Source organism: Schistocerca gregaria, chromosome X, assembly GCF_023897955.1.
Source record: "Schistocerca gregaria isolate iqSchGreg1 chromosome X, iqSchGreg1.2, whole genome shotgun sequence".
Classification (NCBI taxonomy): Eukaryota; Metazoa; Arthropoda; class Insecta; order Orthoptera; family Acrididae; genus Schistocerca; species Schistocerca gregaria.
In genome coordinates, this window is record NC_064931.1 from 269,276,398 (window position 1) to 269,348,486 (window position 72,089).

A 72,089-nucleotide genomic window follows, 5' to 3' on the forward strand; every position below is an offset into this window, starting at 1 on the left:
AAGCTCTGTTTGACTCAATGGCCAGACGTATCAAGGCCGTTATTACGACCAGAGGTGGTTGTTCTGTGTACTGATTTCTCAGGATCTATGCACTCAAATTGCGTGATAATGTAATCACATATCAGTTCTAGTTTAATATATTTATTCAATGAATACCCGTTTATCATCTGCATTTCATCTTGGTGTAGCAATTTTAATGGCCAGTAGTGTATAAGCGTTCATGTGCGCTTTATGCACTGAGGAACAGCGGCACGCGTATCGAACAGCCTATATTAATACAATCAGAGCGCCGGTCAAATTGCAACTATTAAGAGATATGTTGCATGCGTCAGATGTCGACATCGTTCTTCTGCAGGAAGTATGTGTTCAGAGCTTCCCCGACCTCTATGAGTATGATACATGCATTACACCTACTACCGACAGCGGCAGCGGAACAGCGATTCTTCTACCTCGTGACATAGTAGCCGAGGACGTGGTGTACGTCCCGTCAACGCTAGGACCAGCACTGACAGTGCTGGGTGTACGGATCATTAACATCGACGCACTGTCGGCGTCCGACAGAAGGCGCGATCGATCCCGAATTTACGCGGAGGATATTACAACACTGTTCTTAGGCGGGTATGAACATGTCGCATTTGGAGGCGATTTCAACTGCGTGTTCGCACTAATAAATCAACACCCCCGTTATAATTCATGCTCGGAGCTGCGGCAACTAATACAGGACATGAATCTCATTGATACATGGGAGACGATACATGTCGACAGACGCAGATACACCTACGTCACAAGTCACTCTGCAAGTCGTCTTGATCGCATTTACGTAACACGTCGTCTCGAATCTGCGATCCTCGATGCGGAATTGAGGCCCGTCGCCTTTTCAGATCACATAGTATATATATGCATGGTCTCCCTTAGTCGTCAACGAGTGTGGAGGAGTCGCGGTGTTTGGAAACTGATTACAGCACACCTCAGGGAACCTGAGTGCAGACGCTTAATCGAAGACATTTGGCACATGTGAGAACGACGCCTCCAGACACATCCGACGACGTTGCGCATACGGGAGAGAGCAGATGATGTGGAGGTGTTACACGACGGAATTTCATTTCGTGATGCTCCGCGAACTTTAGTACAAGCGCCTTCGCGGAATAGTAGTGCTGCTATAAAACGAGCGCAGGCCCAGATAATTTCCACAACGTGCCGCCGTCTGGAGGGTATCGCAATCCGTGCAAGGGCCTTTGAACGAGTCCGTGGAGAATCACCGTTGATGTATCACATGATCAGAGAAAAACAACGTAGCCGCAGAACCTTAACACAGACGGTCGTACTGCCGGATGGTCGCTGTATGACAACGCTAGAAGACTTGCCTACGCTTCTGTGGAACACTACGATCATCTCTATGAAGAAGCGGAACACGATCAGGCAGCCTTTCATGAGGTCCGACGAACACTCTCCATATGTCTCAACAGGGCTTCACAGTTGACGACGTAATGGAAGCGTTTGATACGTGAGCGTCGCACAAATCGCCGGGACCCGACGGGTTTTCCGTTAGAGTTTTATCGTGCATTTAAAGATCTCATGAATCCACGATGGACTGCAATGTACTGCGAATTGATGTCTCCCAATGTACCTCTTCCACCCTCATTCGTGGAAGGAATCCACAAACCATCCGGCGGCACAGGGATACTGGCCTACCGGCCACTGATCCTTCTTAATTGCGGCTACAAGATCTACACCAGGATACTTGTAGCACGCTTTAAACGCGTAATACGCCAAGTGATATAACTCAACCAAACCCAGCTAGGAGGGGATAGCAATTTACAAACGGCACTCAGCGACTACCGCGATGTTATCGCACTGACATCAACATGTCGTCTCCGGGGTGCACTGGTATCGATAGCCTTCGATCGCGCCTTTGACAGGCTGAGCCATACATCACGGAAGTGATGACGCAAATGAAGTTTCCAGAAAGTTTTGCACCGTAGTTATGAGACTAATCCACGGGGCCGCATCCAGAGTGCATATCAATGGGCGCTTGATGGGGCCCATCTCCATCTCACGATCGGTCAGACAAGGGTGCCCGCTGTCGACGATATTGTATGCCATCGCTGTCGAGCGGCTGCTCTGCGGGCTCCGGTATCGGCTCCAAGAATGACTATAAGGCACAACAAGTTTATATTATTGTATGGCTACGGGAAGTCGTATGAACATAGCAACGTCGGGAGCGATGAACATCGGGAGAGGAGTCCCGACAGGAAGTGTAGCACCATTACAGCTGATCAACAAGATGAAATGCCTAGGAATCATCTTCACTACAGACGTTCGACACACGGTGGCACTGAGCTACAGACATCTTCTGCGAACAATTCGTGCGAGTGTCCGAAGTCACAGGTTAAGGGCACTGGATATGATACAACGGGTCACCTTTGCCAAAACTTATCTAGCTTCTCGCATACTCCACCTGGCACAAGTTGTTTCTATGCCGGTGGAGTTGGCGCGCCGAATCCTAACGGCATTAGGATACTATGTGAGCACAGGTCTGCTTTTTAACGTCGGATACGAAACCCTCACCCTTCCTCGTAGTCGTGGAGGTCCTGGACTAGTCCACGTACGCGACCGAGCAGTGGCTATTTATGTAACCACGATGATAAAGATGTGGACACGACACCGGACAAGTCCGACGGGCACCTCGATCGACGAACTGGCTCCACCTTCTCGTTCGGCACCGGTAGCGGTGTCTCACATCTCACCATCGCTTGCTCATATGAGAACCTTTTTTGTGGAACACAGTTATGTACATATGGAACTACCAGGACGGCAACGGCACGTGATATATATAGCATCTTGACTCGACGACGGCCGAATAATGCCATAGAGCGCCGCCAACCAACAGTTACGTGGTCAGTGGTATGGCGCACTGTGCACCGCCCACACCTTGATATAGGAACGTGCGCACTGTGTTATAAGGTGGTAAATAGGAAAACGTGACTCGTTCCATGTAGCATACAATTAAAATGCCGGCAGTGCAATGTTAAAGACACAGAGGAACATCGCCTGATATGCGGGCTTTCGGCGGACGTGTGGTGTTTGGTCCAAAAAATGATCGCCTCCTCCTTAGGGTGATGCCGCAAGCAATAGAACCACGGATACTACTTCTCCCAGATATGACCTATTATCCCCGAACAAAGACAAACGCAGTGACTTGGATTCGAGGTTTGGCTCTGAGCGCTTTGGGACTTAACTTCTAAGGTCATCTGTCCCCCAGAACTTAGAACTACTTAAACCTAACTAACCTAAGGACATCACACACATCCATGCCCGAGGCAGGATTCGATCCTGCGACCGTAGCGGTCACGCGGTTCCAAACTGGATTCGAGGTTTGACTGTGCGTTATCATGTCTGAGACGGCAGTAAGAATGTGCTCGACTTTTGGGCCTTGCTACAAGAACATCACTCGCAGTTTATGAGACATCCGAGATATCGAACATATTACGTTAATTTTTTAGGTAGTGCCTTGCTTGTTCCCCCACCCAGTTGGGGTGTCCCGGGTAGGAGACTGTAATTATTGCCGATAAGTATCAGAAAAAGAAAGGACCAGGACAGTGGAGAGGATCCACCACCACACGTGAAGACGTATCCGACACCAACGCGAGGTATAACGGGATTAGCGAGGTACGCGCCCAAAAAGAGGACCGTGGTCCGTTACTGTTTTGTACTGACAGAAGCAGGATTTTTTCAGTAGTATGTAAACAAAAAGTCCACTTATTTAAGTTCCCCGAAATATTTTATTTTATAAAGGTCATCTACTTGTGTAAAAAAGGTTGCCCTCCAGACACAAATTTTCGCTCGTCACCGCTGATACCATTAGTTCCTTCCTTTTACTTCCATTCCTCCCCCCTCCACTTTCCACTACATAATATGCATCACAGCTGCGGCTTCCGCGTGGTGTCTGTTCTTTTGGACATGTCGGCAGCGACTTCCAGCTAAATTGTACTCCCGTGAAAAAAAAAAAAAAAAAAAATGCAGAGCACCTACCTGCGAAAGGCAAAGGTCCCGAGTTCGAGTGTCGGTCCGGCACACAGTTTTAATTTGCCAGGAAGTTTCATATCGGCGCACACTCCGCTGCAGAGCGAAAATCTCATTCTAGTTCAGCGGCAACTCAGGTCAGTTCTTATTCACAGCCGTTGTGAACGGAGGACGTCATAATTTTTGACAACACACTTCTTCGCTGTTCAAACCAGAGTTTCTTACGACTCACACACCTTTTTTTGCGTGAAGGTAGCTTTGATCTGATGAAAAGTTGCTTTCTCCAAATCGATTTTTGAATTAGTGTCATACAGACACTTCATCTTAAAAATGAAAAACATTCATTTCATTTGAAACATCACGTGCTTGATTTTTGGTTCCTGGATAGCGGTATACCAAATGTGGATTCCGTGTTCTCGTTCTAGCTGAGTGGAAAGCGTTTGTGAAGCACTTGTGACCTTTGTTCCTAGAGACAACGTTCCTGGAAAGTGGTTCTTCACTTTCGTCAATGGACTCTTCAAAATCTTCCATCATCTTCTTCAATTGTAACATCATCTCCTTCTCCGCTAAAATAGTTTCTTCAAACCCACTGAAGTAACTGTAACTTATGTTGTCAGTTTCTGCATCATCGTTCATTATTTTCGTAATTTCTCTACCCGATAGGCCTCGGCTTGAATCTGCCATTTGGATGGCTGAAACTATTATAAAGTTAACAATAAACGGACAGCAATGGACCGTAACATCTTGATTAGTATTGTAACAACTATAATTGACAGGTATTTTAAAATTAAGCATTTGTCGTGTATACAATACTGTTGCATAGGTGACACTGCGGGGGTCGTATGCGACCCTAACACAAAGATACTACAAAACAAAACATAAACTACAAGTGGCTGGTCCGAGAAAGGACTCAAATTCGGAAGGACGACGGTTGATATCAGTGCCTTACCATCCTGATTTAGGTTTTCCGTGATTTCTCCAAGTCGCTTCGGGAAAATGCCGGGATGGTTCCTCTGAAAGGGCACGGCCGACTTCTGGTACAAACAATTTGTCCAAGAACTGCTAAAACCATTAAAATTTTAGGAAGCGTATACTATGTATAACCAGATTAGCGATCACCCTGCAGTTCTTTAGCTATTGGTGATTCGTACAGAAGTTGAATATATTTCTTTGCAGCTCACTATTCGTCACTAAGGCTCTTGGTACCAGAAGCGTGTAGTGCTTTGAAAGGAGGACTGAAAGGATTGAAATAAAAACACAATTTTTATTTATATTTTACTTTTGTTCTCAAGAACATACACTGTTTACACTATCAGTTCGTGCTTCAGGTACATCTCGGGATAGTATGAGACGTGTGCCATTTAACGAAAACAGTGTTGATGAAGAGTCGCCTGCGTTTGCAGCTCTTCCTATGCAACTTGTTTACATTGCATTCGACGTAGGTTCGAAGACTTTAGAATCTTCTGTATGCTTCTTCAAGCGTGATTCCGAGTGCGTCAGCAACACCTTGCCTACTTTTTTTTTTTTTTTCTGGCTGCGATATTTGTATACATTAATCCCCCGCTCCTCGTTGCTGTACACAACAAACTTACAACAAATAGCTACACAACATTTGGCTATATGAACGCCTATTATGTTTCGAAATGATACTCTGTTTTCGTTCAGACACGTGTCTTCCGCACTGTCGTTGAGAGAAGTGGGAAACAAAGTGAGCGCGAGTGGGGAGCATTTACAGAGAATGGCAGTGAGAGATATTGACGAGATATTTCCCTGCAATAAGAAATAGTCCCCACTCTTGGTGGACAACACAGACAGTCTCTCCACAACAAGTCAGCAACTACTGGAAACATCAGCAGTATTGGCTCTGAGCACTATGGGACTTAACATCTTAGGTCATCAGTCCCCTAGAACTTAGAACTACTTAAACCGAACTAACCTAAGGACATCACACAATACCCAGCCATCACGAGGCAGAGAAAATCCCTGACCCCGCCGGGAATCGAACCCGGGACAGCAGTATTGTTCAGCCATTGCGCAAAAGTGCCATCTGTTGAAGCCACATAAAGGTTGACGGCAACGCCATTGCCGCTAAACATTGCTGTAAAATATGGCCTGTCTAAATGCATGTTAAGCCTTTAGGCAAAAATATTGAGAGGGCGGTTTGATGAATATGTGCTCAGTGAAATGTAGATGGAGCTGGTGTTGTTACCTGAAGATACAAGGTACTTTTTAAAATCATGTTTCGTATGTGGCTATCCCACCAGTTCAGCTTGTATTTAAAGACAACTAGTTTCAAAGTGTAAGTTAGTAGTTCATTTGTAAAAAAAATTGTTTTATTGGCTCCTTATCTCAGTAGGCCTATGGTCACACATTAATGATATATGAAAATTTACTCACATATCCGGGACGGAACTCAAATCGGCCCTTACTGGAGAGGATGGACAATCAAACATGACTGGTTTTTTCCCCCCATCGGAGTAGCACGCTTACAGCTATCAACACACATATAAGGTTTGATACATTGTAGAACAACTTACACAGAGGATTTTATATGTTGCACATACACATGATACCATAGAATCATGGCTAGAGTAGACCTAATGTGCCTAATATACATTATTATTACGCTCTGTATTATGAATTAAATGTGTGTTATGACACGAATAAAACTGAATTTACAAATGGAAGTTATTCTGATGTATTAATTGCTTGAATGCTGTCTTCTTTTTTGCAGCCAGTAATGTCCCGAAAAGCACAGCTGACACCCCAGGAACGCAGAATCTCCTTCGAGAACAGGCGTCTGAAACTGAGGCGAAAGGCCATAGCCAACAGCACTGTTCTCTTCCTGAAGCAGGTCCTGAACAGTCCGGATGCCCTGCCACTACTCACCAAGTGGTGTGATGAGTATGAGGGCTTTGAAGAATGTGTTCTTTTGGCTGCCAAAGATGAAGCCAAAAAAACGAAGTTCGAAGATAGAAACATCCAGATCAAATACGAGCATCCTGTGAAACAACCCTTAAGAGTTATTCAGCGGCCAGTTAGACGTATTATTGGTCGTGGATGTGTGAGGAAAGGAAAAACGACGAAACCATCAAAGCAGCAGAGGGCGGCGTCAGAGATGCCAAATTGTGTTCCCCTGCTACGAAGTAGTAATTCCACAACTACTAGATCACGCACTAGGGCAGCATCTGAGCCGCCTCTTCCTGCTAAGAGACAATAAATTGTGTGTGTTTTGTGTTTTTTGTAAAGCTACTGTAATTCTATAGTGTGTAAAAAGATGTAGATATTTGATTCTTCTCTGGCGGTGCTTTAAATGGCAAATACAAATTGCCATGATCAAAGACACTGTCATCAAGTTCCTCGGATAAGTCTAAACAAGAACTGTATAGTAACTGTGTTCTTATTCAGTATGTTTGATATGAATGTTTTATTGCCCCAAGGACTTTTATGGTATTACCCTAAATGAACAAAGTGGACATGAACACTCTTGGTAAGTGACAAATATACATAATGTGTATTGAATATGTTGCATTGTGGTTTGCTTCCTGTAAGTTAACTGTAATAGTGTTTTAATACATACCAAAGACTACCTTATTAATGTTCATTTTGATGCTGTAAAAATGTAAAATATGTAGATAGTTTACTACTCCAGATTTAATTTTACTCATTATCTTGACAGCAACTGTTGAATTGTTGTTCTTCATCTTCATGCACTAGCAAGCAGTATTTAACTGATAGCTGTGGTGACTATTTTCTGTGTACACTATATTTCTTTTTTGTTACTGATGTGATACTATGCATAATATACAGAAATATTTAAAGCCTTGTTGTTCACTATTCCTGTCACTCATTTATGTTAAACCATAGACAAAAACTCTGCCATGCTTTGTGACACTTACAGATATGCAACTTTAGTTGTAAATTTAAAGGCTACAGTGCAAGTGACAGATGAAGGTAGTCGGTATGGAGCACCACATTTCTCCTTGAAGCTATGTTTCATGTGACACAGCAGTTCAACTATTTTTAAATATAACAGCAATGAAAAGGAACATGACAGCCTTAGTTGCAACTAATGTAAAACCATTATCTGGTGGAAAAACATTCTTGATTCAGTGCACTGATCGCCATCAGATTTTTCATATTGGCTTCTCATGTGGCAAAACTGATTATGGATTTACCAACAAGTTTAAACTGAACAGTTTCATTCAGTAGAAAACGATAACAAAAATACTCTCATTGGGTAAACTGGACTTTAAGTAACTGTACATTTAAATTTTATGAAAGAAGACCCTTTCTTTGTACTGTTGACTGATACAGTTTTACACACTATTGACCATGATTTTTTTTAGATTTATCATGATGAGCATATCAAGTTTTGTTCATCTGCAGACATATAACATACATGTATATAGCTAGCAAAGGTAGTATAAAACAGTTTTTAAATACAAATTAAACTTTACATAGCGAAGAGCAGATTTTAAGCTGTCAGAACCTGAGAACATTAGTGTCATTGGTGAACTATTTTGTTGCCACTTAAACACCTTGACACAAATGTTTGTATCCTGTTACTCCACATTACATTTCGGAATTAAAATTGTTAGGCTGGAACAAATCAGAGCCTTCTTAATAATTACAGATTTCTTTGTATTGCAGTATGTTAGTGAAAGTAAAACAATGAAATCATGCAATCACAAAGAATTTATTCACCTAAAGCATTATGTTGCATTGGGGTAGTTTACTGGGTAACTAAAGACTGTTCAGTCAATAGTTGAGTATAATATGTGGGTGTTGGCATTCTTGATACCTGTAAAAAAATATATATATTTCTAACATCCGTTTCCTTCTTAAAAATTTTAAACAAACAAACAGACCTTAAAAATAAAAATGTAATGAGAACTTTGACAGAATTCATATCTGTCATAGATAATTCAGGACATAAGACAATTAAACCAATTTTGATCAAATATATAAATTTAATAACAAACCATGTATTTGAAACACAAATTGGTGCTGTAATAGTCCTGCACAAATATGACAAAAGGAGATCATAACTGAAAATAACATTTACTTGACATAAGTAAAAATTGTGTATGTGCTGATCATAACTTGATTGGATTGCCGGTGCCCAGCTGGCAAATACTAAAGCCAGGTTCGCACACACATATAAAATGTTGCCACAGGTAGTGGCACAATGCAGTTTCAGTGCAGTGGAATTGGTAAACTACCAGTTTTTTGTGGTACAACTTTAAGACCCACAACTGTTCTCAAGCCACAAAATGTTCAACTTGGTTGTACTTTGTTGCGCCACTTTCCTTCCACCACTGCTCCTGGGTGACAGTATTTCGAAACTGAACATTCTGTCAGTTATCATGAAGTAATTGTTGCTATGTCTGTGTGGGGAGGCGGGGGGGGCAGCGAACCGGGGACCTAGAAACGAGGGAGAGACCTCGCCCCGCCGAAGCCCTCAGTGGTTCACAACCACACAATAGGCCACAGCAGTCCACCCGCCCCACCGCCACCACACACCGAACCCACGCTTATCGTGCAGTTCAGTCCCCAGTGGACCCTCCCGGGAACGCCTCATACCAGACGAGTGTAACCCCAAATGTTTGCGTGGTGGAGTAATTATGGTGTATGTGGAGACAATGTTCGCGCAATAATCGCCGACTTAGTGTAACTGAGGCGGATTAAGGGGAACCAGCCCGCATTTACCGAGGAAGATGGAAAATCCACAGGCTGGCCGGCACAATGGACCTTGACACTAATCCGCCAGGCGGATTTGTGCTGGGGACTGGTACGCCTTCCCGCTCGGGAAGCAGCGCATAAGACTGCATGCCTTGCCGAGCGCGCTTGATTGTTGCTGTACTCTGTTCGATTTCAGTGTGTTTTCATTTTGTTATTGAAAGCACAGTTTTGCAGCTCTTGGGACTACAAGAACAGCACCCTATGTTTGATTTGCGAAAATAAGCTGTGTATCGCGCAGGGATGGAGGAGCGCAATATTTGCAAACTGGTGACATCCCACAATCTTAAAAATTTTTTGAATGAATGAATGAATAAATAAATTTAATATGTTGTTGTTGTGGTCTTCAGTCCTGAGACTGGTATGATGCAGCTCTCCATGCTACTCTATCCTGTGCAATCTTCTTCATCTCCCAGTACCCACTGCAGCCTACATTCTTCTGAATCTGCTTAGTGTATTCATCTCTTGGTCTCCCTCTACGATTTTTACTCCCCACGCTGCCCTCTAATACTAATTTGGTGATCCCTTGATGCCTCAGAACATGTCCTACCAACCGATCTCTTCTTCTAGTCAAGTTGTGCCACAAACGTCTCTTCTCCCCAATCCTATTCAATACCTGCTCATTAGTTATGTGATCTACCCATCTAATCTTCAGGATTCTTCTGTAGCACCACATTTCTAAAGCTTCTATTCTCTTCTTGTCCAAACTATTTATCCTCCATGTTTTACTTCCATACATGGCTACACTCCATACAAGAACTTTCAGACACGACTTCCTGACACTTAAATCTCTACTCGATGTTAACAAATTTCTCTTCTTCAGAAACGCTTTCCTTGCCATTGCCAGTCTACATTTTATATCCTCTCTACTTTGACCATCATCAGTTATTTTGCTCCCCAAATAGCAAAATCCTTTACTACTTTAAATGTCTCTTTTTTTCCTAATCTAATCACCCGACTTATCCTTGTTTTGTTTTTGTTGCTGTTCATCTTATATCCTCCTTTCAAGACACTGTCCATTCCGTTCAACTGCTCTTCCAAGTTCTTTGCTGTCTCTGACAGAATTACAATGTCATAAGCGAACCTCAAAGTTTTTATTTCTTCTCCATGGATTTTAATACCTACTCCGAATTTTTCTTTTGTTTCCTTCACTGCTTGAAAGAGAGTATTCCAGTCAATATTGTCAAAAGCTTTCTCTAAGTCTACAATTGCTAGAAACGTAGGTTTGCCTTTCCTTAATCTAGCTTCTAAGATAAGTCATGGGGTCAGTATTGCCTTACGTGTTCCAATATTTCTAAGGAATCCAAACTGATCTTCCCCGAGTTCGGCTTCTTCTAGTTTTTCCATTCGCCTGTTAAGAATTCGCATTAGTATCTTGCAGCCATGACTTACTAACTGATAGTTCTGTAATTTTCGCATCTGTCAACACCTGCTTGGGATTGGAGTTATTATATTCTTCTTGAAGTCTGAGGGTATTTCGCCAGTCTCATATGTCTTGCTCACCAGATGGTAGAGTTTTGTCAGGACTGGCTCTCCCAAGGCTGTCCGTAGTTCTAATGGAATGTTGTCTACTCCCGGGGCCTTTAATATATTTAACAGAAAAACAAGTCGTATAAACTTAATGATTTGTGAGTCCAAGTATTGTATAAATTGCGCATTATAAGCAGGAAATACCTCCTGAGTGTGATGTGGCAGCTCTTAAACTAAATGTTAGTTATGCGATATGACTATATCAACGAATAGAATGATATTCTAAACTCGTGGAAGAGTTGCATGTCCGCAGATGATACGTGCCAGCTGTTGGTTAATTTGTCATCACAGACAGCATTTTCGTCTCCGAGTGTTATTTCTTTTATAAATTTGTTTGTGGCCCCTAATTTATCCCTGTGCTAAAACTATTTTCGTGTCGAAAATTTCAGTTTCGTCTTCCTTTTATTTAACTCTTGTTGCAGCTTTAATGTGCAGTGTTAACATTCAACCTGCCCAAATGATTTCAGTTGATGCCATACTGAAGGCTATGCAACAACGTAGAACTTGTGGCATGCTGTGTGAACGGTCGCGCACAATGCCACTACAGAAGCCACAAGCCGTAGCAGCACATTAGTTGCGTGTGTGAACCCGGCTTAAACACGTAGGGCCGCTATAATTTGTCGGTAAACTCAACTGCGAGTGAGAGAGTCTTTGCTCTGCCTACCCAGCTAGGTCACAAGGCGCTTCTCAACGCTTCTACAGGCTGTTTCCCAATGTAGTACTGGCTCTGCCTCAGTGCGCACTTTATATGTGTGGTGATGCCGTGTATACTTACGTCCCAGTGGCGTTTATTTTCAGATAAATGCGTCAAGACCATAAGGAATAACAAAGACAATAGCTTCTTCTGAAACATCATTATAGAGTAAATAATATTAACATAGGAACAGAAATCAGGATTCTACTACAAACATAGAACGGAATGCTTCTTCATGTGAAGGTCAGGACTCTGAGCAGGCCAGTCCATTAAAGGGATGTTATTGTCCGGTAACCTTTCCGCCACAGGGCGTGCATTATGAACAGGTGCTCAATCGTGTTGGATGATGCAATCGCCATCCTCTAATTGCTCTTCAACAGTGGGAAGCAAGAAGGTGCTTAAAACATCAGTGTAGGCTTGTGCTGTGATAGTACCACGCAAAACAACAAGGGGTCCAAGTCCCCTCCATGAAAAACATGACCACACTATGACACTACCGCCTCCGAATTTTACAGTTGGCACTACACACGCTGGCAGATGACGGTCACCGGGCATTCGCCAAACCCACACCCTGCCATCGGATCGCCACATAGTGTACCGTGATTCGTCACTCCACATAACGTTTTTTACACTGTTCAGTCTTCCAATGTTTACGCACCTTACACAAAGTAAGGCGTCGTTTGGGATGTACCATCCACTTCCCTAATGGACCTAGGGATCTTTAGGAGTGTGGAAATCTCGCGTAAAGACGTATCAATCACCTGACCACATTCAAATTCCGTGAGTTCCGCGGAAGCCCCATTCTGCTGTCTCACGGTGCCCATTGGTTACTGAGGTCACTGACATGAGTACCTGGCAGTAGGTGACAGAAAAATGCATCTAATACGAAAAACGTATTTTTTTGGAGGTGTCCGGATACTTTTGATCACATAGTGTACTTTGAACAACAGTGGGTTGCAGGATACCCACATGCCCTGCTCCAGTTTTCCTGTTAGCGTAGATACCTTCTCAATTAAGCTCGACTCAATTAAACATACAGACGGTAAATGATATTACACATGCCATCAAACAACAGAAATTAAAATTGCTCAAAGGGTGAGAGAATAGCTTGCACACCATTGGGGTGCAGGGGAATCCACTGCTGTAATACCTCTGGTTACCAGGTGGAATAGCATCCTAACACACACACACTCTTCAGTTTTTAAGTATGATACCTTATAATATTTACAGCCATTTTGTTTGAGCTTTGATTATCGTTTACAAGATAGTCTCATAGCAATGTTATATACCAATAACGCAAGGTTACACATTCTCATAGCAATAGTTTATTTGTTGAACTGTGGTGATTGCTCATCCCTGTACTTAGATTGGCTGTATTTGTGGAAAGTAGCTTAATTTACAGTAAATTACAATAGGAGGCATGTGCCCATAGAAAAATAATGAATACTTTTTGTATTGATAAACTTGAGCACATTTTTTTCGTATATGGAAGAGATGATTGACCTGTGGGAGTCGTGTCTGTTACGTGGAATCCCTGTTTGCACCATATAGGGGTGGGGCATCTGAAAGAAGAGGACGTGCTGTGTAGCAGAATGTCACCAGCCAGCTACATGGAGAATTTGCTTCGAAACTAGAGTAGGCAGGACACATAACGACAGTTGAATTTATTAATTTCACCAGACTCTGTTACAACTTCTCACAGCCGCAAGCTCTCTAAGAGTTTAATATGCCACCAATCACGTGTAGGGCAGGTTTTGTTGTAATTTTTTTTTTCAGATTAAGACATTCTATTATGTTGCAGGTAAGTGAATTTGAAAATGAAAGGCTTTCCGATTCAATCTGCGTTGTTCACGGCTGTATACATGAGTCTCGACTGTCTCACTACAGGTATGTGATTCTGAGCAAAATCAAGACAGCTGGGATTGTCTCTTTACGTAGCCGACTTCCAGTGGTATAGTAAAAATGTGTAATAAATTTATAAAACAAATTACAAGCCCAGGAGTGAATAGAGCTATTGGTAGGCATATGCTTAACTCTGCTGGAAAGTATATGTGTTAACTTCATTTTTAATTCCAAAAAGTGGGTATATAACACCCTTTCATGTGGTGTCAGCTAACGAATAACTTAAGAGAACAGCTGCTGTGTGGTGTTTAACAGTGCTCTGCAGTTTGTCTACTGGTGTACAGGTAAAACAGCCTTGACGATCTAGCCAATCTTTATTATTATTATTATTATTATTATTATTATGAACTACACTCCTGGAAAAGGAAAAAAAAAAAAACATTGACACCGGTGTGTCAGACCCACCATACTTGCTCCGGACACTGCGAGAGGGCTGTACAAGCAATGATCACACGCACGGCACAGTGGACACACAAGGAACCGCGGTGTTGGCCGTCGAATGGCGCTAGCTGCGCAGCATTTCTGCACCGCCGCTGTCAGTGTCAGCCAGTTTGCCGTGGCGTACGGAGCTCCATCGCAGTCTTTAACACTGGTAGCATGCCGCGACAGCGTGGACGTGAACCGTATGTGCAGTTGACGGACTTTGAGCGAGGGCGTATAGTGGGCATGCGGGAGGCCGGGTGGACGTACCGCCCAATTGCTCAACACGTGGGGCGTGAGGTCTCCACAGTACATCGATGTTGTCGCCAGTGGTCGGTGGAAGGTGCACGTGCCCGTCAACATGGGACCGGACCGCAGCGACACACGGATGCACGCCAAGACCGTAGGATCCTACGCAGTGCCGTAGGGGACCGCATCGCCACTTCCCAGCAAATTAGGGACACTGTTGCTCCTGGGGTATCTGCGAGGACCATTCGCAACCGTCTCCATGAAGCTGGGCTACGGTCCCGCACACCGTTAGGCCGTCTTCCGCTCACGCCCCAACATCGTGCAGCCCGCCTCCAGTGGTGTCGCGACAGGCGTGAATGGAGGGACGAATGGAGACGTGTCGTCTTCAGCGATGAGAGTCGCTTCTGCCTTGGTGCCAATGATGGTCGTATGCGTGTTTGGCGCCGTGCAGGTGAACGCCACAATCAGGACTGCATACGACCGAGGCACACAGGGCCAACACCCGGCATCATGGTGTGGGGAGCGATCTCCTACACTGGCCGTACACATCTGGTGATCGTCGAGGGGACACTGAATAGTGTACGGTACATCCAAACCGTCATCGAACCCATCGTTCTACCATTCCTAGACCGGCAAGGGAACTTGCTGTTCCAACAGGACAATGCACGTTCGCATGTATCCCGTGCCACCCAACGTGCTCTAGAAGGTGTAAGTCAACTACCCTGGCCAGCAAGATCTCCCGATCTGTCCCCCATTGAGCATGTTTGGGACTGGATGAAGCGTCGTCTCATGCGGTCTGCACGTCCAGCACGAACACTGGTCCAACTGAGGCGCCAGGTGGAAATGGCATGGCAAGCCGTTCCACAGGACTACATCCAGCATCTCTACGATCGTCTCCATGGGAGAATAGCAGCCTGCATTGCTGCGAAAGGTGGATATACACTGTACTAGTGCCGACATTGTGCATGCTGTTGCCTGTGTCTATGTGCCTGTGGTTCTGTTAGTGTGATCATGTGATGTATCTGACCCCAGGAATGTGTCAATAAAGTTTCCCCTTCCTGGGACAATGAATTCACGGTGTTCTTATTTCAATTTCCAGGAGTGTATTTTCTGTCTCCATACAGCTTTAATACACTTCTGTAACTCCAACAAATACGACACATAAGTGCTATATTACAGTGGGAGAAACATACTCTTTTTTTTTTTTTTTCTTCCTGCAATACCTAAAAGCGAGGTGCTACCTTTTCTATGTAGATAATTTTGTATATCGTCATCTTCACAAGCCTTACGGTAGTAAATGCTTTTAGCAGTCACTGACTCAGTATAAATTCACATGTGTAGGGACAGGCTGCAAACTGCAGCGAGTTCAGTTGAATATTTAATGTAGATGTGTACAGAGGGCAGTGCAAGACATGTTTGCTCATAGCAATGTTTTTGATCTCGATACCCACACACTAATCCTCTCACTATAGAGCAAATTGCCAAAGGGCAATGGAGCCCTACGGCTATTGGCTGAAAGCAACAGCAAATCATTCATAAATTATTCAGGTGTTTTTGACATCGTAATCAACTCTTCCTCAAGTGCTGCATTGGCGAAGACCAACACTTAGCATTAGGCAGCCAATTATTTACATTGCATGAATATTTTTTTCTGCAAGAAAGGATGCATTTACACTGTGGGAGGATACACACACATCCTCATTCCTCATGATGTGCTGAAGTTTTTTTTTATTGGGGTATCCTACCAATTTCCAGATTTTGCATCCTGTCAAATTTACCAATTTCCATATTTGGTGCCACTTGAATAACATTTTTAAGACTATGCTATGACGTCATTTTATAGTGTCAAAGTATACCGTGGCATATGTACAACGTTTGCGCAGTGTATGTATGGTTTAATTGTGGTGCATATGCCAATATGACAGCACAAGATGTTATGCTGGCATAACATTGGCGTCACGCCTGTATACATGCCACAATAACACCAAATGTGTGTGTGTGTGCGCACGCACTGTTATCTGTGGGGTGCTTTGCTAATATTAACCATATTGTTATAAAAAAACCTTTCCAAAGAATGGGTGTTGGTGCCCGAGCTTGCATGCCATTGTTGTCTCGAGTCCTGTCTGTGTAATGCCAGTGGCTACAGGATTGAGGAGGAGATGTCACTGCAGGAGTGTCGTCAGCTACCCTGGGAGTAGCTGTTGCATGTATCATCCATTCCAGGAATGATGATGTTAACATCACCGATCATTGGGCCAGAACATAACACTGTCCTCATCAGTTCCAGTAATGCTGATCCTTGCTTCAGGGATCTTTGGGCCAGAACATACAGTGCCCCTCTGCTGCCATGATAGCAGTCGCTAATAGCTATAACGAATTTCATGAAAGACAGACGAGAAAAACACCCTAGGATAAACACACAAGCGTCCATTATTTCATTGAGCTCAACTGCTTTTGACTCTGTTGCTCATTATCAAGTGCAGAGTAAAACATATTGAAACAATTGTCATTGTCCAATAACTGTAGGGATCTCAATGTTCACAAGTATGGTTGTAAGATGGCAAAAACTACGCCCCTTACATGAAGCCATTAAGATCACCGAACTCACGTTGAGTGAACAGTATGGCTAACAAGGCACAATGCACCTTGTAGAGGGTATAGTATGGACGTATTGGAATAATTAATGTTGGGTGATGGTTTTAAAGTAGTTCACGCGATGTGAAAACTTTGTGGAAACACGTCGATTTACTGGAGGCTACTTTATCCCAAGGAAGTATTCAGAGTTGACCGTGGCTGGGTGACCGTGCACGAAGGGAAGCGACAATAGGCAGCTTACGATGGCTCAAACTCTGAGAAAGAGGTAACTGGGCACGGCCTCCAGCTGCCTTAAGATGAGTGACAGTGAGGGGGTGGTTAACCGCATGCTGGTGTACAGGGAAGCAGACAGAAAATGGTACACCTGTTGATAAATGTCCGTCGTCCCATTTTCAGTGAAACATGCGAGAAAGCTGCGCAAAGCTATGGTGGAGCAGTGAACAGAGGCCAAAATATGTGTGTTCGTGACTATAGCAACTTCATGCTGAATTCATGGTCTGAAGTAAATCAGGTGAAGAGCGACAGAATGAAATACGCTGGCCTCCGATGGAACGTAGGACCAAGGAATTTGAAGTACTCTCCTGGGAGTTATAATTTCGGAAAAATTGGTGTTTTATGCAGATGCTAACCTTGATGGGTGGCGTGGGAGGAGCTAAATAGCAGAAGTGAGAGGAAGGGAAATTTGGTGGGAATTTGTTCACTTCCCAGAGTAGGCATTGGTCAGCGGTGGGAAGCGTCGCATAATTAACTCGACTGGCTTTGCGATTGGCGTAAGTGATTTTGCTGGAGGGAAAATGGAGCCGAAGAGCGGACTGGCAGAAGTCTCCGTAGAGATCTTCTGTTCCCAGCTTGCCTAGAGTGCAGACGTGGCGTTCTTTACTCAGCTTGCCTGAGAGAGAGTAAGCATCTCTGCAGTTTAGGACTTAGCAAACGGAACGATTGAGCTTGGAGATAGAAAGTTTTGGTTCAGCTATGTATTGAGCAAGGTAGCTAGGAGTGAATAGACAAGCGCAGCCTTGGAGCACCACGAGGCTGGCCGACGTCCACACACCGACGACGCCCTGCCATGCTCAATTCGGTGATATTGCGCCCGCTCAGGCTTAAGTTAGGCCACTGATTAATTTGTTGGATCACGTCGGCAAAGTTTCCACGAGGGTTTCATGGGCCGTGTATTGTAGAATTCTTCTCGCACTTCGCATTACGCCTGGGTTACTCGACAGGAATTAATTTTGATTTATCGCACTTTACTCCACGTAAAGCAATTTATTCCCACTGCCTGTTAGGAGAGTCATGTAATGTAATGATTGAAGGTCGTGAGTTAAAATAAATTTGTACTAATCGACTGCATCTGTTTTCAATCAAGTACTTGAAATCCCATGTCACTTTCTTAATTTTATGTTCAACATTTGCGTCTGGTATTCAATAGCTGAATATAACATCAATGTCCACCCCTTTTTAAGTAAAAGAGTTCAATCTGAATCAATTAATGTCAACACTGCCACCGCAGTTCAATCAGGAGTCACAGGGCCGTATTACTTTCTTTGCGTTATCCGACATTGCGGCAGTTTTTGAACTCTCTGTTGAGCTGTTAGTCAATTAGCTGAGGTGAACACACTCCAAAACCAGATAAGTGATGGGTCGGGTGTAAGAGACTTTGACGTACACAAAATAAAAATGCGACAGAGATATTTAACATCGTTAGCCCATAAGCTAATCAGTAGTGTTGCGGCATACGGATCCTCGAGTTGCATTGGCAACCGAAACACTGTGACTGTACCGAAACGTCAAGCGCTGACAGAAAGCACCGAAGCTGAAATCGTTATAGGTACAGAAAGCTGGCTGAAGCCAGAGGTAAATACTGCCGAAATTTTTACAAAGGCTCAGACGGTGTTTAGAAAGGATAGATTGCATGCAACTGGTGGTGGCGTGTTTGTCGCTGTTAGTAGTAGTTTATCCTGTAGTGAAATAGAAGTGGACCGTTCCTGTGAATTATTATGGGTGGAGGTTATACTCAACAACCTAGCCAGGTTAATAATTGGCTCCTTTCACCGACCTCCCGACTCAGCAGCATTAGTGGCAGAACAACTGAGAGAAAATTTGGAATACATTTCACATAAATTTTCTCAGCATGTTATAGTCTTAGGTGGAGATTTCAATTTACCAGATATAGACTGGGGCACTCAGATGTTTAGGATGGGTGGTAGGGACAGAGCATCGAGTGACATTATACTGAGTGCACTATCCGAAAATTACCTCGAGCAATTAAACAGAGAACCGACTCGTGGAGAAAACATCTTGGACCTACTGATAACAAACCGCTCCGAATTTTTCGACTCTGTAAGCGCCGAACAGGGAATCAGTGATCATAAGGCAGTAGCAGCACCCCTGAATGTGGAAGTAAATAGGAATATAAAAAAAGATACGAAGGTTTATCTGTTTAGCAAGAGTAATAGGAGGCAGATTTCAGACTACCTAACAGATCAAAACGAAAATTCCTGTTCCGACCCTGACAATGTTGAGTGTTAATGGAAAAAGTTCAAGGCAATCGTAAAATGCGTTTTAGACAGGTACGTGCCGAGTAAAACTGTGATGGACGGGAAAAACCGTCTGTGGTTCAACAACAAAGTTAGGAAACTACTACGAAAGCAAAGAGACCTTCACTGTAAATTTAAACGCAGCCAAAACCTCTCAGACAAACAGAAGCTAAACAATGTCAAAGTTAGCGTATGGAGGGCTATGCGTGAAGCGTTCAGTGAATTCGAAAGTAAAATTCTATGTACCGACTTGACAGAAAATCCTAGTTACTTCTGGTCTTACGTTAAATCAGTAAGTGGATGACACGCGTAAAGCTGAAATACTAAACAACTTCTTCCAAAGTTGTTTCACAGAGGAAGACCGCACTGCAGTTCCTTCTCTAAATCCTCGCTCGAACGAAAAAATGGCTGACATCGAAATAAGTGACCAAAGAATAGAAAAATAACTGAAATCACTCAACAGAGGAAAGTCCACTGGACCTGACGGGATACCAATTCGATTCTACACAGAATACGGGAAAGAACTTGCCCCCCTTGTAACAGCCGTGTACCGCAAGTCTCTAGAGGAACGAAAGTTTCCAAATGATTGGAAAAGAGCACAGGTAGTTCCAGTTTTCAAGAAGAGTCGTCGAGCAGATGTGTGAAACTATAGGTCCATATCCCTGACATCGATCTGTTGTAGAATTTCAGAACATGTTTCTTGGTCGCGTATCATGTCATTTCTGGAAACCCGGAATCTACTCGAATCTATTCTGTAGGAATCAACATGCATTCTGGAAACAGCGATCGTGTGAGACACAACTCGCTTTATTTGTTCATGAGGCCCAGAAAATATTAGATACAGGCTCCCAAGTAGATGCCATTTTCCTTGACTTCCGGAAGGCGTTCGATACAGTTCCGCACTGTCGCCTGATAAACAAAGTAAGAGCCTACGAGATATCAGACCAGCTGTGTGGCTAGATTGAAGAGTTTTTAGCAAACAGAACACAGCATGTTGTTCTCAATGGAGAAACGTCTACAGACGTTAAAGTAACCTCTGGCATGCCACAGCGGAGTGTTACGGGACCATTACCTTTCACAATATATATATAAATGACCTAGTAGATAGTGTCTGAGGTTCCATGTGGCTTTTCGCGGATGATGCTGTAGTATACAGAGAAGTTACAGCATTTGAAAATTGCAGCGAAATGCAGGAAGATCTGCAGCGGATAGGCACTTGGTGCAGAGAGTGGCAACTGACCCTTAAAATAGACAAATGAAATGTATTGCGAATACATAGAAAGAAGGATCCTCTATTGTATGATTATATGATAGCGGAACAAACAATGGTAGCAGTTACTTCTGTTAAATATCTGGGATTTTGCGTACGGAACGATTTGAAGTGGAATGATCTTATAAAATTAATTGTTGGTAAGGCGGGTGCCAGGTTGAGATTCATTGGAAGAGTCCTTAGAAAATGTAGTCCATCAACAAAGGAGGTGGCTTACAAAACACTCGTTCGACCTATACTTGAGTATTCCTCATCAGTGTGGGATCCGTACCAGGTCGGGTTGACAGAGGACACAGATAAGATCCAAAGAAGAGCGTCGCGTTTCGTCGGAGGGTTATTTGGTAAGCGTGATAGCGTTACGAAGATGTTAAGCAAACTCAAGTGGCAGACTCTGCAAGAGAGGCGCTCTGCATCGAGGTGTAGATGTCCAGGTTTCGAGAGGGTGCGTTTCTGGATGAGGTATCGAATATATTGCTTCCCTCCCGAGGAGATCACGGATGTAAAATTAGAGAGATTAGAGCGCGCACGGAGGCCTTCCGGCAGTCGTTCTTCCTACGAACCATACGCGACTGGAACAGGAACGGGAGATAATGACAGTGGCACGTAAAGTGCACTCCGCCACACACCGTTGGATGGACTGCGGAGTATAAATGTACATGTAGATGTAGACAACCACCAAATCAGTGGCGCTTCAGGCACGTGATGCAGTAAGGAAAGTATATTCACGGAGTAGAGACGAATGGGGAACCATTCTAGCGACGATACGTGCCGCAAATGGAGAAATCCACTGACTTAAGCATCTTCTAAATAGAGCAGATGTAACTGCACGCACAGTTGCTGCAGCATTGCGTTACTAAGGTAGACCAACACGATTTTAAGCAGGTGAGCATGATGTTTTGGCTTATCAGAGTACTGGACAATGGCAGTTGTTCAGAGAGGTGACTACATAGAACGCACTTGCCGGCTGTGATTTAACTGTCCTTTATGCTGCACTTTATAATGGCTGAGACTCGAAACAGGTTTTGCTCCGACGAAGTAAATGAATTTTGTGTGCACAGTATTTTGTTTTATTCCAGAGTGTCTTTCATTAAATTCGAGAAATAATCAACACATTTACATAAATAAAATATCGTTAGGGTTGAAATGTGTATTATAAATCTAGATGAAGAAGGTTCTTGGAGTTGAAGATTGGAGTGGTGCAGAGCTGACTATGACGGACGGGACGAGTTAGAGTGTTGTGGAATAGTCTTACACTCTCGATTAAGTGCAACGGTAGTAGAACGATCTTGAAATTAGTGTGAAGCGAGTAGGGACGACTCGGATTGGTACTACATTGAGATGAGTGGGCTGCAGGAGATGCTGATGTAGGTTGTAGTAAATACATATACATCACTTCGTCAAGGATAAGGTGAGACAATAAGGAGTCATTTTGCTCATTATTTCGGTCCCTCTGCATCCCATACTATTAGCGATCCACTGCCAGGCATATCTCTTTTGGTTTTTATACAATAGTAATTGCCTTCCAATTTTCACATTTCGCTATAAAGTTCTGTGGGCTGATCAGTATGTTTGCAGATTCAATCAACAATCGTTTTATCACATCAGTAACAACACTGGCCATGGACAATGCGAACGCACACACCCTATGTAATCGACCTCCAGCAGTTTGCGTGAACAATTAAACTATGTCCAAATGTAACACTCATAAACGAACCACTAACTTTAATCTACCGACTGTCAGTGGATAATGTTCGGCGCAACGCATTTTGCGACGGAAAAGCCCAAATTCCAGTCGTTTCATTTCAGTAATGAAATTTTATGCCATGCCACTAACCTTTCCCAATAATCAATTAGTACCGTTCGATTGCTACCTGCGAGCACGGTGTCACAACACCGTCAATCTCGTAATATCATTGCTGGATACTGCAACAAACAAATGAGATAATGGTTTACTGTTAATCTCGTGAGGCTCAAGTTAAAGCGGTCAGTTTCTAGGGATATAGTCAGAACACAGTATAATGTCAGAAAAGCTTGTGCCACTGTCATTTCTTTAAGTGTATTAAAAAATTGTAGAAATGTAAATGAAATAGTTTGCTTTAGTTTATGACGACCCTACACACCTCTAATGTGTACGTAATTATAGTGTGCTTGTATTGCCTTTTATTACCAGTGGCTGAAAGCGCCTGCAAAACTGCATGATTTTGCTACAACCTCGAACTGTTTTTGTAGAGTCTAATTATGGACACGTAAAGAATAATGAATTTACACTTTGAGAAATGTTGACTCGTACTGAGCACTATTAGATATGGTAATTGCGCCTAAACCTACATTACTGGCTATTAAAATTGCTACACCAAGAAGAAATGCAGATTAATATTGCTACACCGCGAAGATGACGTGCTACAGACGCGAAATTTAACCGACAGGAAGAAGATGCTGTGATATGCAAATAATTAGCTTTTCAGTGCATTCACACAAGGTTGTGCCGGTGGCGACACCTACAACTTACTGTCATGAGGAAAGTTTCCAACCGATTTCTCATACACAAACAGCAGTTGACCAGCGTTGTCCGGTGAAACGTTGTTGTGATGCCTCGAGTAAGGATGAGAAAGGCGTACTATCACGTTTCCGACTTTGATAAAGGTCGGGTTGTAGCCTAACGCGATTGTAGTTCATCGTATCGCGAAATTGCTGTTCGCGTTGGTCGAGATCCAATGACTGTTAGCAGAACATGGAGTCGGTGGGTTCAGGAGGGTAATACGGAACGCAGTGCTGGATCCCAACGGCCTCATATCACTAGCAGTCGAGATGACAGGCATCTTATTCGCATGGCTGTAACGGATCGTGCAGGCAAGTCTCGATCCCTGAGTCAACAGATGGGGACATTTGCAAGACAACAACCATCTGCTCCAACAGTTGGACGTTTGCAGCAGCATGGACTATTAGCTCGGATACCATGGCTGCGGTTACCCTTGACGCTGCATCACAGACATGAGCACCTGTGACGGTGTACTCAACGACGAACCTGGGTGCACGAATGGCAAAACGTCATTTTTTTCCGGATGAATCCAGGTTCTGTTTACCGCATCATGATGTTCGCATCCGTGTTCGGCGACATCGCGGTGAACGCACATTGGAAGCGTGTATTCGTCATCGCCATACAGGCGTATAACCCAGCGTGATGGTATGGAGTGCCATTGGTTACACGTCTCGCTCACCTCATTGACGGCACTTTGAACAGTGGACGTTATATTTCAGATGTGTTACGACCCGTGGCTCTACCCTTCATTGCCGGCCGGTGTGGCCGTGCGGTTCTAGGCGCTTCAGTCTGGAACCGCGTGACCGCTACGGTCGCAGGTTCGAGTCCTGCCTCGGGCATGGATGTATGTGATGTCCTTAGGTTAGTTAGGTTTAAGTAGTTCTAAGTTATAGGGGACTGATGACCACAGATGTTAAGTCCCATAGTGCTCACAACCATTTGAACCATTTTCTACCCTTCATTCGATCGCTGCGAAACCCTACATTTCAGCAGGATAATGCACGACCGCATGTTGCAGGTCCTGTACGGGCCTTTCTGGATAGAGAAAATGTTTGTCTGCTGCCCTGGCCAGCACATTCTCCAGATCTCTTACCAATTGAAAACGTCTGGTCAATGGTGGCCGCGCAACTGGCTCTTCACAACACACCAGTCACTATTCATGATGAACTGTGGTATTGTGTTGAAGCTGCATAGGCAGCTGTACTTGTACACCTGCACACTCCATCCAAGCTCTGTCAATCCCCAGGCGTATCAAGGCCGTTATTACAGCCAGAGGTGGTTGTTCTGTGTACTGATTTCTCAGGATCTATGCACCCAAATTGCGTGAAAATGTTATCACATGTCACTCCTAGTATAATATATTTGTCCAATGAATACCCCGTTTATCATCTGCATTTCTTCTTGGTGTAGCAATTTTAATGGCCAGCCGGCCGCGGTGGTCTTGCGGTTCTAGGCACTACAGTCCGGAACCGCGGGACTGCTACGGTCGCAGATTCGAATCCTGCCTCGGGCATGGATGTGTGTGATGTCCTTAAGTTAGTTAGGTTTAAGTAGTTCTAAGTTCTAGGGGACTGATGACCTAAGATGTTTAGTCCCATAGTGCTCAAAGCCATTTGAACCATTTTTTAATGGCCAGTAGTGTGTATCATACTAGAACTGACTTACTCGAGGCATCACAACAACGTTTCACCAGGCAACGCCGATCAACTGCTGTTTGTGTATGAGAAATCGGTTGGAAATGTTGCTCATGTTAGCACGTTGTAGGTGTCGCCACCGGCGCCAACCTCGTGTGAATGCTCTGAAAAGCTAATCATTTGCATATCACAGCATCTTCTTCCTGTCGGTTAAATTTCGCGTCTGTAGCTCGTCATCTTCGTGGTGTAGCAATTTTAATGGCCCGTAGTGTATTTAAATATTGTTTAGACTATCGTACTTTTTCCGGAGCGTTTGAGTGGTAACTTAGGGGGCCGTTCTCTCCAGAAACAAAGTTTAAGGCTTCACTTCACTCCTTCTCTTAATTATCATTTTATTAATTAATTTTTCCCATTAAAACACAGTGCTAGTATTTATCACTGAGCCAGTAGCCAATATGAACTTCCTTTGAGGACTTTCCTTCTATGAAGGTCGTTTGGTAAGTAATGCCCCACTTTTTTTTTTCTTAGGACATATTTATTGTTAAGAGTCATAATTTGGTAACAATATACATCAATATGTCGTGTCCATGTCCTATTTTCCTACATAGTCTCCATCACGTTCTATGGCCGCACGCCAGGTGTGTGGAAGGGCATGCATTCCCTGGTGGTAAAAACTCCTGTCCTGTAAGCGTAGCCATGTTTTCACTGCATGACTGACACTCTCGTCATCTTCAAACCGTGTTCCCCGTCGGTCTCAAAACGCTCCAAGAATTCAGATGGAACGGTCTTTCTTTGAATCTGAGAGAATTCGTTGTTCCCATCGTGAGCACCTATTTGAATATCGGAGAGTCTCGATCATCGCAGACGCACTTGCAATGCTAACCGACAATTGTAAGGCCAATTGTCGAGTTGTGCTGCGCAGGTTAGCACGAATGACGGCATCCGCACGATTCACCATCTTTGGAGCAGTGGCTGTGACAGGACGTCCCGAGCGTGGCTGATCATGGAGCTCTGTTTCTGCATTTCCTGAGGCTGTAACTTTCTTTACCCATCGCCCAACTGTATACTATCAATTGCAGCATCGCCATACAGTGCACACAAACGTTTAAGGATGTTCACCACGGTTTCTTTTTCTGCACACAAGAGTTTAATAACAGCACGCTGCATGTAACCTGAGCCGTGTGCACACGCCATTTTGACACTGTACTGTGCCATGTGCCAGAAAGGTACTTAACTTCACCGGCGCACAGAAGAAACATCAAATACGAAGCACCAACAAGGACGTTTGTCTGTGTATCTTAATGGCTTTTTCAAAAAATGTGGGGCATTAATTATTGAACGACCCTCGTTATAAATATATAATTCTGCCTTCTAGTACAGGCCGCCAGTCATGGTGGGATGACTTTTGAAGATAATTCTTTTCATCAAACTTGGAACAGTTAATGAATTTATCTTTAAAAATGTAAGCATAAGATCTTTTACGGCTTCGATTTCAGCAATCACTTTACGAATCCTTACAAACCAAAATGAAGTTAGTTATTCCTTCCAGATAGAGTCTTGAGAAACTAAGCAAGTGAGTCAGTTCTAATATATAACAATTTTAATGGCCAGTTGTGTGTATAAGATGTTAACAAATTTGATCCCCAAATATCAAGACTCATCTACCACTTTCAGTGTCTCATTTCCTAATCGAATTTCGTCAGCCTCACCTGATTTATTTCGACTACATACCAATACCCTTTCGCTTTTATTTATGTTTATCTTACATCGTCCTTTCAAGCCGCTGTGCATTCCGTTAAACTGCTCCTCCAGGTCCTTTACCGTCTGTGACAGAATTATATGGTCATCGCCAAACTCAAAAGTTTTTACATTTTCTCCCTGAAACTTAACTCCTACTTCAAAATTTCTTCGCATTCCGGTTCAGCTTCTTCAGTGCACAATTAGATAACAGTGGGGAAGGCTACAACCCTGTCTTACCCCTTCTCAACCAATGCTTCCCTTTCACGCACCTCGACTCTTGTAACTGCGCCGGCCGGAGTGGCCGTGCGGTTCTAGGCGCTACAGTCTGAAACCGAGCGACCGCTACGGTCGCAGGTTTGGATCCCGCCTCGGGCATAGATGTGTGTGATGTCCTTAGGTTAGTTAGGTTTAATTAGTTCTAAGTTCTAGGTGACTGATGACCTCAGAAGTTAAGTCGCATAGTGTTCAGTGCCATTTGAACAATCTTGTAACTGCCATCTAGTTTATGTACAAGTTGTAAATAGCCTTTCGCACCACGTATTTTACCCCTGCTACCTTCGGAATTCAACATCCAGTCAACATTGTCAAACACTTGTTCTACGTCTACAAATGATATAAACGAATGTTTGCCTTTTCGTAACCTGTCTTCTAAGATTTATGGTAAGTATTGCTTCGCATGTTCCTGTATTTCCTCAGAATGCAAACTGATCTTCCCCGAGTTCTGCTTCTGCCAGTTTTTTTTTCTATTCTTCTGTAAAGAATTAGTGTTTGTGATTTGCAACCATGATTGATTAAGCTGCTAGTTCGGGAATTTTCACACCTGTGACCAGCTGCTTTCGTTGGAATTGGAATTATTACGTTTTTCTTGAAGTCTGAGAGTATTTCGCCTGGCTCATAAAAAAATGGCTCTGAGCGCTATGAGACTTAACTTCTGAGGTCATCAATCCCCTAGAACTCAGAACTACTTAAACGTAACCAACCTAAGGACATTAAACAGATCCATGCCAGAGGCAGGATTCGAACCTTCGACCGTAGCGGTAGCGCGGTTCCAGATTGTAGCGCCTAGAACCGCTCGGCCACCTCGGCCGGCGCCTGTCTCATACATATTGTACACTAGATGGAAGAGTTCTGTCATTGCTGGTTCTCCCAAGTATCAGTAGTTGTGACGAAATGTCGTCTACTAATGGGGCCTTGTGTCAACTTTAAGGTCGTTCAGTGGCCTGTCAGATTTTTCCCGCAAAATCACATCTTCAATCTCATGTTCATTATGATTTATACCACAAACATTAATGACGTCAAGGAAAATTAAGTTGTGTCACTCGCAGAGTATGCAACTGCAGTCTGTTAACTTGTTGTTCCCTGAGCAGAGGGGACCGTGCTGTTGGAGGGAGGAGCACCCTGTCCACTGAGGGGAGAATAACAACCAGACAGTAGAGGAGTTCTCGCAGTACTTCCAGTTCTCGCGTTTTACGCTTCGTAGGGCTAGCTTGTTGTGGTGTAAATGTCGCGAAGGAGACACAAGTTTCGTGAAAGCACGTATTTACATAGAAGTGTGTCTTCACACGCGGTACAAGTTGCAAAAGGCACCAAACGTCCCGAATTATGTCAACGAGCTACGAGCAGAAAAATGGGTCTCAGGGCATAAGATAAAGTTAACAGACTATGGGGGGGGGGGTGAGGTACCACATCCGACAACGTGTACGCACAGGCAGGTGACATTTCGCAACCTATTTTGCCGTGAGACAAAACAAATGTAGGCCTACTCTACAACAAACCTATATTAAGTAAATGAAAGAAAAAGCACGACATACACTAAAGATCCAAAACATTATGACCACGTGCGTAACAACTTGTTTGTCCGTCTTTGGTACAAAATACATCACTGATTCTACGTATCAGCTCTCTGACTGTTTTTTGGTAGATTTATGGTAGTATGTGACATTAGATGTCAACGCACCGGCCAGGTAATTCGCTCAAATAGCTTGTCGCTGAATTGCGTACGCGATGATGACACCCAATAGCTACCCAGATTGGTTCCAAAGGACGTACATCAGTCTGATTCTGGTGAAGGGTCTCTGCATGGGCCCCGCCATGATTTTTCCATACCACACAGCTTCATCTGTTTTCCTCAGGCATCTCAATTTTTGATGCAAATAGTCTATTACCCTAGATGTAAGGAAAAACAGAGAAAAGACTGAACAGCTGAGTGTGTTTGTGGTGGCCACAGTATGTTATCCATATTTAGTTTTAATATCTGACCGCGCGGCGTAGCCGAGTGGTCTGGGGCGCCACGTAGGAGGTTCGAGTCCTTCTTCGGGCATATGTGTGTGTGTGTGTGTGTGTGTGTGTGTGTGTGTGTGTGTGTGTGTGTTGTCCTTAGCGTAAGTTAGTTTAAGTTGGATTGTGTGTAAGCTTACGGGCCGATGACCTTAGTTTGGTCCCATAAGACCTTACGACATATTTCCAAATTAACATCTCATTAGGTTATTGATACTTGCCGGAGCCCCACACGCATGTTTGATACATTTCAATGTTACTACTCTTTCCTCTTCTTGTCCGATTTGTTGAATGTATGAATAAGAGTGTGCAAGGATTTCAGTGTGTAGATCCGTGGGAGTGCAGTAGTCTGTCGCTGTATCAGAATAGCCAACTGTAGGGAAGACGTATCAGGTAGCAAAGAGATTTCTGTTTGCTTTTGACGAATCTTTTATATAGGTTGGCACCACAATAGGGGTTCCTCTGGCCACTTCCGTATGTACGAGGGCGGTTTTGGTTGGAGAGCGAATGCTCGCGGAGTGTTCTGTGAGACGCGAGACGGGTGAGATTTGCTGATAAGTGTGCCTTTTCGACGAGAAGTTAATGTTGTGTTTAATATAAGTTTTTCAAAGCTAGTAAAAGCAAATGATTTCTTTCATCGTTAATAGTTTATTGTCGTGTGTGACAGATTTTACTTGCTAATTCCCGAGTGTTAAAAGCGTTAAAATACAGGGACGGTGTAGGCTATTGTTCAGTTGAACTGTTAATCAAACACGTGGAGCTGTGTTGAGTTTCTTGTGATTCACTTCATTCTGTTTAGTATCCCTTTCGCGAGAGCATGTATATTCCGTAAGATTTCCGTGATTTGATGACCGAATTTTGTGCAATTCGTCTCGCTTGATAACTTTCTTTGTGCACCCTTTTGTTTGAAAGGACCACGTGGGCGTGATCTAATGAGAAGGTTTACAGTGCCAAGGCCACAGTGAGCTTCCGCTGTAGAGCATCTGAATTGATTGTGAATCTTACTTATGCTTCGTTTTTATAGCGGTTCATTTTAATAGAAATTTTATTCGTTTATCCCCCATGTTAAAATCAAGGGAACAGGCCCTCTTGCTACCCACGTGTGCTGTGGTTAAAGTTTTTAGTTCTTTTGCTTCTTTTTAGTCTCTCATGTGCCTGTGAATGTAAGTGTTGGTGATTAAACCATCCTACGATCATACCTCTTCCTCAGATCACAGACGTTGCAGGGGACTCCGAAGTAGAGTTCTACGATTAATTAATATGCGACGTAATAGACTGCAGGCAACAGCAACCATCATATTAATCACTATAAACTATCATTAAATTTACTGATCTAATAAATGTTCTTTCTCCAGAATTTTTGTTTACGCTCTCACTGCTAAAATTTCAAAAAAATATTCACATGTGTATGAAATCTTATGGGACTCAACTGCTAAGGTTATCAGTCCCTAAGCTTACACAGTACTTAACCTAAATTATCCTAAGGACAAACAAACACATCAAGCCCGAGGGAGGACTCGAACCTCCGCCGGGATCAGCCGCACAGTCCATGACTGCAGCGCCCCAGACCGCTGGGCTAATCCCGCGCGGCGCTAATATTTAACTTCATGCTTCATCCACCTCTGATGTACGGACATCGCACATCCCACTGCATTCCATTTGTAATGAGGCCACAATTACCCCCCCCCCCCCCAATTATAAAGATACCTTTCATATGGCGACCCTCCCCAAGTTGAGAAAACGCGAACGAACTAAACAATATTCATGGCTTCCCAAAGCGTTAGCGAGTCAAACGATTCGTTCTGTGCATCTGACTTCAGTAGTGCTGTTGGAATAGTATCCTCACAAAGTGCACAACAATGTGCAACACAGTGTTCCCACAGTGCAGACAACGTATTTGCTGGATCCGTCAACAGCATAGCCAGGAACCAGGTACCATGTTTATCTGAATGGGCGCAGTTCATGGCGCGATTTGAGGCGCTAATGATCACGAACAATGCACACATAGTTGAAAATTTAGGGGCGCAAGCGACTGCGAATAATAACCAATTACAGGCGCCAATCTCCGCTATCGAAGAAGACTTAGGAGCGCAGATGACGGCGAATTCCGAGCAACTGGCTTACGTACAAGGCAAATTACGAGACTTAACAATGAACATAATAGAAGTTATCGTTTCTGAACTTGGGCCGAGATTTGGATGCATTGAACAGCGTCTCCACACAATAGAGGCGACGCAGGTACGCGTAACAAAGGCGAGTGAAGAACACAGTAACCGAATAGAGCGGGATTTCCGGGCTCTAACGGACAGTGTCAACACGAACGTGAAGTAGTGGTAACGTTGCTGGGTACTTCAAGGGCGAAGGACAATAGGGCCGCCGATGCTGGGATAGATAACAACATTGCGGCTATTTCTTCGCTTGAAGAGCGTTTCGTACTACTCAAACTAAATTGCGAAGAGGAAATCTCCAAGATGAAGCGGGACCTGTGAGAGCACGTGTCACGTAAGTGCATCTGCGGGCAGTGAACAAATCGTGCCGACACCAGTAAACGAAACAGAGGAAGTGCGGTCCCCGTTAAGATTTCAACTGGAGCAGTAAGAAGTCGTCAGGAGACAAAGAGGGGCTTCTGAGGACTTAAATCAGGCCGTGTCTTTACTAGTGATCCGGCTCAAAGGTAATTGAGGGAGGGAAGGAAAACAATAAAAAAAACAGCCGATGCAGTGAGGATAGAGACTCGGGCCATGAGACGACTTTGATCTCATGCCGAAAGCGAAGTGGCGCGTGGACGAAATACGGTAATTTTCGCAGGCTTTCACCGAGAGACAAAACGCACAATTTCGACCATAAGCATTTCCTCACCAAAAAGTGTTCAAATGTGTGCGAAATCTTATGGGACTTAACTGCTAAGGTCATCAGTCCTTAAGCTTATACACTATTTAACCGCCGGCCGCAGTGGCCGAGCGTTTCTAGGCGCTACAGTCTGGAACCGCGCGACCGCTACGGCCGCAGGTTCAAATCCTGCCTCGAACATGGATGTGTGTGATGTCCTTAGGTTAGTTAGGTTTAAGTAGTTCTAAGTTCTAGGGGACTGATGACCACAGCAGTTAAGTCCCTTTGTGCTCAGAGCCATTTGAACCATTTTGAACTATTTAACCTAAATTATCCTAAGGACAAACACACACACCCATGCCCGAGAGAGGTCTCGAACCTCCGCCGGGACCAGCCTCACAGTCTATGACTGCAGCGCCTGAGACCGCTGTGCTAATCCCGCGCGGCATTTCCTCACTGTCAGACGATTTGAAGTGTTCAGAGACGATAAGAACAGAATCCATCCCCAAGCCTGAGCTGATCATTTCCGGTTTTCGTTGCCTCCCATGTGGCTTCATGCAGATGTGATAGAGTTTTTTTGCTGCTATCTCGAACGAGAACCGGCATTGCGAATGAGATAGGTTGCGCGGAACTGCAACACGGTTTACGAGTTCTATGAGACATTCCTTTCAGCCTACTGGTCAGAAGCGGCACAGGAACAAGTGAAACATGGCATCATAATGCTACCAAACTTCAACCAGTTCCGCTCCACGAGTCGGCGCGCTTCTTCGACGACATGGTACAGAGAAACCAGTTCCTCTACAATCTGTATGGGGCGGCGGAGCTTATCCGGATTTGTATCACAAAACTGCCACCATATCTTCGACATATACTCATAGCTAGTAGGTGCAAGGATGACCTAGATTCTTTCAAAAACTTCCTACAAGAGCTGGAGTACGACGCTAGTGAGGGTGCATCAAACGGTGGGCAAGACCCACGAAGTAATTACGGTCCGCGCCCGTGCGGTAAGAGTCGCGAACGTAGTAGGACGAGAAGAAACCGCTCGCGGTGGAACAACCAGCATGACAACCGACAGCAGCCATACCATAACATCTGGCAACGAAATGGTGGGAATGATCGGAATCCTGACGCGAGGAACATTAGGCGTGATGAACGGAACACCGCAAATGATAATAGAAGCAGTAACGGCAATCACGACCAATTCCGCAACGAACGAGGCACGCACCAAAATCAAAACATTGCTCCGGGATCTGACGTTGAAATACGCTCAGTTAATCCCCACCACAATCGGCCAAATCACAGACCGCGGACGCCGCAATGACATTGAATGCATAGGGCGTTGTCACCAAGCAAAAGATAACGGAAATTTGCGATGTGCGGCAGAAACGATATAAAATTCTCAGGACACATCGTATCTGCGGACGGGATACGACCCGACCCGGACAAAATTAGTGCGATAGCGGAATGCTCAGGTCCAACTAGCAAAAAACGATTAAGAGGTTTTTCAGGACTCTGCAGCAATTTTCACAAGCGTTTTGTGATCCTAAACTTTACCTCCACACCACGTCTTTGTGCCCTGACTGGGAAGAATGACCTGTGGATCTGGAACCAGCAGGCGCAAGACCAATTTACGAACCTCAAAGACGCGCTAGTCAGTGCTCGTATTCTTGCGCACGCCGACCTATCACAGGATTTCTGTACCATGACTGACAGCTCATTGTCAGGCTTGGGCGTTATCTTATTCCAAGCGGAGGATATCAATGACCCATCCTCTTGGAAAACAATTTCTTTCGCAAGTCGGGTGCTCACTGGCTGTGAAAGAAATTATTCGGTTACAGAATTGGAGGCACTCGCGATAGTGTGGGCGTTTACAAAATTCCGGTACTTCCCGTTTCGTCGAACGACAAGGTTGCTACCGACCACCGGGCTGTGCAATTTCTGATGCCCGCTAAGATCCCACAAGAGACTGACAAGGTGGGTGTTGTACCTCCAAGAATTCCGGTTCACGGTGGAGTACATTCCCGGGTATAAAAACACCATTGCAGATACTCTCTCGCGTATAACTGTAGGATTAGTACATGTAGAATATGGTAATCCTGGAGAGAGCAACTTCAGCATCCTATATCTGAAAGGGGTGGCAGGAGAAAATTCCATAACAACTTCTCTAAGGGACATTGCACACGAGCAAGACAGAGATGAGGTGTTGAGTGATATCAAAGAAAAATGGGGCGATCGCGATGACGCAGCGACTCGTCACTTCTATTTAATAAAAGCTGTCGTTCTATTCAAAAGACATGGTCCAGACGATACGCGCTGGCTGCTAGCAATTCACAATGTACTTGTGGACAAATTAGTGTCGTACATACACTCGAGTTACGGGCATTTCGGCGTGAGGAAATGCTTCGAGAAACTGCATGACACCTGTTACCTTAATGACATGCTCAGGCGAATACGTCGCGTCATAAGAGCATGCGGACCATGCTAGCAAGCTAAACCAGCCACAATGACGTACGCTGGACCTCTCCAACCAATAATCCCCACGAAATTATGTGAGACTGCCGCAGTCGACTTGTTCGGACCAGTAACCCGTACTAGATCAGGCTTTGTCTATGTACTGGTGGCTGTGGAACTGACGTACAAGTTTGTTTCGGCCACGCCACTGAGGAGAGCAACTGACAAGGCTGTGTCAAAGGCGTTCGCAGACAACTTCTTGCGAGAAGTGTGACATTCATTTCAGTCTACCAAACCAGCTGTAACCCCGCGGAACGCGTGATACGAGAACTCGTAAAGTTATGCAAGATCTGGTACCACAGTAACCACAGAACGTGAGCCCAAAAGAAAATGGCTCTGAGTACTATGGTACTTAACATCTGAGCTCATCATTCCCCTAGAACTTAGAACTACTTAAACCTAACTAACCTAAGGACATCACACATCCATGCCCGAGGCATGATTCGAACCTGCGACCGTACCGGTCGCGCGGTTCCAGCCTGAAGCGCCTAGAACCGCTCGACCTTACAGGCCGGCAACGTGAGACAATCATCTGATATCGTTTCAGGACATACTAAATTAACTGCCGCATTCATCGACCAGGTTACCCCCAATTTTGGTACTCAAACACAAGGAACCGCCGAGTAAGATCAAAGAGGAAGTTTCCTAGCCAAACGAACAGAGACAACGGAGTCAAGTAACTCTAGTCTTAGCTTTACAGAGCATTAAACAGGCTTCCGATGCTAGAAAAAAGGCATATAAGAAAGGTGTTAAAACGATCGTATTTCAGATTGGACAAAAGGTCCTCGTCAGAAACCATAAGCTCTCAAATAAAAGTTCTGCTCTCTGCAAAAAGTTTCTCAGTGTTTTCAGAGGACCATATCGGGTACGGCGCATTCCACATCCGAACGCACTGGAAGTTGAGACACTTCGATCCAAACGATCGAAAGGTCTGCACCACATCTCCAATGTAAGGCCATTCCTCGAATGAGCGGAAGCCGCAGATAAGGAATCGCCGGATTTTGGGGTGACAATATACTTCATCACCACATTCTGTTATCCTTATATTCTTGCACATAGTAATTAACATGTATGTATAATTCATTGTGACTTAGTGCAATAAAATTAATATACAAGTTATGTATCCACAGGGAGACTCTGAAAATACGTGTGCTTAATAAAAAGATATTATTCCTTTTAAAATAAATGTTTTAGATAGTGCTGCCATATTTCTGTCGTTCATTCCCCATCTCCACGTGTGTCTACAAGCAACTCCATGACCATCAAGAAGCATAGAGCCACCGTACGGAATAAGGAAGGAAAATCCGTGATTAAAGAGAACAGTAACAGGTGGTTTAGTTCTGGCCAGAAAGTATTCTAGTAGGTGTTCTATGTGGCACTATCGGTGTGTTATGTATCTGTGTACGTCATGAAGTAGTTGGGAATAGGTAGCATGTGTTCTGTGTCATACTATAAGTGTGTCATGTGTCTTAGTACATAATGAAGTAGTTAGCACTAGCCAGAATTTGTTGTGTTCCATGTGTAGATAGAAGTATTTTGTCTGGCTGAATGCTGATTTTGTGATGCCATGAAAACAAACAGCAGTAAACAAATTAGATTTCAGCTTTTACTTTTCTTTTATAAAATCGTGACGAAACTAATATCATACAACATCGCGGTAAATAGGCTTGATTAAGCTTTGTTCCCAGATTTCAACTTTTACTTTTCAAATGGCTCTGAGCACTATGCGACTTAACATCTGTGGTCATCAGTGCCTAGAACTTAGAACTAATTAAACCTAACTAACCTAAGGACATCACACACATCCATGCCCGAGGCAGGATTCGAACCTGCGACCGTAGCAGTCGCGAGGAACTTTTACTTTTCTTTTATAAAATCGTGATAACTTATTTTATACCACATAGGCTTGATTAAGTTTTTTTCCCTATTTGTAAAGCTACTGGGAACATTATATTTTTATACCACATCACAGTGCTTAAACTAGATCCATTTTAATGCCTAATTGTAAAGTTTCCGGAGCAATTCATTATACTGTTTCTTTAGTTCATAGGATTGATTAAGTTTTAGTTTTCTCGCTTTTTGCCGTCGAAAGTACGGATTTCAATCTATTTTGTACGATCTATCTGATGGCATATTTTTGTAAGTCCAAATCTGATATCTCATGACGAGGCTGCAGACAGAGGACCAACGCCAACGGCGCTGTCTTAACCTCATTCGAATGCGACATTTAACGGTTCCTGTGAATGCGGAGTCCCGCGATCATTAGCGAGTCCGAGTGAGCCGATTAGTGCGGTGGTCGCCCTGAACAAAGAGGCGGCGACCGACCCTTGCTCTGCGGCAGAACAACGGACTTGTGACCTGGACGCACTTCCGCTGCCCTGGGTCAGACATCTTAGCAGACGGCGGGTGACGTCACACCCTGCGTAGGTTGAGCATGGTGTACTGAAGCACGGAGAACACCGCTAGGTGCACTCGACCTGCACCTGGCACCTATCAAAAGCGTCGCGGGCAGTGCTTCTGCACGAGCCGGTCTCCTGTGATATCAACGGAAGAGAGTGCGCTGAAGAACAGTGTGTCACCCCACCCGACTCTGTGCACCTAGAGGGCCATTGCGAGTCGGCAGATGACGCATAACGTCGCGGACAGTGGACAAGCTTCTCTGTTGCCGAGGGGGGCATGCAGAAGAGCTCTTTGGTGTCATCCTTGCACAGGACGCTGTCATTAATTATGCTCCGATATACAACGAGGTCCACGCCTTAGTTCGACCACCAATATGAGTTGTCATTAGAACAGGTGGTAACACCTACTCACTCCACGGCCGTCTGGTGACAGTGAGATCGACGTCGCGGAGGCTGGGCAAGGCAACGTGGGCACGCAGAAGAGATGATTAGTGCCACCCTTGCGTGGGAGCCCGCCCCTGATCACTCATCGAGTCACGGCAACGAGGTCATTACCTGGCTCGGCTGCCAGCAAAGAGAGGGCGCGCACGAGCCGTCGAGGAGAGGACCGCAAGACTTCAATGACAGACAGGAGGGTCGGGCCTCCTACATAACAGTCATGCCCACTGAAAGCTGCGACGTTAAACCCCCTCCTCCTCTTCCCTCGACAGTAGACTCCACAGAAAGTGCTCCCCCTACGTGCGTTGTGTTTGTGCTGTGACATATCAGTCTCGAGTACAGCATAACCAATATGGAAAGTGATTTATTTTTTAACGTAAATTATATTAATTAGGTATGTTATCTTTGTTTTGAACTCTCTAAGTCTGAGTCCCTCAAGTGTCCACTTTTCTATGCATTCCTTTTCAGCGGACAATTATAATTTCTGTGACGTATGTCATCTGTGTCATGAACTCACTAACTCTGAGTCTGTCAACTGTCAATTTTTCATGTATTCCTTTTCGGAGGACAATAACTTCTTTAAAAAATTGTATTGAGAATTACGTCTTACATAGTGTAACTTTAATATTTCTCACACTTCACTGTGGTTTTACAAGTACGTCTTTAAGCATCCCTGCACTTTTGTGTCATTATTCACTACTCATTTTATCACGTAATTGAATTTGATACTTTATCGTGCTACACAATTTTCATTTATTACTGAGTACTTCGTGTTTTTAACAGCATTTCTGTTTGCTTAATGTGTTTTTTCATTATTCTCTGTAACTGTGACACGTTTGCATCTCATTATTTTTTCATAAATATTTGATGTCTTGTTAGTGACACACAGTTTTCACTTTCACAACGAAATTAATTTAAATTTTGAAACTAGTGTCACAGAAACTGGTGACGAATATGTATAATGTTGGGTTTAAGTTATAGTGGTGGTTGCCTGTTATCAGTCTTGATTATATATCATATTGTTCCTGTTTCTGTTGTACAACTGTTTGCAATTCTCTGTCGGTAGCATGGGTTAAAGGCTGCTCAGGTGTGTCCTTGCATGGCAAAACCACTCCCTGCACAGTCTTTTCTCCGGGGTGTTTGTGTGATGAAGGGTCTCTGTATGAGACTTTTCATGATTTTGCCATACAACACAGCTTCATCTGTTTGCCTCTGGCGTCTCAGTTGTTGGTGCAAACGGTCTATTACCCTAGATGTAAAGAAGAAAAGGGAAAGGCTGACCAGCTGGGTGTTTTAGTGGTGGCCACAGTATATTATCCATATTTAGTTTTAACATATCATCAGGTTATTGGTACTTGTCGGAGCTCCACACGCATGTTTGATGCATCTAAGTGCCTTATTTCAATGTGTCTGTTCTTTCCTCTTCTTGTCCGATCAGTTGAATGTGCGAAGTGTGCAAGGATTACAGGGTGTAGATCCGTGGGAGTGTGCCACGGTATCAGAATAGCCGATTGTAGGAAACACGTACCAGTTTTACTTGCTAATTCGCGAGTGTTAAAAGCGTTAAAATCCAGGGACGGTGTAGGCTATTGTTCAGTTGAACTGTTAATCAAACACGTGGAGCTGTGTTGAGTTCATTTTGTTTGGTATCACTTTCGTGAGAGCATGTGTATTGCGTATGATTTCCGTAACCGAATTTTGTGCAATTCATCTCTCTTGATAACATTCTTTGTGCACCCTTTTGTTTGAGAGGACCACATGGGCGTGATCTAATGAGAAGTTTACAGTGCCAAGGCGACAGTGAGCTTCTGCTGTAGAGTATCTGAATTAATAGTGAATCTTTATTATGCCTCATTTTTATAGCAATTCGCTTTAATAAAAATTTTATTCATTTATCCCGTATGTTAAAATCGAGGGAACAGGCCGTCTTGTTACCCACGTGTGCTGTGGTGAAGGTTTTTGGTTCTTTTGCTTCTTCTTACTTTCTTATGTGCATGTGAATGTAAGTGTTCGTAATTAAACCATCCTTTGATCATCCCTCTTCCATACATCATATACATAGCAGGGGCCTCCGAAGTAAAGTTCTAGGGTTAATTAATATGCGACGCAACAGATTTCAGGCAACAGCAACCATCATATTACTCACTATACATTGTCATTAAATTTCCTGGTCTAATAAAGGTTCTTTTTTCAGAATTTTTGTTTACGCTCTCACTGCCAAAATTGCACTCCATGCTTCATCCAGCTCTGATGTACGGCACACCCTACTGCATTCCGTTTGCGCGACAGTTGTATTGAGGCCATCCTCTACCCCTCCCCCCCCCCCTATCAGATTAGTTTAAAGATACCCATTAATAGTGAAGATACCTTTCACTGACTCCGAGACCGGACAATTATACTGCTGAAAGATGACATCTCAGTCGGGGAAGATATGAAGCATGAATGGATACAGGTGGTTCCCAGCTCTCTGCGTTTCTTCGATTACCACCACAGGTCCCATTCAAACGCAGGAGAATGCCTTCCACAGCATAATACTTCTCCCACCAGCCTTCGTCCGTGACGCCCTGAACGTTTCGAGCCGACATTCTCCTCGATGACTGCGTTTGTGGAGACGACCATCGACGTAGTGTAGCAAAAATGTGATTCAGCAGAAGAGCCGACGCGGTTCCATTGATCGACAGTCGAATCCCGATAATTCCGGTCCCTTTGCTATCGTAATTGACGGTGTCGTTGGGTCAATGTACGAACATGTATGCGTGGTCTTCTGCGGATCTCCATGTTCAATGATGTACGATGATCTGTGTGCTCTGAAAGATTTGTGCGTGCACCAGCATTGTGCTCTTTCAGCAGAGATGCCACACATCAGCATCTATTCTACTTTACAAAGCAGACAAGCTTCCGAATCCCACGTTCTGTAGGCGTCTTGGGCGTCCAACCATTTAGCGCCTAGTGGTAGTTTCACTGTCTTTCTGTCTCTCTCCGGAATGCTCAAGACAGTAGCATGCGAACATTCGAACACGTTCCCCGTCTTCGAGATACTCGTTCGTATGCTCTGCGTAATAACACTTTGCCCTTTGTCAAAGTCATTTATCTCAATGGATTTCCCTTGTGTGTAGCTCATATCTTCGCTAGGATGATCCCCCGTCCGTGTCTACCCCGGTTTCATACTTTTGTTACCGCGTCAAATGCCCGCAACGCCACTAGACGGCATCCAACGTCGCGGTCGACAGTGCTCACAAAGTTTTGGCTTATCAGTATATGTCAGAACTAAAATTAATGATAAAAATTTGTTTACACATACCCTACAACGTACCTTCACTAAGAAAATAGATGAAAAAGTACGACGTACATGAAAATTAAAACTAATGTTAAACATATGTTTACACATTTACCTTACATTAAAGATATTTTTCTTGCTTTAGCATCAGCGAACACCTGTGTGACTTGGTTGAAATCCACACTAGCTCATTTTCAATCGACATTACTGCCAGCGAACGTAGTTGGGTCTGGCCTAATGTCGACCCTTGCTCAGTTAGGGCTTCGAAAAACATTTTTCCTCCATTTACCGCTGTCACCGGTGGTACTAGCCAAATGCTTAAGGCTATGACAGATCTAGAGTCAGTCAAGGGAAGTTTACAGTCATTAGTGCGTAAATACCCACATCATGCAATACTAGTTGGAGGCGACTTTAACCTACCGAGTAGCCTGCCGGTGCGACCGTGCGGTTCTAGGCGCATCAGTCTGGAACCGCACGACCGCTACGGTCGCAGTTTCGAATCCTGCCGCGGGCATGGATGTGTGTGATGTCCTTAGGTTAGTTAGATTTAAGTAGTTCTTAGTTCTAGGGGACTGATGACCTCAGATGTTAAGTCCCATAGTGCTCAGAGCCATTTGAACCAAGCCTACCGAGTATAGAGTCGTATGCCTTCGGATTCATTGCAGTCGGGGTACAGTCAGCCAGTCGTGCGACGTACTTCTGAACACGTTTTCTGAAAACTGTCCTGAGCAGCTTGTTCGACAGCATACACACAATGAAAATATCTTGGACTTGTAGCTACAAATAGGGCTGACCTTGTCGACAACATCAATATAGTAACAGAGAGTTGCTATCATGATGCCATTATAGAAACTATGGTTACGGAAGTTAAAAAATCAACTAAGAAGGTTGGGAGAGTGTTTGTGCTGGAAAAAGCAGATAAGCAGCACTTGTTAGCATCTCTCAGACAGGGAACTGACGTGACTTAGTTCCAGTAGGATGAACGAAGAGGAAATATGGGTTAAGTTTAAGCAGATTGTAAATCGTGGTCTCGAGATTCATGTGCCTAGTAAGTTGCTTAACGACGGGAAACATCCACCATGGTCTAATAACGAGGTTCGGAAAACGCTGAGGAAGCAGTGGCTATTGCACCTGTGTCAAAAGAGAACGCGCGTAAGACGACAAGCAAAGATTAGTAGAGATTCTTGCGTCTGTAAAAAGATCGACGCCCCTAGCATACAACAACTATCACCGTCATACCTTAGCAAAAGATCTGGCAGGAAACCCGAGAAAATTCTGGTCCTATATAAGATGACGAAGTGAGTCTACAGCATCCATATAAATAAAATAATCGTGTGGCATTGTTGGCCGGGAGGCTGTCTCGGGTTCCTCGGCCTACGATTGCTTGATGATTTTTTGACGTTTCGCCAGCACGAGTGGCTGGCATTATTAAAGCTTCACTCTCCACTGCTGGCGGTGGACTGGAGTCGAGCTCGCGGCCGCGGATTACCTGTCGCTCCAACGTCCAAGGGCTTTTCCGTGGTCATTACCGCTGCGGTTTCCCCCTTGCTACCTGCAGCGGTCGTTCGCTGCTACACAGGGGTCCGGGATCCGTTGACTTTAAGGCTTTCCTCTTTTTTCTTGAAGCGATTGTCATGTTTCTGTATTTCTATAGCTTCCCTGAACAAGCAGATGCGACAGCTCTTCTCTATAGCGAGAACCTCCGTGTCGGCGAATTTTTCTATGTGGTCGTTCTCAAAAACGCGTATTGGTAAAGTAACAATAACAATGAAGTAACATTATACACTTACTAGTTCCAAAGCCAAATGGGACGGATATCTGATAAATGAAACATTTCCAGACATACATTTATTTAAAAGTTTCCGCTTGTATTAAGTGATTAAACCACTCGTAAATTCCTGAATATATGTTCTTCAATACGCAATGTAATAATGTAATCAATAAATACCACGTCGTAGAAAGATATAGATAAGATATATATACAGGGCGGCCCATTGATCCTGACCGGACCAAATATCTCACGAAACAAGCGTCAAACGAAAAAACTGCAAAGAACGAAACTTGTCTAGCTTGAAGGGGGAAACCAGATGGCGCTATGGATACCTGACGCTAGAAATTTTACAAGGGGAAGCCACGGCGCTGGGATCACGGATTTACTCAACTTTGTACACCTTTAGTAAGTCATTAAAACAACGTAATGTGCCAGTAGCAAGGTGCACCACTCTGGCAATTCAGAGAAAATCTCAAGAGAAGTTTTATCCGTCTTTTACGGAACTGATGGATCTGTGCGAAGGTGCCGAGCGTAAGAATTCATTGTGGTCAAGTGGTTAGGGTTCGCGCTGTGCAAGAGGGTCGAATCATCACATTCGTTATCTATAGCAGTAGAAAATCAAGGGGTCACCTTAATTTTTGTGGTACAAGTGTAAATTCCGTGATATTAAAAAAAATGCACGTACACTATTCGTACTTGCTACATTAGCAACGTCTCACCACTGCGCAGGTAAGCTACCAAATGGGGTCTGCCTCTGCGTCTGCAGTTCGAAGCGTCGAGGGGCAAAAGTAGTTCCGGGTACGTTACCAGATTGCATGTATAAGGGATCTCGCAAATCACAACAGGCATGCATTGTCAGGAAAACTCTGTGTGTTTCTTAGTATACTTATCGACAGTTATAAATATGTTTGTTCTAATGATCAAATTTAATTAAAAACAGTAAGTAGTTAAATAACATGAAAGTCACTAAAACCTCATGCAAATGTATTGAAATTTATTATCTCCCAAATTTCATTTAAATTAAATAATATGACCACGGCTGAAAATATTTAGATTAAAAATTACGTTCGAGCGGGATTCGAACCGTCGTCTCACACACGAAGCTCTGTGTCAAACCATTTTCTTTTCGTTGATCCCATTTTATTCGTTGCATTTGTTCGGGTCTGTTCAGAGCGTACGTCCCAGGACATCCGTTCAAGTTCACCGTTGATCCAGTCACTTAGTATTTTAATTACAGAGGTCAGCTAGCCTTCTGGCCAAACACAGTGAATTACCATGGCGGCGAACCACTCTACCACCATGAACTCTAAAGTCAAGCACCCACGCACATATACATAAACCATATAAACTTCTCTTGCGATTTTCTTAGAATTGCCAGAGTAGTGTACCTTACTACTTGCATATTATGTTGTTTTAATGGCCTACTAAATATGTGCAAAGCTTGAAGTAAATCTGTGATCCCAACGTCGTGGCTTTCCCTTGTTAGTGTCGCAAGCATTTAGTCTTTAACACTTGCAGATTTACGCATGATACTGCCTTATTTTGATATCTTAAGTCTATTTATATGCAGTATTTCTTCCATCTCCATCGGTGTCATTCTCTTAAAATTTCGATATTCTTGTAGATTTTCTATCACAAGCTCTACAATGGGACTCACATGTGGTAAAATGTTCTCTCTGCCTAACCCGCTCTCTTATCCATCGCGAACACGGTCATTTTCGTTTATTCTTTGCCGCCAAAAGTATTAAAAGAGCAGCTGCAGCCCGAAGCTCTTCCAACGCAAACTGTTTCTTCACGCACGAAGTATGACAAAAAAAAATCCCACGGCAAGTGATCTCTCAGCAATTACCTTGCGGTGTGTAAATGCTTCCGACATCTGCCCTCGAAAGACTCTCAAACACTTACAGTAAGTACTCGCAAATAGCAATCAATGAAAATTCGCCCCTAGTGCAAACTATTGCGCGAGCACTATCTGAGGTAGCAACAGAGCAAAAAATCTCGCTTGTATCCCTGTCCAAGCGACCACTGTTCTTCGTGTTTTCTTTGCGATTCGTGAGAGAATTTGGTCTTTTGAGTAGTAATGTCTCACTGAGCTAAAATCTATAACAACAGGCACCATTTTACAACAATGATTAAAGAACTCTGATTGTCTAAAGCCTTAAATAGAAGCTGAAAGTTGATAAATCCGAGTAAGAACTTTCGCAGAAAAACTGCGACTGACCAAAAGTCAAATGGGAAACGAAAACTTGAAATACTTCTGTCACATGGTTTGTTAAAATATACCTCAAAGTATCACTTTCGCTAATTACCAAGCCAAAACAGGCAGTTCTTAGTCTTCAGCACCCCGGTTTACCTATGACGTACCGCCACTAGCCCATTAGAGGACATAAATACGTAGTGCTTGGACATCAGATATTGCGAATCTCTGAATTTATCGCAGTCTCATCACCCATTACAGCAATAAACGTTTTCTATGCTACGCAAAAAACACGGCACAAATCCTGTGTGTGTCCTGATCGACTCAGCCATGGAAAAATGAAAAATCTGCTATTAACATACAAGTATTCGTCCTTTCGAAGTAACGCCTTTGACGTAGCATCATTTGCGTCATACCTTGATAGCGTGTTATGTAAATCACAACAGCAGTAGTTCGCAACTTGGAAGGCGCTGTGTAGGCCCATTTGATTGTTCACAGCGCGCGACATTGCTCAGAGTGCCCAGGGAGTTGTTCGTTTGGGGCAAATTGAGACGCGTATAGCGTGTGCGGCCCGACGCAGCGCAGCGAGCGTGTTTGTAACTTCACAGGTTCAAATGGAGCCGCGCAAAGTGGGACGCGGCGCGACTGGGATGCGACACGAGCCTGCGCCAGGTCGCGCGGCGTTGTGGTTGAGGCACAGTTTCTCGCACCGCGCATGCATCGCTAGCACCGTGGGAAATTTGAGGCGGGAAGCGGCAAAGTAGCCCGGCCATATGCTCACATCGGAACGACGCATATGAGCAGTGGTAGCATTGCCCATAGGACAAATTTTGCCTTACTGTGTACTAAATTTTATGCCTTTAGGTAGTGTTTCGTTTTTCGCCATTTAAACGCTCCAACTTTCTTCGTTAGCGCATTTTACTTTTCTGTTATTTGTATCTGTATAGTTTTGTTTTTCTTCTGTCAAGATAAATGCATATTTCAGTAACTGATGAGCCATTGGCCGCTGGAATTGTATCATATGCCTCCGCGATGTTTTCAGATCGCAAGAAGTGACAGAGGGTAGTGAATAAGGAAGCAAGGGATATTATAAAATCATGTTATTAAGAATCAAAGCAGGAAAGTGAAACAAGGTTATTTTCTCGCTGCCTAGTATGCTGGCGTATCTGTACGATCTGTTACAAAAATTTAGAAAGGGATAATCTCCACAGGTGTGACCCCTTTGCGCTTCTGGTGAAAAGCGTCCAAGATCTGAAGTATAGAAGTCTCACTGTGATTACTCTGATATGGATGTAATAATGTAATACGACACACTGTGCTACATGCACATGAACATCACATTTCCACTGCAAGCTATAAACAGTCGAAAACAGTCACAAATAACAATGGTTTAATTGGTTCGCGGTGATGAGAAAAAGCATTTCAACTGTTGCCTGCACATTATCAGCATTAATAAACTAATTATGCAACAGACTACACATGAAGAAAATGGTCGGTATTATTACGAAAGTAGGAATATCCTAAAAGAGTGTTATGATTAGATATATTTAAATTGTTCAAATGTACTGCTGACAAAGGCAGATCTACTTTCATGACAATGTTTTTCGAACTCCAGCTCACAGGGTACACATGGCTAGCTTTCGCATTCCTGTCGCGCGCATTATCCCCCGCTGCTGGCAATACACTGACAATTGTGTTGTGCGATAGCTTACGAAAAACCTCATAGTGTCGGTTTTGCAGTAACATAAAAGAAGAAATTTCATGTTTATTTTCATACTAGGAAGCTCTTGTTTCGGTAGCTGTCGATAACTCTTTAAAAATTACAGTCATTGGAGTGAAATAAATAAAAAGGGAAGTATAAGTACCGATATATCGCCATAGATAATAAAGTTCCGTGTGTTTAAGAATTAGCAAAACACTCTCTTCCTTGTGTGCTATCATTCGCAAAACTTTCGTTTTGATGTCTCCAGCGGTTTAGGTGATATGAGAGATATTGCGAGTATTTCATTCTCGCGGGCGTGAGTTCGGAAGTGAGCGCGCAACATGGGATCCATTTTCTTGAGAGGGGGGCAGATACAGACCTCCTCCCAAGTCTAAACAAACATTCAACATGTTCGCTAAATTTCATACGCAGCAACATATGGCGTAATATGCACCAAATGCAAAATGATAGCGACCCCCAATTTTCGTTGCAAACTTTTTGAGTTTTCGATAGTGTCTTACTAAAATGTGTACATCACAATAAGAATGGTTAATAGCGAAGTGATGGGCACTTCGCCACGAAGCTGACATATAACGCTACAAGTAAGGCAATAATCATATATTTTCAGTGAATAGTTTCTGTAAAATCGTTTGAGAAAGATAACAGGTTGCGCGCACTTCGGTTCTGTCAGCGCAGAGCATCGCCATTTGGCGCGTGCGAAGTACGGTGTACGCGTCGCAATATGCGCTGCACCCGCGCGACTCGTGCGTGTCGGGCTGTAGTGTCTCGTCACGTCACACGTGCTATACGCGTCTCAATTTGCGCCTAGCCGAAGTTCACGTGGGAGCGTACATGTAGTAGCAGCTGTATTTAGCGTGGCTATGTACACAGAATTAACTACCGTAATAGAAAAAGATTTTATATTGTTGTTGTTGTTGTCTTCAGTCCTGAGACTGGTTTGATGCAGCTCTCCATGCTACTCTATCCTGTGCAAGCTGCTTCATCTCCCAGTACCTACTGCAACCTACATCCTTCTGAATCTGCTTAGTGTACTCATCTCTCGGTCTCCCTCTACGATTTTTACCCTCCACGCTGCCCTCCAATGCTAAATTTGTGATCCCTTGATGCCTCAAAACATATCCTACCAACCGATCCCTTCTTCTAGTCAAGTTGTGCCACAAACTTCTCTTCTCCCCAATCGTATTCAATACCTCCTCATTAGTTACGTGATCTATCCACCTTATCTTCAGTATTCTTCTGTAGCACCACATTTCGAAAGCTTCTATTCTCTTCTTGTCCAAACTAGTTATCGTCCATGTTTCACTTCCATACATGGCTACACTCCAAACAAATACTTTCAGAAACGACTTCCTGATGCATAAATCTATATTCGATGTTAACAAATTTCTCTTCTTCAGAAATGCTTTCCTTGCCATTGCCAGTCTACATTTTATATCCTCTCTACTTCGACCATCATCAGTTATTTTACTTCCTAAATAGCAAAACTCCTTTACTACTTTAAGTGTCTCATTTCCTAATCTAATTCCCTCAGCATCACCCGATTTAATTTGACTACATTCCATTATCCTCGTTTTGCTTTTGTTAATGTTCATCTTATATCCTCCTTTCAAGACACTGTCCATTCCGTTCAACTGCTCTTCCAAGTCCTTTGCCGTCTCTGACAGAATTACAATGTCATCGGCGAACCTCAAAGTTTTTACTTCGTCTCCATGAATTTTAATACCTACTCCAAATTTTTCTTTTGTTTCCTTTACTGCTTGCTCAATATACAGATTGAATAACATCGGGGAGAGGCTACAACCCTGTCTCACTCCTTTCCCAACTACTGCTTCCCTTTCATGCCCCTCGACTCTTATGACTGCCATCTGGTTTCTGTACAAATTATAAATAGCCTTTCGTTCCCTGTATTTTACCCCTGCCACCTTTAGAATTTGAAAAAGAGTATTCCAGTCAACATTGTCAAAAGCTTTCTCTAAGTCTACAAATGCTAGAAACGTAGGTTTGCCTTTTCTTAATCTTTCTTCTAAGATAAGTCGTAAGGTCAGTATTGCCTCACGTGTTCCAACATTTCGACGGAATCCAAACTGATCCTCCCCGAGGTCTGCATCTACCAGTTTTTCCATTCGTCTGTAAAGAATTCGCGTTAGTATTTTGCAGCCGTGGCTTATTAAACTGATAGTTCGGTAATTTTCACATCTGTCAGCACCTGCTTTCTTTGGGATTGGAATTATTATATTCTTCTTGAAGTCTGAGGGTATTTCGCCTGTCTCATACATCTTGCTCACCAGCTGGTAGAGTTTTGTCAGGACTGGTTGTCCCAAGGCCGTCAGTAGTTCTAACGGAATGTTGTCTACTCCGGGGGCCTTGTTTCGACTCAGGTCTTTCAGTGCTCTGTCAAACTCTTCACGCAGTATCGTATCTCCCATTTCGTCTTCATCTACATCCTCTTCCATTTCCATAATATTGTCCTCAAGTACATCGCCCTTGTATAAACCTTCTATATACTCCTTCCACCTTTCTGCCTTCCCTTCTTTGCTTAGAACTGGGCTGCCATCTGAGCTCTTGATATTCATACACGTGGTTCTCTTCTCTCCAAAGGTCTCTTTAATTTTCCTGTAGGCAGTATCTATCTTACCCCTAGTGAGATAAGCTTCTACATCCTTACATTTGTCCTCTAGCCATCCCTGTTTAGCCATTTTGCACTTCCTGTCGATTTCATTTTTGAGACGTTTGTATTCCTTTTTGCCTGCTTCATTTACTGCATTTTTATATTTTCTCCTTTCATCAATTAAATTCAATATTTCTTCTGTTACCCAAGGATTTCTAGCAGCCCTCTTCTTTGTACCTACTTTATCCTCTGCTGCCTGCACTACTACATCCCTCAGAGCTACTGTATTTCTTTCCCCCATTCCTGTCAATTGTTCCCTTATGCTCTCCCTGAAACTCTGTACAACCTCTGGTTCTTTCAGTTTATCCAGGTCCCATCTCCTTAATTTCCCACATTTTTGCAGTTTCTTCAGTTTTAATCTACAGGTCATAACCAATAGATTGTGGTCAGAGTCCACATCTGCCCCTGGAAATGTCTTACAACTTAAAACCTGGTTCCTAAATCTCTGTCTTACCATTATATAATCTATCTGATACCTTTTAGTATCTCCAGGGTTCTTCCACGTATACAACCTTCTTTCATGATTCTTAAACCAAGTGTTAGCTATGATTAAGTTGTGCTCTGTGCAAAATTCTACTAGGCGGCTTCCTCTTTCATTTCTTAGCCCCAGTCCATATTCACCTACTATGTTTCCTTCTCTCCCTTTTCCTACACTCGAATTCCAGTCACCCATTACTATTAAATTTTCGTCTCCCTTCACTATCTGAATAATTTCTTTTATTTCATCGTACATTTCTTCAATTTCTTCATCATCTGCAGAGCTAGTTGGCATATAAACATGTACTACTGTAGTAGGTGTGGGCTTCGTATCTATCTTGGCCACAATAATGCGTTCACTATGCTGTTTGTAGTAGCTTACCCGCATTCCTATTTTCCTATTCATTATTAAACCTACTCCTGCATTACCCCTATTTGATTTTGTGTTTATAACCCTGTAGCCACCTGACCAGAAGTCTTGTTCCTCCTGCCACCGAACTTCACTAATTCCCACTATATCTAACTTTAACCTATCCATTTCCCTTTTTAAATTTTCTAACCTACCTGCCCGATTAAGGGATCTGACATTCCACGCTCCGATCCGTAGAACGCCAGTTTTCTTTCTCCTGATAACGACATCCTCCTGAGTAGTCCCCGCCCGGAGATCCGAATGGGGGACTATTTTACCTCCGGAATATTTTACCCAAGAGGATGCCATCATCATTTAATCATACAGTAAAGCTGCATGTCCTCGGGAAAAATTACGGCTGTAGTTTCCCCTTGCTTTCAGCCGTTCGCAGTACCAGCACAGCAAGGCCGTTTTGGTTAGTGTTACAAGGCCAGATCAGTCAGTCATCCAGACTGTTGGCCCTGCAACTACTGAAAAGGCTGCTGCCACTCTTGGAACCACACGTTTGTCTGGCCTCTCAACAGATACCCCTCCGTTGTGGTTGCACCTGCGGTACGGCCATCTGTATCGCTGAGGCACGCAAGCCTCCCCACCAACGGCAAGGTCCATGGTTCGTGGGGGGGGGGGGGGGGGGGATTTTATATTAAAACAAGAAATTATGTACTCTTTACCTTGTTTTTACATGTTTTCCAGTAATGGTTCAGTAATATTTCACCTTAGCAGACACCGTTTTTTGGGGGTTGGGAGGGACGGAAGGTGCAAGGATGTCTGTAATGTTCTACATATAACTGCTGTTGTCAACAACCTAATATTGGTTATTTGCATTTCATCTAACCGTACTAGAGTGTAATTGCAAAGCGAACTTTCTAGGAATGCTGCTATATTTGCCGATTGGAATTATGGTGCCAAGGCTCTCTAAACCGTTTACAGATTATATTTCCTACGATCAACTACTAAATAACACCAAAATCTAATCGAAATACACATACAATAGACAAAAGACAAACGAACTAGAGAAACACGACTGTAGGAAGGAAGACAGAGGTTTCTTTTATTGTGATGTGTGACTTAAACGACATATTGCGCCACATACAAGACGAACTATACAATATGAATTGTGTACGTTAATAACAACACGACCAAAGTTGGTGGCAGTAGTAGTGGACGAAGACAGATGAAACGTAATCAAAGCTGGTGTAACAAGGCAGAGATGAAAAATCGATATCTCAAAAATGAAATCTTTGGTAACGAAATAAAGTGATTTATCAAGTTAAAACGCAAATACACATCCGCAGGTTGCTTATTGCAATATGCAAATTAATTACAGCTCCCTGATCACAAACGAAAATTCAGACTTTGCGAAAAAATAAAATTGTATTACTTCTGAAAATTTTGAGCAATAAACACTCGTGGCACCACTGTCGCAATCTAATTATTCTATAAGACTATAAAAATACATTCCAATGCGTTGCATGTTGGAACTACTGATAAAAACATATAGGTTAGCGAACACTTGCTAACAAGCAAAGTTCGATTCATTACCACACTTTGCAAGCACAGTGGACCTCCAACTTAAATATTTCGACATTTAAATTGTCTGTTACTCACTAAAATACACGAGGTTCACTTATTGGCACAGCTGAAATGATTTAATGATTAGTAGACGAGCATTGCTAGTACATTGTATTCCATTAGCTTAATCTAAATGAGCACTACTGCTGAGCTAACTTACAGTTTAAAAGTGCAGTTGTCGATGAAAATTACCAAAGTAAACAATGTTATTCCTGGATCAAAATTTATCAGACACTTATCTATTAGACTATCAAAGCCAGTAAGACGTTTTAGTGATCCCATTTTGGAGGAGCGGTATTCCTTTCATTTCCTCTGTAATATAACATTGTTGCCCCAAGGTAAGCATTACAGAGACAGGAAATTTACTATGGTTTATAAATCAGAGACATTATCTAAACCGCTGGGGATGTCAGCCACTGGGGAAAAACTGTATTCATTTAATCCCTTCAGTAATATAATGCTATTGCCTTATTAAAGTGATCACTACAGCCTTCCATTCTCTCTGTAATGTATTTTATTGTTGTTGCCTCATTAAAGTAAATTGCTGTGAAAGAGAGTGGAAATTTCCTCTGGTGTATGAATTATATTGTTGCCCCATTAAAGTATGCATCACAGAGAGACAGGAAATTTATTGTGGTGTAGCAGCCTAAAACTCTAGGAACATGGAAAGCAGCTCAGAACCGTAACGAGGTGGCCCCGCCAGTACTGCAGTTCAGAGGATGCCTCACTAGCGCCGCACTCAGTGAAACTCGCACCCAGGAAATGTCGAGGAAAGGTCGTCTAATCTCTCAGTCCGATCTCCGCCCGGCAGGTAGAATCGCCGCTCGGCAGGTAGGTCTGTATGTGTCTGCCTTTCATTCTCAGCCTCGATTCTGCTTCCTAAGCCGACAGTCATTCTATTATGTCATAAGGGATCATATTCTGGTGTAACTCATCAAACCGAGCAAACGTTTTTAGGGTGTAAAAGCATGTGGTAAGAATCATTTGTGGTGTAAATTCAAGAACATCATGCAGAAACCTGTTCAAGGAACGCTCTAACCACTACTTCTCAGTATATTTATTCCTTAATGAAATTTGTTGCAAGTAATATCTCTATTTCCAAGCAATAGCTCAATGCATAGTATCAATACTAGGAATAGGAACAATCTACATAAAGACCTAAAATCACTTACCTTGGTCCAAAACGGGGTCCAATATTCAGGAACACACATTTTCAATAAATTGCCAGCAACCATTATAAACTTGGTTTCAGATAAAGCATGATTTAAACAGATTTTGAAAAACTTTTTTATAGGCAACTCCTTCTACTCTATAGATGAATATCTTAACAGAGACTGATAAGCCAGCATAAGTAAAAATGTCTGTTAGATTTCCGGTTTGACAGCACTTGATCACAACAGTCAAGATCAGGTATTTTGTGTATCATAAGTTTATCAATAGTGCATAAAAATGTTTCATTCTGACAGCTTGTTAATTTTGTAAATATTAGCTGTTCCAGTTTACCGCACTGTAATCACCTATTTCGACAGTCTCGTTGCAAATGATCAGGGTGCTAAGCATTATATTCAAACGTTTTATGTTTTTCTTTTATACCTTCTGACATGTTCCACACCCACGAGTATCACCTCATATTTTGGGTCTGTGGAATGAAAACCGAATCTAATCTAATATAATCTAGTGCTGCTGTGTTAGGTCACGTGAAACAGCATTATTTCGTTCTTCGAGATTAGTTTCGTCTAATGAATTACACGAACCACTGCTCCAAGAATACAGAAGCAGCTAGATGTATGGAAAATTGGGCAAATAAGACAACCAACAAGAAATCCATGAACGTGATAAATACATCTACAACTTGAGCGAAAGAAACGAAAAGTAATGCATACAAAGAGCGAATTCTGAAAAACGACGTTCTCACTGCTATCGTTTTAGAAGATCTGCAGTACTGAACAGAAATGTCATTCCACTTCGGGTATTAAGACGCCTGAACGTTTTTGAAGCTTCATCACGCGTTTTAAATGGGCATCAATTTGCTAACTGTTGTTATTTTATTGCGATGGTTGGCTCTGAGCACTATGGGACTTCACACCTTAGGTCATCAGTCCCCTAGAACTTAGAACTACTTAAACCTAACTAACCTAAGGACATCACACACATCCATGCCCGAGGTAGGATTCGAACTTGGGCCCGTAGCGGTCTCGCGGTTCCAGACTGTAGCGCCTAGAACCGCTCGGCCACTCCGGCCGGCATTGCGATGGTCGTATATATTACTTTGCACGTCCTATATCCCTTGAGCCCTTCCACCAAAGCATTGCAAATGCCTTGTACCAAGAAGCATATGGATGAAAAATGTACCTTAAAGACATAAAATTTTTCAGTACGTCGCTTCTCGCAGCTCAAAAATGGACGAAAAGCCTTTTTTTAACATTTAAGACACAGTTGCTATTTAATTATGTACTGTTGGTTGACTAGTTTCGTAGATCCCCATTTTCACTAGCCACTTCTTACACAGAACAAAAATCCGTTACGAATGGGTGTGTTGATTGTAGGTAATAAAGTTATCGTAAATAATATGATTCGTATGGTAACTATTTACGTATTTTGTGTTTAGGATGTGTTTGGTGTGGACAGTTCTCTTTATGTCACCACACTTGAATGTATCTTTAGATATGCGTTCAAAGAGGAGGATGAGATTAGTGGTTAACGTCCCGTCGACAACAAGGTCATTAGAGACGGAGCACAACCTCGGATTAGGGAAGGATGGGAAAGGAAATCGGCCGTGCCCTTTGAAAGGAACCATCCCGGCATTTGCCTGAAATGATCTAGGGAAATCACGGAAAACCTAAATCAGGATGGCCGGACGCGGGATTGAACCGTCGTCCTCCCGAATGCGAGTCCAGTGTGCTAACCACTGCGCCACCTCGCTCGGTCTGCGTTCAAAGATGTCACAAGTGTATTTACACCTTACTGTACCGTATTATGTTACTGTATAGTACCTTCATTGCCCAGCATGATGTGATCCACGTGAAAACGATAGTTTATATAAAGTGGAGAATTTGTTCTCATTGGATTACGCTGGCTTATTTATTGCAGGCATTATCGCAATTTTGATAAAAACACACTCTACACCAACATAATTTATAAAGTAACAAAATATGATGATATAACTATTCTGGCAGTTAAAAAAATGAATGCAACGAATGTAATAAGGCTACGTTGGAGAGACGGGTGTTTTAAGGCGACCTTGACGTGAAATGACTGAAATTTTAGAAAAAATATTTTTGTCACCATCTGAAAGACAAATTAAAAAATGGTTCAAACGGCTCTGAGCACTATGGGACTTAACATCTGAGGTCATCAGTCCCCTAGAACTTAGAACTACTTAACCCTAACTCACCTAAGGACATCAAACACATCCATGCCGGAGGCAGGATTCGAACCTGCGACCGTAGCAGTCGCGTGGTTCCGGACTACAGCGCCTAAAACCGCTTGGCCACCGCGGCCGGAATAGACAAATTACCCTTGTTACAAAAAATGCACTTTTTCTGTTTTTCAATTGTTGATTTGGTCTTAAACGTTCTTTGAACAAATGTCAGCGAACCAGCCACGCTCTTGCGACAGGCAAAGAATAAGGAATATCACCATAAACATTTCTTGCCTGCCACAGTCAAGGAAACAATAAAGCCAACATACAGGGACCTTGCAGGTACAAAATGACTTAGCAGATCTCTACATGGCCGTACACCAAACCCTAATGAGAGTTTAAACAGCTGCGTGTGGCAAAGAGTACCAAAAACAGTGTTTGTTCGATTGACAGTACTCAGGTGTAGTGGATGCTGTCATCTGTTTCAGTGATGGTGTAAGTAGCAAGACAAAACTAGTGGACAAATTAGGCATCCAACCAGGAAATAATAGCTGTGTTGAATGCCGAAGACTGTCAACAAGTAGTTGAAGCTGACAGGGTTGTGAAAGTCAGCACTAACGGACCAGAGTAAGGAAAAGATTCCTGAAAAAGTTAACAGACGATGAAGAAGCAGCTGACCAGCAAGAATAATGCTGCGGGAATGTTCTAAAAGAGGCGTGCGATGAGTGAAAAACACTGAGAACAATCTTCTCATTTTCTCGAAACTTCATTTTCAAGACACTAGGTACATATATCTTCACAATGACTTGAGCTATATTCACCAAATTCCTTCAAAGTGAAACGTCTATTATACGGAATATCGTATTTCTTAAAGTATAACAGATAATTAAATAGCTTTCCTTGTACAGCTTTAGTTAGTCATTCAGTGTTGGTACAAAATCGCAACTTACTTCTAATTCTAGATCATGAGGAACACGCGATGAAAGCGAGACGTAGGTATGCAGTACGTTGAACAACAGGTCTCCTTAAAAAGAGATACACAGGATACACAAACAGAAGGGAAAAAAACTTTCAATTTTCAGTACGCACCTCAGAAAATACTACACACTCCATTAAAAATATCGAGAGAATTTTTACTACTTTACAGATGTCTTCAAGGTCCAATTGATGGACATGCTAGAAGAAATACCTGTACAAATCTACATTCACATGACTAAGCTCGAAAATTTCCATAGTACCTTAATCAGCACATGAAACGCACTCCACCATGCATTAATCATCAAATACGAGACTACAAACCATTCATAGAAACCTTCAAGAGTACCTCAATCATCACGTGAATCGCAATCTATACAGTGAGAATTATAACAGCAGAATAATGTTGTATGTAGATTTCATTGAAATACGAATTAAACAGTACGTTTGCTTTCAAATAGTGCTGAAAGGAAATGAAATATTTATTGTACACCTGTGATGTGATGGAACACTGTCTTACACTAGATATAGTCAATGATCTTAATATAATCGCGAAGTAAACTGAATACATCAAAGATTATATAAGATATAATAAAATGCGTTGCATCAACATCTGTCAGAATTGTGATAATATGTACGATAAATAAGTCAACGTGACGCACAGTGTAATTCATTGAGGAACTTCTCCATTGCATGTAAAATAACGTTGGCACGTGAATCACATCCTGCTGGGTAATGAAGGCACAACAATTAAGGAAAATACGAGTCTATTGTGTAGATATGGTAACTTAATAAAGTGAGGTATTATGACATACACTCCTGGAAATGGAAAAAAGAACACATTGACACCGGTGTGTCAGACCCACCATACTTGCTCCGGACACTGCGAGAGGTCTGTACAAGCAATGATCACACGCACGGCACAGCGGACACACCAGGAACCGCAGTGTTGGCCGTCGAATGGCGCTAGCTGTGCAGCATTTGTGCACCGCCGCCGTCAGTGTCAGCCAGTTTGCAGTGGCATACGGAGCTCCATCGCAGTCTTTAACACTGGTAGCATGCCGCGACAGCGTGGACGTGAACCGTATGTGCAGTTGACGGACTTTGAGCGAGGGCGTATAGTGGGCATGCGGGAGGCCGGGTGGACGTACCGCCGAATTGCTCAACACGTGGGGCGTGAGGTCTCCACAGTACATCAATGTTGTCGCTAGTGGTTGGCGGAAGGTGCACGTGCCCGTCGACCTGGGACCGGACTGCAGCGTCGCACGGATGCACGCCAAGATCGTAGGATCCTACGCAGTGCCGTAGGGGACCGCACCGCCACTTTCCAGCAAATTAGGGACACTGTTGCTCCTGGGGTATCGGCGAGGGCCATTCGCAACCGTCTCCATGAAGCTGGGCTACGGTCCCGCACACCGTTAGGCCGTCTTCCGCTCACGCCCCAACATCGTGCAGCCCGCCTCCGGTGGTGTCGCGACAGGCGTGAATGGAGGGACGAATGGAGACGTGTCGTCTTCAGCGATGAGAGTCGCTTCTGCCTTGGTGCCAATGATGGTCGTGTGCGTGTTTGGGGCTGTGCAGGTGAGCGCCACAATCAGGACTGCATACGACCGAGGCACACAGGGCCAACACCCGGGATCATGGTGTGGGGAGCGATCTCCTACACTGGCCGTACACCTTTGGTGATCGTCGAGGGGACACTGAATAGTGTACGGTACATCCAAACCGTCATCGAACCCATCGTTCTGCCATTCCTAGACCGGCAAGGGAACTTGCTGTTCCAACAGGACAATGCACGTCCGCATGTATCCCGTGCTCTAGAAGGTGTAAGTCAACTACCCTGGCCAGCAAGATCTCCGGATCTGTCCCCCATTGAGCATGTTTGGGACTGGATGAAGCGTCGTCTCACGCGGTCTGCACGTCCAGCACGAACGCTGGTCCAACTGAGGCGCCAGGTGGAAATGGCATGGCAAGCCGTTCCACAGGACTACATCCAGCATCTCTACGATCGTCTCCATGGGAGAATAGCAGCCTGCATTGCTGCGAAAGGTGGATATACACTGTACTAGTGCTGACATTGTGCATGCTCTGTTGCCTGTGTCTATGTGCCTGTGGTTCTGTCAGTGTGATCATGTGATGTATCTGACCCCAGGAATGTGTCAATAAAGTTTCCCCTTCCTGGGACAATGAATTCACGGTGTTCTTATTTCAATTTCCAGGAGTGTATTTTAATGCAGGTCTTAGATACATGCAAGTGTTATGACTACGGCCCACATTTTAATTACCTAAAAAACAATGAAATATGCAAGCATTTATGGCCTAAAACTTACATAAATATGACCTTAAAAAATAAAATATGACTTAATAGAAGTTTATTTAAAGCATTCTTGCTTGTTTATTTATTTTTTATTCACCATAAAGTAAACAAAATTCTCTTCTCAAAATGTTGTGAGTATAGTTCTTTCTTTCTGTAGGGTTTGTGGCTAATTTGCACGTATTTTTTGAATGTCTGAATGTTTTATTTTCTAAACACAAAGTACAGTAAAACAATGTTTTTATTTCTACACAGTATGTAAGGTGTTTCACATTATTTAATACCGTATTTCAATCTTCAGTATCTGCAAAGTTGCACTGGATCACAACGTGCATTTTCAAGTTTTCCATTGTCAAAGATATACTGTTGTCGCTGAGGATAGTTTTGTACCTGGTAAAGCTCCTCTCCATTTCACAAGACGTCACTGGAGCGTATTTGAAGGCAGCCAAGTCACTAGAGTTCAGCTTTGTTTCAATATCTTCAAATGTTGCGGCATTCCCTGAAAGACTGTCACTAATTTTGCACAGTGTAGAATATCCAGGATTCCGTTGGAGAACACTTTGCAATTTGGTTTTCACTTTGTCGGCAACATGACCACGAGCTCGACGCAACTCACTCTGCACATGTTGCACAATACTCAGGCCTTCACATAGCTGAGTGCCAACAGCTTCCAGTCGTTTGATGGCTTTTGATATCACTGAAAAATTGGCGTTGACGTATGCCATGTTTCGAGACAATGTATCTGTAAAAACTTCTTTGACAATTTTGATAGCACTTGATTCATCGCTATCAAGCTATTTCGGTGTAGTTGGTACAGCAATACTAAGCAGCATTAAGCCAAGAACCCCATCGTGTAAGAACAGGTTTAGGTAGGAGGGGCGTTGAAGGTGCTTGTTCCTTGAATTTCTGCACCCGTAGTGGAATTTCAGGACAGCCCAGTCATGGCGACCACTTGTCGCTACTCTTTAACATGCAGTTCCATGTTTATCGCCCGAGAAGCCCTACCAGGCTTGCGAGCCAAGCCTCGGCTTCTGCGTGGCTCGTCACCTGCTGCAGATGCACTAATCTGCTTTCCTATATGATTGTTAATAAAGGGTTTTGACAATATATTCGCTGCCTACATCGTCTGCACCTCCACCCTCTCAAGTCAGGGAACTGCTCACCTACACCGTCCGGTAACAATTCGTTACACTTGGCGTCATAATAACTGTTCGAGGCTGTAACGGCGAATCAACACAGTGCAGAATCGAAGAGGAAGCAGCAGCAGTAGCAATCAACTCAGGATTTGAAGTAAGTGCCGACTCTATATATTTTTGGACCTTTCATGTTGTGTTATTTCTTTTCTTTTCTGTCTGAGTTTATTTTACGCCTATGGCGGTAGCAGTAAGCAAAACTGTCTGTCTGTGAGAAACTAACAATCCAGTAGGCGATTCAGCATTTCCTTGATGAAGTAGCAGAAGATAGAGATGATAATGAGGCTTTGAATAAGGAAATCTATCGTTTAAAAATGAACGAAATGAATGGTAAACTTCTAGGCCTTCTCCACCTACCCGTCATGTAGGTACTGCTTCGTTGGTGACCCCATTTTGAGTTAAGCCTAGGAAAATGTTTTCGTCGTTTATATTAGTTTATATATAACCATGAAGTTGGGGAAATGGAGTATCAAGCAATTATTACGTGTGGCTCGTTTTTAAAATTACTAAGGGATGCTGGAACATACATGATGTGCTCGGTCCTTCTTGGACTTTCAGGAAGTTTCAGTAGATCTTACAGAATAAAGAATACTTCCAGGTATTGTCGTGAACAACTTAACTGTATATTACAGAACCATGGAAGACGGCTGTCCACATAAGTAAAATCAGCATCAGTAAATATGAATTTACATACGCTGACCATGCCAATAAGGCCATTCTGCAGGAAACTGAACAGCTGGTGGTTGATGCGTTTCTACGTTACCTTTCGGCTGAGACGTCACAAAAAGGTTTGCAAGGAATTCCTGATAACCTTGGACGAAGCAGTGGCAGCTGCGGCAGCTCTGAGCGAAATTGACTCAGTGAGTAGACCGAGGAAGAAGCGGATAGTTTTTAATACAGAGGCCATATGCTATAAATGTGGCTCTCTGGGTCGCAGTCAGTGATTTTGTAGAAAGCACAGTGCCAAAGTTGCAAACAAGCGGGACACTGTTCAAAAATATCCACAAGGGCACGGCAGATGGAATCAGGGTAAACTGGCGCACCACCATTAAACTGGACAGGGGCCGGCGTGACCACAGCAGAGCGCACCCAGTAATTGTGAATACGTGAAACCCCAGTGCGAAATCAGTGGCAGACATTTGTCTATTCAGCGATGTAAAGGGAAAATAGTCTAAATTTTTGTTTGATACAGTATCAATGCCTAGCCATGAATTTAAAGCCGCCACATTGTATACTAAGTGATGGGGGTGATAATAGTGTTAACTCTCTAATTTCAACATTGTTGCGTTTCTGAATATGTAGGAGAAACTCTCGGGTGTGTGTGGAAGTTCTCCCTAACATGGGCATAAGCTACGATACCATTCTTGGGCTGGCCTTTCTGCTTAAGCATCACACGAAAGTCGCTTTACAGCAACACGTTGGGACATCGTTCTGTATCGGGTTTACTGCTGAAAAAACCTAAATACCACAAGGAACAATCGAGATGCCAGGTAAGCCAATCAAAGTGTTACATGGTCTTGTATACTCGATTCATCGGGTACAATATTGATAGGTACAGGAGGACTGGTTTGGCTGAACATAGGAACTCATCTGCCTGTTAATACTCAATGTGTATTAAAGCCCTTCCCAGAGAACGAAGTATGGGATCAGACACAATGTTTCATGTGACTGAATTTATCTTTTGTGCAGGGAACTGATGGAAGCTGGGTAGTGCCCGCAGGTGTAGACAAATCTGGTTTGGAAGAGGTGCGGCTATCAAAAGGTGCACTGATAGCTAACTGAGACGTGTTAGAGGAAGATGAGCTGAGTAGGGATTTCGGTGTAGAATACACAAAGCCGGGAAGTCTGTCGTATTAACCAGGGGAAAGGTGTTGTCTCTGAATGGATCTGACAGAGTGGACACGGAGGGATTGTTGGGGTAATATGTGGAATTATCTGACCCACATGGACCATTGCCAGCATCCCGCTTGTGTAGCACTGAATTACTGTGCATATGGTGAGAACGCTTAGAGATTCTGCTCTGATTATATGTGTTTAAAGCAGCTGATGCATATCCCTTGCCGAACATTTCAGAGGTCTTAGTTTGAGGCGATACTCTTCGTCTACACGGCTTCTTTGCAAATCATACTTAAGTGCCTGGCAAAGGGTTCATTGAACCACCTTCACAATAATCATTTCTGTGTTATTCGACTCTCGAACAGCGTGCGAGGAAAACATCTATATCTTTCCGTGCGACCTTTGATTTCCCTTCTTTTTTTATTATAATCGTTTCTCCCTATGTTGGTCGGCGTCAACAAAATATTTCCTCATTCTGAGGAGTAAGTTGCTGATTGAAATTTCGTGACCAGACCCCGCCGCAACGAGAAACGCCTATGTTTTAGTGGTGTCCACCCCAAATCCTGTATCATGCCACTGATACTCTCTCCTCTGTTTCGCAATAAAACAAAACGTGCTGCTCCTCTTTGAACTTCCTCGATGTACTCCGTTAATCCTATATGGTAAGAATCCCAGATGGAGCAGCAATACTCCAAAAGAGGTTCAAAATGGCTCTGAGCAATAAGGGACTCAACAGCTGAGTTCATAAGTCCCCTAGGACTTAGAACTACTTAAACCTAACTAACCTAAGGACATCACACAATACCCAGCCATCACGAGGCAGAAAAAATCCCTGACCCCACCGGGAATCGAACTCGGCAACCCGGGCGTGGGAAGCGAGAATGTTACCGCACGACCACGAGATGCGGGCCGAAAGAGGACGGACAAGCGTAGTGTAGCCACTCTTTTTGTTGATATGTTACATTTTCGAAGTGTTCTGCCAAGAAAACGCAGTCTTTGGTTTGCCTTTCCCACAACATTTTCTTTGTGTTGGCCTCATGTTAAGGGGCATGTCGAGGGGCATGAAAGGGAAGCAGTGGTTGGGAAAGGAGTGAGACAGGGTTGTAGCCTCTCCCCGATGTTATTCAATCTGTATATTGAGCAAGCAGTAAAGGAAACAAAAGAAAAATTTGGAGTAGGTATTAAAATTCATGGAGACGAAGTAAAAACTTTGAGGTTCGCCGATGACATTGTAATTCTGTCAGAGACGGCAAAGGACTTGGAAGAGCAGTTGAACGGAATGGACAGTGTCTTGAAAGGAGGATATAAGATGAACATTAACAAAAGCAAAACGAGGATAATGGAATGTAGTCAAATTAAATCGGGTGATGCTGAGGGAATTAGATTAGGAAATGAGACACTTAAAGTAGTAAAGGTGTTTTGCTATTTAGGAAGTAAAATAACTGATGATGGTAGAAGTAGAGAGGATATAAAATGTAGACTGGCAATGGCAAGGAAAGCGTTTCTGAAGAAGAGAAATTTGTTAACATCGAATATAGATTTATGTATCAGGAAGTCGTTTCTGAAAGTATTTGTTTGGAGTGTAGCCATGTATGGAAGTGAAACATGGACGATAACTAGTTTGGACAAGAAGAGAATTGAAGCTTTCGAAATGTGGTGCTACAGAAGAATACTGAAGATAAGGTGGATAGATCACGTAACTAATGAGGAGGTATTGAATAGGATTGGGGAGAAGAGAAGTTTGTGGCACAACTTGACTAGAAGAAGGGATCGGTTGGTAGGACATGTTTTGAGGCATCAAGGGATCACAAATTTAGCATTGGAGGGCAGCGTGGAGGGTAAAAATCGTAGAGGGAGACCGAGAGATGAGTACACTAAGCAGATTCAGAAGGATGTAGGTTGCAGTAGGTACTGGGAGATGAAGCAGCTTGCACAGGATAGAGTAGCATGGAGAGCTGCATCAAACCAGTCTCAGGACTGAAGACAACAACAACAACATGTTAATTTGTTCGTAACTGTAATCTCTAGATATTTAGTTGAATTTACGGCCTCGTACTCGAATTTTAACGGATCCCTTTTATCATACATGTGGACGATCTCACATTTTTCATTATTTTGGGTCATTTGCTAATTTTCGCACCATACAGATATCTTATCGAATCGTTTTGCAACTTTTCTAGGTGATAAACGACAGCATATCTGCAGACAACCGAAGACGGCTGCTCAGATTGTTTCCTAAATCATTTATGTAGATACGGAACAACAGAGGGTTTTTAAAACTGTCTTGGGGAACGCCAGAAATCACTTATGTTTTTCTCTATGACTTTCCGCCATTTACTACGAACTGTGACCTCTTTGACAGGAAATCACGAATCCAGTTGCGTAACTGAGATGATGTTCCATAAGAACGCAATATGATTACGAGTCACTTTTGAGCTGCGGTATCAAAAGCCTCCTGGAATCAATTTGAAATCCTTTGCCGATAGCACTAAACACTTCGTGTGAATAAAGAGTTAGATGTGTTTCACAAGAAAGATTTTTCTAAATCCGTGTTGACTTTGTGTCAATAAACCGCTTCCTTCGTGGTAACTCATAATCTTCGAACACAATATACGTTACAAAATCCTGTTGCATATCGACGTTGATGAAATGGAATTGTAATTTAGTGGATTACTCCTATTGCCATTCTTGAATATTGATGTGACCTGTTGCGAAGGGTCGGGGTTTAATTTCTCATGTCTATTCGTCGTTGTCACTGTGCAGGCTGCAAATTAAGATTCACCTACCTCAGAACGGCGTCTGCTCAAGGTCCTTTCACTCGACAATATAGATACTTACACGATGATGAAAAAGCAGCGTTGATTAAAAAACACCACCTAATATATGCAATTACTGAGTCCGTGCATCTCTTCTTATGAAAGAAAGTTCTGTAGAAATACTGTCATCCAATTTTATGAGGTAGTAAGAAAATGGATTGGCTTCTGGAAAGTAATGTCCGAAATTTCCACACAATAATGTTTATTTTGTCCTTGAAAAGATACTACTCAGTCCACATTGAAACTATTGGATATTTCCTTCCAGTTCACGATTCATACACATATTTCACACGCACAACAGCCAGAAATCTGTCCAATCCCGACCTAAATTAAACAACGTTATCACAGTCATTAATTTCACCACTGATATGAGTTATTACATTAGGTCCTTCTTGTGGATTTGTAAAACAGAAACTGCTCGCCAAAAATGCTCACAAGGGAACCTCCCCATCGCACCCCCCTCAGATTTAGTTATAAGTTGGCACAGTGGATAGGCCTTGAAAAACTGAACACAGATCAATCGAGAAAACAAGAAGAAGTTGTGTGGAACTATAAAAAAATAAGCAAAATATACAAACTGAGTAGTCCATGAGCAAGATATGCAACATAAAGGACATTGTGAGCTTAGGAGCGCCGTGGTCCCGTGGTTAGCGTGAGCCGTTGTAGTTCTAGAGGTCCTTGGTTCGAGTGGAAGTTTTACTTTCTTTATTTTCGCAAAGTTATGATCTGTACGTTCGTTCACTGACGTCTTTGTTCACTGTAATAAGTTTAGCGCCTGTGTTTTGCGACCGCACCGCAAAACCGTGCGATTGTTATTGAAGTCTTGAGCTATATTTGCTGGATTCATATTGCTCACGGAATACATCTCACGTATTTAATGCACTCTCGTCCAAAGTAGTGAACAGTCAACTGCCAGCCAGGGAACCTCGTTAGCAGGAATACTCTCTCTTCCGTGCGCTGTAGTCGACTGACGTCGTGTGTTTCGATGTTTGTTTAGGTGTGGCGTTCCCATATTACGGCGCAGTTATCTCGCATCGGACGGACGGACAGATAATAATTGTCTGAAAATAAAAAAAATTAAAGTTATCAATCAGTGGACGATTTGAACCAATGACCTCTCGTTCCACAGCCACTCACGCTAACAACGGGGCCACGGCACTCCACAGTTCACATTGTCCTCGATGTTGCCTATGTTGCGCATTGACTACTCAGTTTGTATATTTTGCTTATTTTTTCATAGTTTCACACAACTTCTTCCTGTTTTCTCGATTGATCTGGATTCAGTTTTTCAAGGACTATCCACTGTGCTAACTTATAACTAAATCTGAGGGGGTGCGATGGGGAGGTTCCCTTATCAGTAGCTGAATACTGAAACATGCCACACGGATTCTATGAGGGCCAATATTTTACACGCGAATATCTGTCCAACAGATTAAGTCAAAACCTCTTCAATTTCGCCAAGCAGTCCTCAACAACAACTGCTATCGACTTAGCTCACCAATAACTCAAACACTAAGTAATTCTTCATCTTACACGTTATTTTTACTGGCACTAGTTACATGACCGTCCGTGTACAAAGCTAGCGAGCGACTTCCTTCTTCCAGCCTCACTCCCAGTGTTAACTTTCAGGTAACGAGCGGGAACCGTGACAGTTCTGATTGGCTGACCATACTGACTGCCAATCAGAATACTCGCTTGTGATCATACTCGCGCCAAAACTGGTCTGCACCAATCCTTATACACATACCCATTTGCGTCAGTCTGAAATACAAATATTACAGTAATGTTTAAGAAACGAAAACGAAAAGACAATAATTTTGGAAATAATCTTTAGATACAGATTTTACTCCAACTGATTTTCTGGCTGCTCTGTTACAATGGCAAACACACCTAGAAATACGTCATCAGCAAAGTGGGTAAATGACCTAGGATCATTTTCCCCGGCAGGCTTGTGCATGGCTGGTGCAAGGCACGTGCGACCGCACGGGGCGGCACTTTCCGAGGGGCGGAAAATCTGTCGCCCCCATTTTTTTTTTTTTTTTTTTTATAGGACACATTCAACATTCATACCCAAGAGGGGATTCGAAACCAAACCTCGGAGGGAGCGGCTTCGGGAACTGTGGCACGGCGCCTCGACTGACTGCTGGCCGCCCCTGTTGAACAAGGGGAGGGGGGAGGTCTAATCTCTTCCTCGCCACTGTGGCAGCACCGTCGTGTTTAAGCCGGAGGCACAGAGAGGGGGAAGCAGTCTGGCGTTCAGCCGTACATGCCAGTAGAGATGGGCAAACTGAAACACGTCACTGTTTCGAAACAAATGAAACAGTACAACGTAATGTTTCGATACACTGTTTCGAAACAGTGAAACAGTTTGTGTTTTGCAATCTAATAAACCTACACACTTCATCATCTTGAATGTCTAATGTATAAGTATGTCTATATAAACACAAATGAGGTGAGAGAGCGCTAATCATGTCGCAGAAAGTATGAAACTATCACTTAGGCGTCTTGGCAGTTTCATATTTCCTGCAGCAAATGCGCTGCTTTAGTGTCGTGACTTTCATACTTTTCAATTGGCTGAGGACAGCCATAGCTGAAGACAGAAGAACCACCACGAACGGAACTGCAGGTGGAAGCAGACTGCAGAAACAACGGATATGCTACTGGGATTCCCACATTCCGTTAGAATGGGTAATATACCCATCCTGCTAATTTCCATGCACACAAAGGATTCATTGTGGATAATAGGCACAGTGACTATAGACTCACAAATAACACCAAATAATTCGAATAAATAACAAAATTCAAGGTGTTTCGAACCGTTACTATGAATTCATCATGTTTCCCAGCCCTTCCCGTTCACCATTACACTATAAGTGATATGTCAAACAGATTGCTTGCAATTATTCCTACATAAAATTTATGTATATGTCTAATAACTGTCACTCTACGCCTTTTTTCATTCAAAATGTTGTAGGCTTACTTGCGTTTCTTAATATGATTACTGTACATGAACAGAGATTCAAATGGTTCAAATGGCTCTGAGCACTATGGGACTTAACATCTGTGGTCATCAGTCCCCTAGAACTTAGAACTACTTAAACCTAACTAACCTAAGGACATCACACACACCCATGCCCGAGGCAGGATTCGAACGTGCGACCGTAGCAGCCGCGCGGTTCCGGACTGAGCGCCTAGAACCACTAGACCACCGCAGCCGGCATGAACAGAGAAGAGTATGTTATAAAAAAGTGTAATTTAACTGAATGATTTTCACATATTTATTATTTTGAATGTGAATAGTGTGCGTTGTTTTATTGTTTGGTAAGTGTTTATAAAGCAGATGTTACGCCATTTCTGAATAGGACAGTCAGCTAGAAACGATGCTTTATTTTCGGATATCTTAAGCTTCATGCTATTGCTTGTCAAAAAGATTTCGACACTCTTGAAAGTGTTTCATGAAGTGTTATGTTGTGTTTCAGTACCTGTGCCGAGCCCGAATCTCGTCCGACACAGAGCGGAATGAAACATTACTGCTTCGATACAATTAGTCCGTTCCAAGCACAAGTGGACTGAAACAGCATTATTTTGAAACAACGATACAGTTTCTGGGTCTGGCTCGAGATTGAATCTCGAGACAGAGGCGGAATGAAACACCACTGTTTCGAAACAGTGAACCACAGCCGCTCCGAAACACTGAAACAGTTCCACGTATCGATACACTGTATCGAAACATAGAAACAGTGGCCAAGTCTACACGCCAGTATCCTGATGAGTGGAGCGCTGTCACTCTGCTACGCGCCGTGCGTTTACTCACAACTAATTTTGCAGAAGACGAAGTCTAATTGGGAAATTCGATTGCTATGTTCGATACTGCGGTTACATATTAAGCCTGAAGCAATTTTCCTAAGCCCTTCAATGGCAGTTCCTGAGTGTTTTATTCTTCCCGCATTATGGGAAAAAATGGTTGAACATGTCTACAGTCAAACATGTCCAACACTTACAATGGCTAGAAGTATTCCGAATGGGTGAATACGCTGCTGGATAAAGACATGCCGGCTGGAGTGGTCGAGTGGTTCTAGGCGCTACAGTGTGGAACCGCGCGACGGCTACGGTCGCAGGTTCGAATCCTGCCTTGGGCATGGATGTGTGTGATGTCCTTAGGTTAGTTAGGTTTAAGTAGTTCTAAGTTCTAGGGGACTGATGACCACAGCAGCTAAGTCCCATAGCGCTCAGAGCCATTTGAACCATTTGATAAAGACATTGCTAATAAGCCTAGCATAAGCTGGGTTTCGACGTATTTTTGAAAATTTTTGCTATTCGTTTCTGAGTGATAGTCAGACGATTTGGTTTTTGAGCCACGGAACATCTGTCTCCGCCTGCATGAACAACAATTAAACTCTGACCGGCACTTTTGTTTGACAATACTATTAGCGCACTATCACTTTGCCAACATTTATTTACTGTATAATGCGCGTGAATCCATGTTTCATCTTAGTAAACTACTGTTTGCTTTGATTCTTATGAAAACCTGAGAAAGTATGGTCTTTTAACAACAATGCCCTCTCGTCCGCCCAAAACAAAACGTCAATTTTGACACCTTCTAAAACGAAAATCCATAGACAGAACATTGCATCTAAGGGTTTCCTTGCTAGTTTTGAAGTTCATTTCTGTTTGACAAAAGATGTGTAGTTTTCGCAAAGTTCGTATTTCTTTCTATTGTTCGTAATGCCATAGAAATTACTGCCTGATAATAGATTTATCCATATCATTGGTCACATACTTACTGTGAGCTTCTTGCTTCTTCTTCTTGGACGCTGGTTTAACCGTAGCCTCGCTGTACCTCGTCACGTGACCTACTTCCTGGCACTGCCTTTCCAGGCATTAGGTATTGTTGCGTTCTCTTCAACGAAAACTACAGAATTCGTTTCGGTAGTTGGCCGAGGGAGTTAAGATTGATCAGAAGCATTTTCATTGCGTTTCGTAAGAACAGAAGAATTGGTGCGTCCGAATTTCTTGCAACTTGGGATGTAATACGTAGGTGCTTTTCATATAACGTACAATTAGTATTGCGCATGCACGTTACTCATAAGTTAGAATGTTCTCCTTGAAGATTGCAGAATAGGAAAATTTATTTTTCTTATGATCTGTTACTTAAAAAATTGGCAAGTCGGCAAATAAGCACGCGTCCTCCCAATAGCTAGAATGAAAATAAAGTGAAGTGATACGGCGATGACTAATTTGTTACCCCTTATTCCATAATCAGACACGAAAGAAGTGACACATGGCAATTAGGACAGATGACGAGTGTTAGTTTTTTGAACTGAACAACTGCAGTGCTGTAAGTTAATATATATCGACTAGCATTAGAACCTGTCGATGGCCGGGTGTGTATTTATTGCATTATTATGTTACTCCATCCCCTTATACTTTCTCTCTCCACTGTCTTCCGCCCCACTCTTTGACCGTTTCACCTGCGTCTGTAGCGTAATTCGGCATGAAATACAATTTCACGCGGCTCCATTCTTATGACTTCGTCTTCTGAACAGTGTATCCTACAGTAATATAATTTTCCGTTTACGTGCAGTGGAATATCAGGAAATTCTCTGCAAAGTGTGTTGCAAATAAAGCTCCGACATTTAAACCTCAGGCAGAACTGAAATTAGGCTACCCGATTCGGAAAATTCCGGAGGAACACCAGCCGAAGTACTCACCACCGGAGAAGCGATTGAAGGCGAGCCTAAACTGGAAGACACATCTGCCTCAGATCCCGGAAGAGGGCCGGAAGTTATTACCGACTGGCGGCACCTTGCTTCGTATCTCGAAAGTCACGGGAAGTGTGCCGAGCATTTTAATTCACATAAAAAGTGGATCGTGTTTTCCGAGGTACTGTAAAAGTCACGAACTGTCGACGCCCATCATCAAAGGTTTCTGAATACTGAAAGCGAACATGGGAAAAAATGTTATTGAGCGCTTAATAGCAATAATTCATTTCCTGGCTCGGCAATGTCTGCCTTTGAGAGGAAGTACAGATACTTTCTTTAAGCCTGACAACGGAAACGTCTTGAAACTCGTTGAATTATTCGGGAAGTTCGACACCGTGATGATGGAGCACGTGCACAGAACAAAGCAAGGTGAGAACAAGGGTCATCATTATCTTTTAAAAGAAGCACAGAATGAAACAGTTCATCTTATAGGATCATCTACAACCAACAACATTCTGTAAATGATGAAATCTGCAAAGTATTGCAGTATAATTCTGGACTGCGCACCAGATATTTCAATATTCGAGCAGATGACAGTTGTGGGACGTTTCGTCCAGGAGACAAGACTCGACGGGGTATACGATATCCGAATTCGGGATTATTTCCGATTCTTCAAGCTCCACTTTGACGCAGGTCGTACTCAAGCTCTTGGAGGACAAAAAAATCCTATTGTGTAATTTGAGAGGGCAAGGATACGACAATGGAGCAAACATGAAAGAAAAGAAGTCTGGTCTCCAGAAAAGAATTTCAGATATGACCAGGAGAGCATTTTATGTACCATGTAGCAGTCACTCATTGAAATTTGTAAACGATGCCGCTAAGTCTTCTAAATATGCTGTTTCCATGTTTTCGACAGTGATAATCTTGTATGACTTCTTCTCGTCCTCCGTCCGACGTTTGGATGTCTTGAAGAAGTATCTGCCTAACCTGTCGCTGAAGACACTGAGCGATACTAGGTGGGGAAGTCTCATCGATGCACTTACTCCCCTGAGGTTTCAAATTGGAGGCGTTTATGATGCACTGGTTCAGATATCAGAAGAATTCGATGGCATGACCGCTCACGAAGCAACGTCATTTGCGAATCAAATAAAAAATTACGCCTTTCTCACTTCTCTGGTAATCTGGTACGGTCGCAGGATGGAATCCTACCTCGGGTATGGATGTGTGTGATGTCCTTCGGTTAGTTAGGTTTAAGTAGTTCTAAGTTCTAGGGGACTGATGACCTCAGATGTTAAGTCCCATAGTGCTCAGAGCCATTTGAACCATTTCTTTGAATTCTGCTATTATGTTTTATATATAGTAACCATATATTTGGATGAGAGATTCAATCAACTGAAATCTCATTGTGATTATTTTGATTTTCTCTACGACATCGGCGAGCTGAAGAATGCACCTCCTGATAGCCTGGACACAAAGTGTAGAAACCTCGCAACGATTTTGCAATATCTTGAGTCAAGCGGCATTGATGCACTGGAGTTGAGGGAAAAACTAAAAGAGCTTTCAACATTGTTGAAACCTGGAATAGGTCCAAAAAAGACTCTGAAGTTTATAGGAAGACATAATTTTTGCCCTAATGTTAACATTGCTCTGAGAATTCTCCTAAAACTCCCAGTGGCAGTTGCGAGTGGAGAGAGGAGTTTCTCAAAACTGAAATTGATAAAGACATACCTCCGATCAACAATGAGCCAAACTCGATTGAATGATCTTGCAACAATACCGATTGAGCACGAGCTTGCAGAGGACTTAAATTACACAGATCGTGTGAAAGAGTTTGCAAAAGGTTCTATTTGTCACGTATTTTTTAAAATTTTTGTATTATGATCAGTGTCTTTGTTATTTACTGTGTTGTTTCTTATTTTGTTCAACATTAAATAGTTATTGCAAATAGTATAGTTCAAACCAAATTATCGTTAAATTGTAAATATATTTTGTTTACCGTTGAATACATTATCTGTTCACAACCATTGAAAAATGTTTATTTACGTTAACTGTAAGGTCATGCCGCGCGGGACTAGACGAGCGGTCTGGATATACATTAAAAATTTTTTTAAAAAGGGGGGCGGTGTAAGGCTCTGCAGTCATTGACTGTGCGGCTGGTCCCGGCAGAGGTTCGAGTCTTCCCTCGGGCATTTTTGTAAATTCACAAGGCTTATTAAAATTAACTAAATTTCTTCAATCAGGTTTGACTCCATTTTTGAGCTGGTGCCCCACAAATTTCTAGATAATGTCACCAATCAGTCGCAATTTTTGTCTTTATTTTCCAGATGTACATAGATTTCGGGCACAGTGTGGCTATTACAATGCTTTGATTTAGGTTTACATCTATACCGTCATGATGAACGTAACTGTCAACATGACTGTTTAGATGTAAGCAAATATTAAAAGCTTTGAGACTGGCTACTCAGTGGCCGA